The 61,853-nt window shown below is 46.5% G+C and overlaps 1 protein-coding gene and 1 long non-coding RNA gene across 4 annotated transcripts; one reads left to right on the forward strand and one right to left on the reverse strand.

The window, feature by feature from the left end:
• The first annotated feature begins 21,811 nt into the window (after positions 1-21,811).
• Positions 21,812-43,393, forward strand: UTP14A (UTP14A small subunit processome component). Of its 3 annotated transcripts, none has more exons than XR_014835166.1 (15): positions 21,812-21,918; positions 22,985-23,063; positions 24,955-25,025; positions 27,073-27,137; positions 28,726-28,868; positions 29,176-29,331; positions 33,917-34,036; positions 34,135-34,229; positions 34,751-34,874; positions 34,957-35,034; positions 35,510-35,891; positions 37,940-38,355; positions 39,085-39,186; positions 39,408-39,507; positions 42,964-43,393. XR_014835166.1 is itself a non-coding variant. In XM_003135366.5 (15 exons), exons 1-15 carry the CDS (start codon positions 21,893-21,895, stop codon positions 43,234-43,236), a joined length of 2,322 nt encoding a protein of 773 aa, XP_003135414.2. In that variant the 5' UTR covers positions 21,812-21,892; the 3' UTR covers positions 43,237-43,393. The 3 variants fall into 3 exon arrangements, 2 of the variants coding, with proteins under 2 accessions (XP_003135414.2, XP_005673956.2); XM_003135366.5 differs by having other exon boundaries at positions 39,085-39,278; XM_005673899.4 differs by having other exon boundaries at positions 22,988-23,063; positions 39,085-39,278.
• On the reverse strand, positions 29,909-31,407 carry LOC106507039 (uncharacterized). Its single transcript, XR_002340620.2, has 2 exons — positions 31,217-31,407; positions 29,909-31,094 (listed from the first exon to the last, which is right to left on the reverse strand). It is a non-coding gene; the product is annotated as an uncharacterized LOC106507039 (long non-coding RNA).
• Positions 43,394-61,853: the final 18,460 nt, after the last annotated feature.

Below are 61,853 nucleotides of genomic sequence, written 5' to 3' on the forward strand. Positions count from 1 at the left end.
TTTTAGAAAGTAATTTTAGTGACACTAAAGTTTATAGCAGCAGTGTTTGTGATTCTTAAAATATCCTAAAAGGAGTTCCTGCTGAGGCACACTGGGTTAAGAATCCAACTGCAGCAGCTCGGGTTGCTGCTGGGTTTGATCCCCAGTCCAGCCCAGTGGGGTAAAGGATCCAGAGTGGCTGCAGCTGCGGCTTGGATTCAATCCCTGGCCCTGGAACTTCCATATGCCATGGGTGTGGCCATAAATTTTTTTTAATCCTAGGAAACCCGAAGATTGTCATCATTACACTTGCTTTTAATAATATATCCATTATCTACTCTGATATTAACATTGCTGTAATATTCGGTTACTAGTTGGCTGTTAACTAAAAATGTGAGTTCATCAAAACTTCTTGCTATTTTACACTATATCATGCTCTTTTTTTTTTTTTTTTTTTTTTTTTTGGTCTTTTTTGCCTTTTCTAGGGCCGCTCCCGCAACATATGGAGGTTCCCAGGCTAGGGGTTGAATCGGAGCTGTAGCCACAGCAACTCGGGATCCAAGCCACATCTATAACCTACACCACAGCTCATGGCAACACCGGATCCTTAACCCACTGAGCAAAGCCGGGGATCAAACCCACAACCTCATGGTTCCTAGTCGGATTCGTTAACCACTGAGCCACGATGGGAACTCCTATCATGCTCATTTTAAAAAAACTCGAGGTTTATTTATTTGTCTTTTTGCCTTTTTCTTGGGCTGCTCCCACTGCATATGGAGGTTCCCAGGCTAGGGGTTGAATCAGAGCTGCACCCACCTGCCTACGCCACAGCCACAGCAACTCGGGATCCAAGCCACATCTATAACCTACACCACAGCTCATGGCAACACCGGATCCTTAACCCACTGAGCAAGGCCAGGGATCAAACCCGCAACCTCATGGTTCCTAGTCGGATTCGTTAACCACTGAGTCACGATGGGAACTCCTATCATGCTCATTTTAAAAAAACTCAAAGTTTATTTTTTTTCTCTCTCTCTCTCTTTTTTTTTTTTTCCTTTTTAGGGCCGCAGGTGTGGCATATAGAATTTCCAGGACTAGGGGTCGAATTGGAACCGCAGCTGCCAGCCTACACCACAGCCACAGCAATGCCAGATCCGAGCTGCAACTTTGACCTACACTGCAGCTTGCAGCAACCCTGGATCTTTAACCTATGGAACCAGGCCAGGAAATGAACCCACATCTTCATGGATTCTATTCTTAACCTGCTGATGCAAAACGGGAACTCCAAAAAACTCAAGGTTTAAACAAAGCCGCAAACCATATACATTTTAAAATTTGATTTGAAACATCATAGTATTGTGGAAATAGCCTCCAATCACAAATCAGTTTAGTTATAGTCCTTCCTCAGCAATGAACTTATGAGATCTTGGGACAATCCCTTCATCTCATCTATATTCCCCATATCTGTAAAATGAATGAGGCAAATGATGCGACTTCTAAGGCTTCTTACCATTCTAGAAAACCAATACATATTCAACCACTGCAAGAACCTGCCACTTGGTACATGGATATTTAAGTCATTTTGTGATTCTATTAATTCATAATGATGGCCAAGTTTTTTGGAGCTAACTTTGCAAGTACCCACAATACTCAAGTCTAGAAATGGAGACTGAATGAGGATAGAAGGGTTCATTTAGGCATATAAAAATGTATTGACTTATCTTATTCACGTTTAGTCTGTTTTTGCCATGTAAGTCTGCAACATAAATATATTATCTCAACTTAGTGAAACTATTAGACTTTAAATTTCCAGAAATTAATGGAATGTAAGTGTAGTTTTTAGCCAATGGTGTTCTCACCTTATAGCCTAAAACCTAAATTCTTTCTATTCAGAATCACCAGTAATGGGAGTTCTCATCGTGGCTCAGTGGTAACGAACCCAACTAGTATCCATGAGGACGCAGGTTTGATCCCTCACCTCACTCAGTGGGTTAAGGATCCAGTGTTGCCATGAGCTGTGGTGTAGGTCACAGACACAGCTCGGATCTTCCATTGCTGTGGCTGTGGTGTAGGCCAGCAGCTACAGCTCTGATTCGACCCCTAGCCTGGGAGTTTCCATATGCCATGGGTGTGGCCCTAAAAAGGGGAAAAAAAAAACCAGAAAATAAAAGTTTAAAAGTTTTACAAGAATTTAAGTCTAAGAAAACTCTAGCTTTAAGCTTTTAGCAGCCAGTACAAAAAAAGGAATGAATTACACAGATCTCAGTTTTTTGTAGAAGGAATATACAAACAGAAAAAAGTTTTACCTATTTCTAAGCTCTGAAGATAATTTGTCATGTGAGGTTTTAAAAGAAAAATGGTGGAGTTCCCATCGTGGCTCAGTGGAAACAAATCTGACTAGCATCCATGAGGACACAGGTTCAATCCCTGGCCTCACTCAGTGGGTTAAGCATCCGGTGTTGCAATGAGCTGTAGTGTAGGTCGCAGACGCGGCTCGGATCCCATGTTGCTGTGGCTGTGGCGTAGGCTGGCAGCTACAGCTCTGATTGGACTCCTAGCCTGGAACCTCCATATACCATGGGTACCACCCTAAAAAAAAAAAAAAAAAAGAAAGAAAGAAAATGCAGTTATTTATTGCAGTAATCAGAACAAGCAGGAGGGGTAAGATAGGATTATGGGATTCAGAGATACAAACTACTATGTGTAAAATAGGTAAGCAAGGATATATTGTACAGGACTGGTAACTATATCCATTATTTTTTAGTAACTTTAAAGGGAGTATAATCTATAAAAGTGTTGAATCACTGTGCTGTACACCTGAAAGTAATGTAGCATTGTAAATCAACTGTATTCAATTAAAAAAAAGGAGCAAAAATGAAAGTTGGAGATCCTTTTTTGTTTAATACTGAAATATGTATTTTTCTTTTTAAAAATTAAACTAGGAGTTCCCGTCATGGCGCAGTGGTTAACGAATCCGACTAGGAACCAGGAGGTTGCGGGTTCGGTCCCTGGCCTTGCTCAGTGGGTTAACGATCCGGCGTTGCCGTGAGCTGTGGTGTAGGTTGCAGACGCGGCTCGGATCCTGCGTTGCTGTGACTCTGGCATAGGCCGGTGGCTACAGCTCTGATTGGACCCCTAGCCTGGGAACCTCCATATGCCGCGGGAGCGGCCCAAGAAATAGCAAAAAGACAAAAAAAGTAAAATAAAATAAAGGACCCAGGGTTGCTGCAGCTGCAGTTTAGATCAGAGCTGTGGACTGGATTCCATCCCTGGCCCAAGAGTCAATGCTGTGTAATACCACAATGAAAATATTTCAGTGTAAATAATAAACAACCATGTTTTTAAAAAAAATTAAACTATAGTTGACTTATGAAGTATGTATTAATATCAGTATTTAAGTTCAGAATTCATAAAGCAAAAAACAAAACAATATTTAATATAGTTTTTCAGAGTCTAAATGTATAACAAAATATCAAGAACTACCATTTACAAAACAAGTGTTGCTATAAGCAAAAAAACAGATAATAACAAATGCTGGCGATGATATAGAGAAATGGGAACCTTTATACAGTGCCAGTGGAGACGTAAAACGGTACAGCAACTTCGGAAAACAGTCTGTCAATTCTTCAAAAGGTTAAACATAGAGTTATCATATGACCCAGCAATTCCACTCTTATATATATATAACCAAGAGAAATAAAAACCTATGATCACATAAAAACTTGTGCACAAGTGTTTATAGCAGCATTATTCCTAATAGGCAAAAAGTGGAAACTACCCAAAAGTCTACCAATTAATGACTGTATAGACAAAATGTAGTATAGCCGAACAATGGAATATTATTCATCAATAAAAAGAAATGAAATACTGAAACATGCTACAACATGGACAAACCTTGAAAGTAATACCCTAAGTGAAAGAAGCCAGTCACAAAATACCACACATTGCATAATTCTATTTATATAAAATGTCCAGAGCAGACAAATCCATGAGGACAGAGAGGAGATTCGTAGCTGCCTGGGGCTGGTGGAACCAGGGAGAGGATGAAGGGTGACCGCAAAGGGCACAGTGTTTCTTTTATGGATGATGAAAATTTCTAAAATTGATTATGGTGCTAATTGCACAACTCTGAGAATATACTACTACAAACCATTGAACTGTACACTTTAAATGAGTTAGTCATAGGCTATATGATTTATATCTCAATAATTCTGTTATTAAACAAAAAATTCTATAGGTAGAAAAATAACCCTTAAAAAATGAAGGCCCCACAAACGAAGATATGCCTGGGGAAAAAAAGCCTAAGAAAACAAATTGCTATCAGACCTGCCTCCCTTAGATGAAATTTCAAAGAGGAAGTTCATCAGGCTGAAGAGAAATTGTAACTCGAATCCACACGAAGAAATACAGTAATGTTAATTACAGAGGAAAATATAAAATACAGTATAAATATATTTTCTTTTCCTTCTCATAACTGACTTAAAAGACATCTGCAGAAAACAATAATTATTCAGGGAGTCCCCGTTGTGGCTCAGCAGGTTAAGAAAATGACTAGTATCCATGAGGATGCAGGGTGATCCCTGGCGTCGCTTAGTGGATTAAGAATCCAGTGTTGCTGCAAGCTGCGGTGTAGGTCGCAGATGTAACTCGAATCTGCTGTTGCTGTGGCTGTGGCTGTGGGGCTGTGGCGTAGGCCTCAGCTACAGCTCTGATTCGATCCCTAGCCTGGGATCAAACTTCCATATGCCATAAGTGCAGTCCTGAAAAGAAAAGAAAAAAAATTGCAATTATTAAAATATTGTTAGGTTTAGAATATACAAACATGTAGTGTATATGATAATAATAGCACAAAGGAGGGGAGAGGAAAGGGAACAATATTAGAGCAGAGTTTCAATACACTGCCAGAAATAAATTAGCCTTAATGTGAAGTATATTGTTTTAAGTTAAGATATGTATTGTAATCCCCAGAGCAACCACTGAAAAAATAATTCAACAAATAGAGTAAATAATGGTAACAAAAATGGCACGCTGGAAAATATCTACTTAATGCAAAAGTAGGCAGTAAAGGAGAAATAGAGGGAAAAACACATGACATATAGAAAATAGCAAAATGACACATAAATAATTATATTTATATTATAATCAATAATTATATTAAATGTAAATGAAATAAGCACTATAATAAAAAAGATTATTAGACTAGATTAAAAAGCAGGAATCTGACTGTATGCTATCTAGAATAGGCACACTTTAGATTTAAGACATAAATAGGCTAAAAGGATAAAAATAATATACTATGAAATCAATCATAAGAGGGCTGGAGTGGCTGTACCAATGCATTGGCCTTCTGGTCCTGCAAAACAAATGGCCACAACTTTAGCACATTAAGACAAAATCCATTTATTAGCCCACAGTTCAGTAGGTCATATGACCAGGCAGGTTCTCTGCTTAAGGTTTCGAAAAGCCAAAATCGAGGCTCTGGATAGGCTGGCCTCTTATTTGGAAGCTCTAGGAGAAGAATCTGCTTCCAAACAGGAGAAGCATCCATTTCCACATTCAAAGAATCTGCTTCCAAGGTCAGGTTGCTGGCAGCAATTCAATAACTATTCCTTGTATCTGTGAAACAGAGGCCCCCCACTTCCTTGAGACATGGCCCTAACTATCTTCAGGCGAATAGAGCATCAAATTCTTCTTATGCTTTGAATCTCTGATTACCTCTTCTAGCACCAGCCAAGGAGAACTCTCTGTATTTAAAGGGCTCACCTGATTGGATCAGGCTACCCAAATAATCTTTGTATAGTAAGGTTAACTGACTCAGGACTTTAATTATACCTGGAAAATTAATCACATAGTATTTGATTGAATAAGAAAGAAACAAAAATCTTGTGGAGCCATCTTTAGAATTCTGCCTACCACAACTAATATCAGATAAAACAGACTTTAACACACAAAAAAAGTGTTACTAGAGAAAAAAAAATGACATTTTATAGTGATAAAAGGTCAATTCATCAGGAAGGCATAACGATTATAAATATGCACCTAACAAAGGGGCCCCAAAATAAGTGATACAAAAACTGACAGAACTGGAGTTCCTGTCATGATGCAGCGGAAACGAATCCAACTAGGAACTATGAGGTTTTATGTTCGATCCCTGGCCTCACTCAGTGGGTTAAGGATTCCGAATTGCCGTGAGCTGTGGTGTAGGTGACAGAGGAGCTCGGATCTGGCATTGCTGTAGCTGTGGTGTAGGCCAGCAGCTACAGCTCCGATTTGACCCCTAGCCTGGCAATCTCCATATGCTACGGGTGTGGCCCTAATAAGACAAAAAGATACACACAAAAAAAGAACAGACAGAACTGAAAAGAAAATAGTCTCCAATATCTTTCAACAATTAATAGAACAACTAGAGAAGAAAATCAGCAAGGATAAAGAAGACCCAAACCACACTACCATACAGTTTGACCTAAATTATTTCTATGGGAAATTCCATCCAACAACAGCAGAATACACAATCTTTTCAAGTACACATGGAACATTTTACATTGTTCATGTTTTTAGCTTGTGCTAGGCCATAAAACAAGCCACGATAAATTTAAAAAGATTGGGAGTTCCCGTCGTGGCGCAGTGGTTAACGAATCCGACTAAGAACCATGGGGTTGCGGGTTCGGTCCCTGCCCTTGCTCAGTGGGTTAACGATCCGGCGTTGCCGTGAGCTGTGGTGTAGGTTGCAGACGCGGCTCGGATCCCGCGTTGCTGTGGCTCTGGCGTAGGCCGGTGGCTACAGCTCCGATTCAACCCCTAGCCTGGGAACCTCCATATGCCGCAGGAGCGGCCCAAGAAATAGCAACAACAACAACAACAAAAAAAAAAAAAAAGACAAAAAGACCAAAAAAAAAAAAAAAAAAAAAAAAATAAATTTAAAAAGATTGAAATCATACAATGTGTACATCTGATCATAATGCTATTAAATTAGGAATCAGTGACTGAAAGAAATTAGGAAATCCAGAAATAATTTGCAAATTAAACAGTATATCGCTAATAACTCATAGGTAAAAGAAATCACAAGGGAAGTTGGAAATAAATTTGAACTGGATGAAAACTAAAGCACAACATGTTAAAATGTATGGGATGCAGGTAAAGCAGTACTTAAAGGGAAAATTATAGCTTGAAATGATTGTGACAAAAGAAAGATTGCAAATAAATAAGCTAAGTTTTCACCTTAAGAATCTAGAGAAAGTAGAGCAAACTAAATACAAGGCAAGCATAAGCTAGAAATAATAAAACTGCATTACATCTCAATAAAACTAGAGGGAAAAAGAATAAAACAAAAAGGAAAAATCAATTGAAAAAATAAATAAAACTACAGCAAAAATCAATAAAATAGAAAATAGAAAAACAATAGAGAAAAATTAATAACAAAAGTTAGTTCTTTGAAAATATCAACAAAATTGACAAACCTTTAGCTAGAATGACAATGAAAAAAAGAAGACAAATCACTAAAATCAAGAATGAAAGAAGGTACAACACAACTGACTCTACAGAAATTAAAGTTTATAAGAGAATATTATTTGCTACTTTATAGCACCAAATTAGATTATAGACAAAATGGACAAATTCCTGAAAAGACATCATTTACCAAAATTGACTCAAGATGAAATAGAAAATCTGAAAGATTATAATAGCTAAAGGAATTCAATTTGTAAATTAAATTCTTTCCACGCTTGGAGTTCCCACCCTGGTGCTGCAGAAACGAACCCAACTAGGAACCCAACTAGGTTGTGGGGTTTGATCCCTGGCCTCGCTCAGTGGACTAAGGATCCAGCATTGCTGTGAGCTGTGGTATAGGTTACAGACGCGGCTCGGATCCCGCATTGCTGTGGTTGCGCCAGCAGCTGTAGCTCCGATTAGACCCCTAGCCTGGGAACCTCCATATGCTGCAGGTGCGGCCCTAAAAAAGACAAAAAAAAAAAAAAAAGAAAGAAAAGAAAGAAAGAAAGAATTGGCTAGCTCTGGGAGGGTCATCTCTCCCCAGCCAGGAAGTCTTTTTAAGATGTCAAAGCATCATAATATAGGAATTCTCATGTGTCACAGTGGGTTAAGGATCTGGCATTGCCACAGCTGTGGCAAAGGTTATGGCTATGGCTCAGATTTGATTCCCTGGCCCAGGAACTTCCATATGCTATAGGTGCAGCCAAAAAAAAAAAAATCATAATACACCAAAAAAATTTCTTTAAACATGATTAATACAGTAGGTCATTCATGTTTTGATATCATATTAAGGAAAGTTTGGAGAGATGATATTAGAGACCTTCAGTAGTGTGGCTTAAGTTACTCCAAACAGCATAGAAACATTTTATTAGGAGAGTAAGAAAGGGGAGTTCCCGTCGTGGGGCAGTGGAAACGAATTCGACTAGGAACCATGAGATTGCAGATTCAATCCCTGGCCTCGCTCAGTAGGTTAAGGATCTGGCATTGCTGTGGGCTGCGGTGTAGGTCACAGACTTGACTCCGATTTGGTATTGCTGTAGCTATGGTGTAGGCCAGAGCTATAGCTCAGACTGGACTCCTAGCTTGGGAACCTCCATATGCCATGGGTGTGGCCCTAAAAAAAATAAAGAGAGAGAGATTAAGAAAGGTCTCAGCATCTGGGTGGAAGTTGTCTCTAGCATAGGGTGTAAAGTCATCTCCAATGGTGAGGTCTTGGGTTGGGATGATGTCATTTGATCCCATGCCATCTCCAGTGGTAAGCTTCTGAGCCAAGGAGATGTCACCTGGGATGTGGGACTTGGGATATCCTTTTTAAGGGAATGGCCACTCAAGTTGATGTGGGTCTTAGCATTTACCATGCTTGGTTGAAACAGTGGCTTACTTGGAGGGTTGGGCCTCCGGATCATAAATCAATGAAAGCATCCAGGCCAGTAGTAATAAGACCACAGTCACCAGAATAATGTGAAGCTGTACTTGACAGCTTTTTGGGGGAAGTTTAGTATCAGATGGGTCCTGTATCAGATGAGCAGCTGGCTGCCTGGCCTACAGGGCAATCAATGGTTAAGAGGTCCCAGGAGAATATGCACCATCGATTTGGCCTCTAGCCCTTTTGGGATTGGGCAAGATAAAAAGTGTGTCGATCGGTCAAGGCCTGGGGCAAGAGAAAGAGTGTCATTTAGGGGTTTATTTAGACTGGACTTTGAAAAGGAATTGTTTAACCGTTATGTCTATTGGCTATTTGGGGCCTATTGGGGACAGTGAAAGTTCTATTGAGTGTTTTTGCTAAGAGCCCAGGATTGTATATTTCAAGAAATGAAATGCGTGCTTTGGTTACTATTAATAATGTTTATAATGAGTAATGCGTTCTTGGCAAGGCCTTATATTGTGACCTTAATATAGAGAGAGACGTGTGATTTGATATTTTGGTTATCTGTGAGGCAAGAGTTTCCAGAGTTCTTTAACCTGACAGAGATGATTTTTAGGCAATGTGCCTCAGTTTATAATAAATACGAAGATGGCACCATTTATTGGCCAGGGCATCCGGTATTAAGATGACTGCTTGAGGAATTCCCTTTGTGGTGCAGCGGAAACAAATCCGACTGGTATCCATGGGGGTGCAGGGTCGATCCCTGGCTTCACTCAGTGGCTCGGGGATCTGGCGTTGCAGTGACCTGTGCTATAGGTTGCAAACGAGGCTCAAATCCTGTGTTGCTGTGGCCGTAGTGTAGGCCAGCAGCTTCAGCTCAGGTTCAATCCATGGCCTGGGAATTTCCATATGCCGTGGGTTCGGCCCTAAAAAGAAAAAAAAAAAATGACTGCCTAAAGTTTGGCCAAGTGTATTGATGTTTTGGGTCCTGTCCTTCATTGGGGACATCCTGTCTAAGGGATGGAAAACAGCAACATTCCACTGAGCTCCATCAAGTATGAGAGTTAGCAGTGCTATTCGCATAGTTCATGAACTCCCATGGTTGTTCACACAGTTAACCCCAGGGGGGTTCCTAGGTAGCCAAGGGTCTGGCAGAAGGGTGATCTCCTCTAGCACCCCGGAATCTGCCAAGGGGATTAAGGACAGGGGGAGCCATCCCCTCCTGCAGGTAGAACGGGTCAGAGGGCCCAGGTTTGGCTGCATCCCGATTAAGGCCTCCATCATGGTGCCAAGTTTGTGGGGTGCTGTTTCCATGACTCAAAGCATAACGGGTAGCTGAGTATAGAGGGTCACAGGCTCAAGGTCTGTGAGATCCCAGTAGGTAGCCAGGCATTCTCTGTAGGTAAGGGCAGTTTATTGTACTGGAAACCCTCGGGCAAACCATATGGCCATCAGAAGTGGTCCCGGGATGCCAGGAGGTATGAGAAGAGGTTGCCAAAGTCTCTTTGAGGTTGCCAAAGTCTCTTTAAGTGAAGGAGTTTGGACGGAGCACTAATAAGAATGCCTGCTGATTTTAATTTGGGAGTAAGATTTGTAAATGAGAAATATGTTGACATTGGAACCCAAGAAAGGCTAAAAGATGTTGGATTTGCATGTCCTTAGTGAGTGTGGCTAATGAATTTCCTTGGAGGAGGATGTTATTACTGTGGTCATACCTGTGCTCCTGGAGGAAGGTAGATGTAGCTATGATCTTGTCTGTAAGGACTGTGTGCAACAGCAAAGCTGTTGAGGTGCCCCATGGGTAGCCTGGAGAAGAGGTATTGTGTCCCTTCACGGGTAAGCTGAAAGCCTGTTGAAATAGGTGCTGGACAGAAAAAGGTAGCCAGATCTATAAGAGAAAAAATTTCACAGTTGTCGATTAAATAGCATCAGTAATTTTGGGAGTTCCTGCTGTGGCTCGGTAGGTTAAGGATCCAGCGTTGCTGCACCTGTGGCTCAGATTCAATCCCTGGCCCAGGTACCTCCATATGCCATGGGTGTGGCCAAAAAAAAAATAAAAGAATCAATAATTTTGGTAATACTGGATATCTGGTATGGGGACCCTGGTGGATGGAACTATAGCACAAAGTGGTAATCATTTATTATAAGGAATACGGCCACACACATGCCTTTCCCCCTTTCTTTTTCTTTTTCTTTTTTTTCAGATTTAAGAATGGGCAATACTATGCTATCAAATGGAGAAGTAATGGGGATAATCACCCCTTTATCAATTGGGTTTTATGTGAAAGTTTTAATCCTTGAGCAACCTGTTTTAACTTACTTTGAACAAAGTTAACTATTTTAACTGGGATGTACATGGGGTCCCATTTTATTAAGCCAATTAGTTTTGGGGGTTTTTATAAACACTTTTTTTTGGTTGTTTGCACCAGCTGCATGTGGAAGTTTCCAGGCCAGGGAACCTAAGCCATGGTAGTGATAACGCAGATCCTTAATCTGCTGAGCAATACGGGAACTCCAAGCCAATTAGTTTCAATTTATTGTAGTGTATCAGAGGATCTATTCCCAATATGGAATATTTTAGAACAATAGGTATTATGACTTTGGAATTTTAGGACAGGCTACAATTAGAGTGAGGCATACCCATTTTTTCTTCATTTTATATTTAGTTAATTTCTTTAGGTTTTAGGTGACACCATGTTTAAATTTATTGGGAACCCCAGGCACAACTATAATTTAAGCCCCATCTTGATTAAATCCATAAAATTCTTATCAACTGATGTTAGCAAATGTTAACTTATTTTATTTTTTTATTTTTTTGTCTTTTTTCCATTTCTTGGGCCACTCTCATGGCATATGGAGGTTCCCAGGCTAGGGGTCGAATCGGAGCTGTAGCCACAGGCCTACGCCAGAGCCACAGCAACGCAGGATCCGAGCTGCATCTGCGACCTACACCACAGCTCACAGCAATGCCGGATCCTTAACCCACTGAGCAAGACCAGGGATCGAACCCGCACCCTCATGGTTCCTAGTCGGATTCATTAACCACTGCGCCACGACGGGAACTCCAGCAAATGTTAATTTAGAACCAAGGCTGTAGAAGCACAAAAGCTGATCAGCATTGTTTTAACATTTTCTTGTATCAATTCTTTAATATATAAAATTTGAATTTCCAATTGGATCAGATTGTGGGATTTTGTTTTAACTATATATTTTGTATATAGCCACAATTCATTTACTATATATTTATATTAAAACATTATACATGTATCCATAATTTAATTACCCAGTATTTTTCTCCCCCTGGATCCAGCGAGGGGTTTGTTTCCAAATCAATAAGTAATCCAGGGCTAGCCTTATGTTTGTTAGAACTGTCATTTGCTCAGGACATGAGGTTTAAAGTTCCTTTTTACTTTCCCTTGGGCTTGAAATCACCTACAGCAGCAGTCTTTTATCTTTACCTTTTTTCTCCCTTGTCTTCTGTTTTAGTTTTGCAGCCACCCAACCAAAGCCACTAGTTTTTGTCTCCAATTGATAAGAGGGAAAGAAGGGAGAAAAAAGGGACCTCTAGACAACCTCTACCTGGGACCAGCCCTGTCCCCACGAAACTTTTTTTTTTTTTAGAATGACCTGTAGTATTTGCAGGTGGCTAAACTCCCCCCGCCTCTTTTTTTTTTTTTTCTTCTTTTGGGTGTTTACCTGATAAGCTCCCAGTAATCCCCAGTAGTCTCCCCTATAAGCAAGAGTCTCCCTTTCTAGGGTACCCCAATCAACTTCAGAGGGGTGACATCAAGAAGAGCAATGGTAGCCTCAGCTTTATCTTTTAAATTTTTTGTTTTGTGACAATTTTTTTTTCTTTTTTGGCTGCACCCACAGCATATGGAACCTCACCAGTCAGGGATCAGATCTGAGCCATAGCTGTGTCCTACACCACGGCTGCAGCAACACCAGATCCTTAATCCACTGTGCTGGGCTGGGGATTGAGCCAGCGCCACCACAGAGACAAGATGAGTCATTAACCCATTGCACCACAGCTGGAACTCCCTGTTTGGTGACAATTTTGTTTTAAGGACTCAGCATATCCATAGGCAGCAGCAATTGAGAGTATGCAAGCACACTGACCTGGAGATTTATAATCTCAAGCGAGCTGAGAGACCTGCTCAGGTGTTTAGGGGGCACGGAATTGAAATGCTCCTTCTCTTCCACACTTCCTTTTTAATTTTTAATTTAATTTTTTGGCCACCCGGCACCATGTGGAGTTCTGGGCCAGAGATCAGATCCGAGCTGCAGTTGTGATCTATGCCACAGCTGCAGTGAAGTCTTAACCCACTGTGCCTGGCTAGGGGTCAAAGCTGCAACCCACCACTCCAGGAAAGCCGCCTATCCCGTTGTGCCACAGCAGGAACTCCCTCCATACCCCCTTTCATTTTATTTTATTTTTTTCATTTTTTATTTTAAGGGAGAATTGCAATGATTTTTAATACTTATTTATTTATTTATTTTTCACCCCCCCCCCTTTATTTAGGGCCGCACCTGCAGCATATGGAAGTTCCCAGGCTAGGGGTCCAATCGGAGCTACAGCTGCGGGCCTACACCACAGCCACAGCCATGCAGAATCCAAGTCTCATCTGTGACCTACACCACAGCTCACGGCAATGCCAGATCCTTAATCCACTTGAGTGAGGCCAGGGATCGAACCTGAAACCTCATGGTTCCTAGTTAGATTCGCTTCCACTGCCCCACAACGGGAACTCCCATACCCCCTTTTTAAATTAAACATTGAGCCACAGGTCTCAGGGGACGGGGAGGAGGAAAGAAGAGGAAGAAAGATGAAGAGGAAGAAAAAGGGAGGGAGGAAGGAAGGAAAAGAAAAGAAAATAGTGTTGGCAAGGATGTGGAGAAATTGGAACCCATGTGGCTTTCTGGTCAGAATGTAAACTGGTGCAGCCACTATGGAAAATGATTTTAAAAAGAATTAAACATAGAATTACCATATATGGGAGTTCCTATCATGGCTCAGCAGGTTAAGAACCCGACTAGTATCCATGAGGATGGGGGTTTGATCCCTGGCCTCGCTCAGTGGGTTAAGGATCTGGTGTTGATGCAAGCTGTGGTGACGTTCACAGATACAGCTTGGATCCGGCGTTGCTATGGCTGTGGTGTAGGCCAACAACTGCAGCTCCAATTACACCCCTAGCCTGGGAACTTCCATATGCCACAGGTGCAGCCCTAAAAAGAAAAAAAAATTACCATATAACCCAGCAATTCTGCTTCTATGTATACGCCCCAAAAAATTGAAAGCAGAGACTCTCACAGCTGTTTGTACACGCCTGTTCATAGCAGCATTATTCACAATGGCCGAAAGGTGGTGCTATGGCTTGAATGTCTGTGTGCTTCCACCCCCACCACCACCTCCCTGGGCACACACACCAAAATGCATGTGTTGAAATCCCAACTCCCAAAGGAGGTGGGACCCACCAATCTATTAGCAAGTGGGACTTTGGGAGATGATTAGCTCATGAGAGTGGAGCCCTCGTGAATGGTGCTTTTATAAAAGAGATCTGCAGTGCTCGCTATCCGCTTCCACCAGCTAAGGACCCAGAGAGAGGTGCTGGCTATCTCCCAAGAAGAGGGCCTTTACCTGACCATACTGGCTCCTTGATCTTGAACTTTTAGCATCCAGATATGTGAGAAATAAATTTCTGTTGTTTATAAGCCACCTAATCTGTGGTATTTTGTTATAGCAGACTGAATGCAGGGGCAGGTAGCAGGCAAATCAAGTGTCTATGGACAGATGAATAGATAAACAAAATGTGGTACATACACACAATGGAATATTTTTCAGTCACATAAAGGAAGGAAGTCCTGACAATGCCACAGTGTGGATTAACCTTGAAGACATTATGCTAAGTGAAATAAGCCAGTCACAAAAGGACAAATATGTGATTCTATTTATATGAGGTACCTAGAGTGTCAAAGTCACAGAGACAGAAACTAGAATAGTGGTTGTCAGGGGCTGGGGGGTGGAAGATGGGGAGTTATTGTTGAAGCAGTACAGAGTTTCCTTTCGGGGAGAGGAAAAAGTTCCAGAGATAGGTGGTGGGGATGATTGTACAACAATGTGAATGTACTTGAATGCCGGTGAACTCTACATTTCAAATGGTTAAAATGGTAAATTCTGTCTTATGTATGTCTTACCACAATTCTTTAAAATTCTCAGCCAAGTCATAACAGAAGGTGAATTTCTCAAACTGAAAAAGGGCGTGAGAAAAGTCTACAGCTCACATCAGAACATTATCACAGCATCAGTGGTAAAAGAGTGAATGTTCTCCCTAAGATTAGGAACAAGGATGTGCACTCTTGTCACTTGTATTAAACACTGTACTGGAGCCTGCATGCTCTCTGGGCATGCCCCTCTCCCCACCACCTCCATGTGTTCACCAACCCAGAAGCTCTCTGAAAACAGACTTTTTGGGGTTTTATGGAGACTTCATTACATAGGCATGATTGATTAAGTCATTGACTATTAGTGATGGAACTCCGTCTCCAGCTTCTCTCCCCTCCCCAGAGGTCGGGTTGGGGGGCGGGTGCTGAAAGTTCCAACCCCTTAATCATGATTGGTTTCTTGGCAACCAACCCCCAACTTTAGATTACTAAGGGGCTTTCCAAAAGTCACCTCATTAACATAAACTCATGTGCGGTTGAAAGGGGTCCCTTATGAATGGCAAAAGGTACTCCTATCACTCAGAAAATTCCAAGGAGGTTGGGAGATTTGTGCCAGGATCCAGGAACAAAGATCAAATATATTTCCTATTATACAACAAGGGGGGGATGGCTAAAGGGCACCAGGTTTGCTTTGGGGCTGATGAAAATGTTCTAAAATTTATTGTGGTGGTGGTTGTACAACTGTGTGAATATACTAAAAACCACTGAATTGTACACTTTAAAAATAGCATTTTTTTTCTGTTTGGTGGCACCCCGAAGCATTTGGAAATTCCTAGGCCAGGAACTGAGCCTGTGCCACAGCAGTGACCCACGCCACGACAGTGATAACCCTGGATACTTAACCTGCTGTGCCACCAGGAAATTCCCCCCCAAAAAAAAATTTAAAAAGGAATGATTTACTTATATACAGAATAATCTGAATGAATAGCGAGTGAAAAAATACAATCCCAAGAAGTGGCATACCGTATGATTCTATTTATTTATTTAGAGCCACACCTGCGGCGCATGGAAGTTCCCAGGCTAGGGGTTGAATTGGAGCTGTAGCTGCTGGCCTACACCACAGCCACAGCTCTGCTGGATCCGAGCTAAGTCTGTGACTTATACCACAGCTCATGGCAATGCCGGATCCCCAACCCACTGAGCAGGCCTGGGATCGAACCCACATCCTCTTGGATGCTAGTCAGATTGTACAATTCTATTTATATAACATCCTTGAGATGACAACATTATAGGCATAGAGAGCAGATTGACAGGAGTTGGGGAGGTGGCAGGGGTGGGAGGAAAGTGAGTGTGCTGCAAAAGGGCAACATCACCAATCCTTGTGTTGATGGAATTTTTCTATACCTTGACTATATCAATATCAGTATCCTGGCTGTAATATAGTATTAGAGTTTTGCAAGATGTTTCCATTAGGGTGAACTGGATAAGGATACACAGACCTCTCCATATATTTCTTTCAATTGTATGTGAATCTACAATTGTCTCAACATTAAAAGTTTATTAAAAAAAAGAACAAAACAGCATAATGGATATAAAAGCATTGTCTTAGTTCATTCAGGCTGCTACAACGAAAGATCACAATGGAAGACTGGATGGCTTATTAACAACAGAAATCTATTTCTGGAGGCTGGTAGTCCAAGATCGAGGTATGATCATGGTTAGCTAAGAGCCTGCTTCCTGGTTCAGGGCCAGATCCTTTTTTTTTTTTTTTTTTTTGCCATTTCTTGGGCCGCTTCCGCGGCACATGGAGGTTCCCAGGCTAAGGGTCTAATCGGAGCTGTAGTCACCGGCCTACGCCAGAGCCACAGCAACGCTGGATCCGAGCCGCGTCTGCAACCTACACCACAGCTCATGGCAACACCGGATCGTTAACCCACTGAGCAAGGCCAGGGATCGAACCTGCACCCTCATGGTTCCTAGTCAGATTCGTTAACCACTGCGCCACGACGGGAACTCCCGGGGCCAGATCCTTATTGTTATGTCCTTACATTGTGGAAGGGGCAAGGGAGCTCTCTGGGGCCTCTTTTCTAAGGGCACTAGTCCCATTCATGAGGGCTCCACCCTCCTGACCTAATCACCTCCCAAAGGCCCCACCTCCAAATGCTATCGTATTGGGGATTAGGATTTCAATATGTGAATTTGGGGGGGACACAGGCATTCCAAGCACTTTGTCAATTCTAAAGTTATGTACAGTCACTTATGATGGAGCATGATGGAGGATAATGGGAGAAAAAGAATGTATATATGTACATGTGACTGGGTCACTTTGCTGTGCAGTGGAAAATTGACAGAACACTGTAAACCAGCTATAATGGATAAAATAAAAATCATTTAAAAATATCTATGTACAAATAATAATTATTATGCATCTTTTATGAGAATGAATAGCATGGACTATTGTAACTTTATTCATTCATTCATTAAAAAAAACCTGGAGTTCCCATCGTGGCGCAGCGGAAATGAATCCGACTAGGAACCATGAGGTTGCGGGTTCGTTCCTTGGCCTTGCTCAGTGGGTTAAGGATCCAGCGTTGCTGTGAGCTGTGGTGTAGGTCGCAGACGCAGCTCAGATCCCGCGTTTTTGTGGCTCTGGTGTAGGCCGGAGGCTCCAGCTCCAATTAGACCCCTAGCCTGGGAACCTCCATATGCCTCAGATACAGCCCTATAAAGACAAAAGACAAAAAAAAAACACTTCATTGAGCCCCTACCATATTTAAGGACTATGTTAGATGCTGCAGGGCACACAACATCATGAATTTACAGTAAAATCACAATTTTTGTCACGTTGCAATTTTGACTGAGCCTGGGTCCTTTTTGTGAAATCTAAGCCAGTTGAATATAAACATACTTCTGTGTTGGGGGATGGGATATATTTTTTATTTTACTGTTGTCATTAATAGTTCTAATCAAGGAGTTCCCGTCATGGCGCAGTGGTTAACGAATCCAACTAGGAACCATGAGGTTGCGGGTTCGGTCCCTGCCCTTGCTCAGTGGGTTAACGATCCGGCGTTGCCGTGAGCTGTGGTGTAGTTTGCAGACGCGGCTCGGATCCTGCGTTGCTGTGGCTCTGGCGGAGGCCAGTGGCTACAGCTCCAATTCGACCCCTAGCCTGGGAACCTCCATATGCCGTGGGAGCGGCCCAAGAAATAGCAACAACAACAACAACAAAAGACAAAAGACAAAAAAAAAAAATAAAACAAAATAAAATAAAATTTAGATTAGGGAGTTCCCTGGTGGCCTAGGGGTTAAGGATCCAGCATTGTCATTGCTGTGGCTGTGTATTCGATCCCTGGCCTGAGAACTTCCGCATGTTGCAGTGTGGCCAAAAACAATTTTTTTTTAAGATTATGTCACTCTTCTAAGTAACCCCTTTATTTGTGGCCCATTTTATGTAGAGTAACATCCAAATTCTACCATGGCCTAGAAGGCCTTTCAAGACCTGAACCCTGCCCACCTCTTCATCTGCTGTTATATTTACCTTCTTATTCACCTCCATTCAGCCACACTGGCCTTTCGGTTGCTAGAATATAACAAGTTCTTCCCAACCCAGGGGGTCTGGATATACATAGTTTCCTTTGCCCAAAACACTCAGCCCCAATTTTCCCCAGCTCCTTCTTGTACTTTAGGTTTCAGCTGTTCCATAATCCTACATAGAGGGAAATGGGGCAGCAATCTGGCTAGAGCCAGGAAGGGGTAGGACCTAAGGGACTTGTCTCAAAGCTGCATTTGCATAGCAAACACACTGTCTTTACTTAGATTAAGTATAAATCAATAAAAAAGTCAATGTTTTCTTAAAATGCTTTTATTCATACTTTATATAAGATTAAGAGAGCATCATCTGCCCATAAAAATATAATTTGGATTGCCTTGGGGAAAGCGGGAAGCAATTCCAACAGGTTGAAGAGGCAGATGGATGAAAGAGGCTTTTTTATTTTACCTTAAAAGTGATGAGGGTCAGAGTCCCTGTTGTGGCTCAGCGGTAACAAACCCAACTAGTATCCATGAGGACACAGGTTTGATCCCTGGCCTTGCTCAGTGGGTTAAGGATCCGGCATTGCCGTGAGTTGTGGTGTAGGTCGCAGACGTGGTTGGGGTCCCCTGTTGCTGTGGCGTAGACAGGCAGCTGTGGCTCCAATTGGACCCATAGCGTGGGACTTCCATGTACCGAAGGTGCAGACTGAAAAACACACAAAAAAAGTGATGAGGGTCTATTTGCATGGTTAAAGTGTGGGCATGACTGGGAGATGACTTGGAGTTCGCCTGTGGCCTTGAGGTTAAGGATTGGCAGTTGTCACTGCTGTGACATGGGTTCGATTCCTGGCCCGGGAACTGCTGTACACCAAGGACAAGGCTAAAAATAAATAAGCATTAGCATGACATGACTTATGTTTCTGGATGAAGAGAAAGTAAAGACTGAAAACCCTGTAAAAAATTATTAGAGCTGCAGTTCCCACCGTGGTGCAGTGTCTTCCGAGCACTGGGGGGTTTGATCCCTGGGCTGGCACAGTGGGTTAAGGATCTGGCCTTGCTAGGTCGAGATCTGATCCGTGGCCCAGAACTCCATATGCTGGGGATGACCAAAAATAAATAAGTAGATGAAAAATAATTAGAGCTAACACTTATTGAGCATTTTAATGTAGGACAGGTATTATTCTAAGGGCTTGCCATTTATTCTAGTATATATAGTGAGTGCATATTAATTTATTTAGTTCTCACAGCTATCCAATGTATTATTATAATTCCCATTTTAAAGATAAGGAAACAAAAGCACAGAGAGGTTAAGTGACTAACTCAAGAATAACAAAGCTCGTAAGCAGCAGAGATAAGATTCAAATCCAGAGTCCAGTTCAAAACCCATGCTCTTCGTCCACATGTTGTAATGTTCCCCTTTTATAGAAAACATGACAGCAACACATTCATGGGCTTGAAATTGCAAGGGTCTGATGCAAGGGCAATAATGATAGAAAGGCCGAGAGATTGGTGAGAGAGATTTAGTAAGTAGAACTGACAACGTGAGGGGACCACTGTAAAGCATAAGGGAGAGAGGAATCTAAGATGACTCGGGCTCTTTTTTAAATTTTATGGCAGCATCTGGGTGGAAGTTCCAGGCCAGGGATTGACTCTGAGTGAACTACACCACAGCTGTGGTAACAACAGATACTTTAACCCCACTGTGCCGGACAGAGAATGGAACCCACACCTCCACAGCGACTGGAGCCGCTGCAGTCAGATTCTTAACTCCCTGTGCCACAGCCAGAACTCCCTAACTCAGACTTCTGATTTAATTAACCGGATAGTTGATGGTGCCAGTCTTAGAGATGAGAAATACAGAACTCTGGTAGGGAAGATAGAAATCATTGAACACTTCACGGGTGACCTGCCTGTGGGATAAAAAGGATTGCCAGAAGGCAATCAGAGATAACTAGTCTGAGCTAAGAACGTGGGTTTTTGGAGTTCTCATACAAGTGTTAAAGGCTTAGGAAGAGCATGTGAGATAAACAAACCTCACTGAGTGCAGAACCTAGGGAACATCATTTAGGAAGTACAGAGAAAGTATCCAGCAAAGAAGAGAAGATGGTTACAAAGCTAAGACACCAGGAGAGTGGTGTCATAAAAGCCCAGGATGGAGTTTCCACCACGATAAAATTGTCTTTAATCCCACTAGAAAGTAGACTCTATAAAGTCATGGAACATGTCTGTTTTGTTCACCAATGTATCCCCAGTGCCAGGAGGCCTGGCACATAGTAGAAGGTCAAAAACATTCCCTGAATATGGCTAGGAAAACCAACCAACAGTATTGAATACCACAGAGTTCTGGGCAGACAAGGACAGAGAAGTGTTTTATTTAGGAGCCTCAGGTATCACTGACGATCTTGTCCAGAGCAGGTTCTGTGGAATGGTGGGGGGGAGAAAAGCAAAATGGGAGTGGCTTCGATGAATAAATGCCAAGCCTGTTTTCTTGTATTACTTTTCTACATTAAAAAAATTTTTATTTTCATTTATTTATTTATTTATTTTTGGCCACGCCCAGGCACCAATGGCATATGGAAGTTCCTGGGGCCAGGGATCAACCTGCAGGAATCGACCAGAAGCCGCTGCAGAGACGAGGGATCCTTAATCCGCTGCGCCACAGCCAAAATGCCCCATAATTTTTTTTAATTAAAGAAAAAATTCTTTTTAATTAAAGAAAAATTCTTAAAAGTTGATGGGAGATAAGGAAGTTGCGGCCACTGACACAGCCCATTCTTGGATGAAACTTTGTTACACAGGGAAGTAGGAACTCAGAGCTGCAATTACAAGGGGGCTCGAGGTGAAAGGGGATTTTTCCTTAAGAGAGGAAACTTGCTTTGTCCACCGTCGGATCGCCAGGGCCTAGTACAAAGCTGGCCATTTCCTGGGCGGTCAACCAAGCCTAGAGCTGGCCAGCGGCAGGCTCACAGGGCGCTGTCGATCACGGACGGACGCTAGAGCCTTTCCTTTTGGATCAGGTAGGGACAGGAAGGCTCAACCCAGTTCCTGACAGCGCAGCACCTTCGCACACCTGCGCCGCGTGGAAACCCGGGGCGAGGAGGATCGACTCTGGCACGCCCGCGAGTCGAGGGGTGGGTGGGGAAAGCAAGGCTCCGCCCGCTAAACAAGCTTTTATCTCCTGCCTCCAGGTTCCCCGCAAGCCCCTCCCGAAGTGGCTCCAGTTTCTCGCACGCCTCAGGGGCGGGCCGGAAGTGACGCACCTTGTCGCGCGTGATTGGCGGAAGCAGAAATTGCTTTGCGGCCGGCACGGAAATTGCTTTCCTTTCGGCTTCCGCTCCTGGCCCATGTGAGAGACAGGCTGCCGAGATGAGCGCGAGCCAGGCTGCGAAGAGGTGAGGGGTAGCAGACGGGAGGGGTGGGTCTGGGTCTCGTTGGAAGCCGGGTTCCCCGGCTTTTGAGAAATGGAGTCCTCCTTTTAACTGGCGACAGTTGTTCTCCTCCCAAGACCTCGCCATTCGTTACTATTTCCGTGATCCATCCTTTAGAGCTCTTTTAATTTAATTTAATTCGCCCCCTCTGCTCCTTAGCTTTTTAGTGTCATCCCGGTTGGTCCTGACGAGGCCTCTCCCTCTCCAGCTAAGTTAACATGTTGCACTTTCCTCGAGGAGTCACGTGACTCCTTTTTTCTGTAGCTGCTAGAGAGCGAAACCCTCCGCGCAGGCAGTGCCTGCATTATAAACTCCCTTTTTCTTGGAAACCTTTGCTAACTGTAGTCATCCACGACATTTTCTGTGATCGTTTATGCCTCCCCCAGGGGAAGTAAATACAATCTGTGCAGTAATGGTTACCTTGCGAAGATTGACATATACTGTTAGGTAATGGTAGACTATAATTTGTTTCTGGGTACCAGTCTCCCTAGTTAAGCACCTACTTTGTCAAACAGGCTCCAGGGAAAATGGTATACTCAGCTGCTTCCTTCCCATTTCCCGTTTCCCTATCCCAGAGAACAAGTGATCAAGATGTCACTTTTGAGTAAGCTGCAGCTATACAGATGTCTTCAGTGTGGAGGATGCTTATAAATATTAATGGTGGAATTGCCTTGCCTAGCAACAACGTCTTCTGCCACCTTAGGGTCTGACATTTTTACACCCCTCACCCCCAGAGGTCGGTGGGAAATGCGGTGCCAGTCAATCACCGAAGAGTGTTAGATCTTTTTCATTTGCATGCAGTTCTATATGGGTGCTACTAACCACTGCTCACCTCTTTCAGGTGATGCCTGCCTTCCGTGGTCTAAATTTATTGTCTTGACTAATTTCCAAAAATGCTCACACGGCTGGATTTGCACCTCTTCCAGGGGATAATCTGTTTTGTACTGAGAACTGAAGTTATGTTTTAGAGATTATTTCAATATAAGAAAAGTTATTTCAAGTGACACTATTTCCCTTTCGTCTCCTTTAGCAGCCTTCTGGCTTTAAGCCAACAGGAAGAACTAGAGGATTTGCCAAAAGACTACTCCTTGAGTACCAGTGAAGATGAGGTGGGTGACACTGGCTGCACTGCCTTCTCCAGTTTCCCTTCTGCCTCAAAATTAGGGTAAACTGAGGTTCCTGGAAAGGAAAGGGGTGGCAACATTGTTCATACTTGTTCAAATCTCACAAACAAATTACAGTTACAACTACCCAAAAGTAGAGCAGTTCCTACAAAACCTCACATAAGCCAGAATGGCATAAAGCAAAGAAGCAACTACCTGAGGACACATCTTGCCAATGGGTGGACAAAATAAATTAAGATAAAGCATGGATCCTCATAGAAACAGTTCTTTGGCAGTTTGATGCTGAGAGGCTGAGTGTAATTTCCTGGGAAAGAGCTTGGTGGTGCCACTTGGGATGTGTGCTGCCTCTATAACAACTTGCTGCAAAACAAATGCTGGATTCTATGTAAAAGAAACACTAAATACAAGTATCCTCTGCTCTTTGAAAATTTGCTTTACACCACTTTGGCCTCTCTTTTTTTCTTTCCTTTGGTAAAAGAAAAAATCCTCTTCAGATTTCGTTCAGTTAGCAGAGTTCCCGTCGTGGCGCAGTGGTTAACGAATCCGACTAGGAACCATGAGGTTGCGGGTTCGGTCCCTGCTCCTTGCTCAGTGGATTAACGATCCGGCGTTGCCGTGAGCTGTGGTGTAGGTCGCAGACGCGGCTCGGATCCCACGTTGCTGTGGCTCTGGCGTAGGCCGGTGGCTACAGCTCCGATTCAACCCCTAGCCTGGGAACCTCCATATGCCGCGGGAGCGGCCCAAGAAATAGCAACAACAGCAACAACAACAGCAACAGACAAAAAGACAAAAAAGACAAAAAAAAAAAAAAAAAAAAAAAAAAAGAACCATGAGGTTTCGGGTTCCATCCCTAGCCTTGCTCAGTGGGTTAGGGATCCGGCGTTGCCATGAGCTGTGGTGTAGATGGCAGATGCGGCTCGAATCCCGAGTTGCTGTGGCTCTGGTGTAGGCCGGTGGCTACAGCTCCAATTAGACCCCTAGCCTGAACCTCCATATGCCGTGGGTGCGGCCCAAGAAAATACCAAAAAAAAAAAAAAAAAAAAAAAGACAGATTTCGTTCAGTTAGCAAGAGCAGGTACTAATGTAGGTCTTTTGTGAAAAGCAAAGTGGTGTAGAGTTCTGGTTATGGCTCAGTGGGTTAAGAACCATCATAGTATCTGAGGATATGGATATGGGTTCAGTCCCTGGCCTCATTCCGTGGGTTAAGGATCTGGTGTTGCCACAAGCTACAGTATAGGTCGAAGCCCAGATCTGTTGTTGCTGTGGCTGTACCGTGGCCCAAAGCTCTGGCTCTCATTCAACCCCTATCCTGGAAACTTCGATATGTTGCAAGTGAGGCTGTAAAAAGAAAAGGAAAGAAAAAAAGAGAGGCCAAAGTGGTGTAAAGCAAATTTTCAAAGAGCAGAGGATACTTGTATTTAGTGTTTCGTGTATATGAAGTGCTATGGGAATTTGAGGATTGTATATGGGATGCACCGCCCTCAGGTTGCTTAGGATGAATATATAAGGCCAAAACACATGCTATTTATTGTAAGATTTCCTTATTTCCCAAATTTGAATTTCCATAGAGAATTATTTTATTATCTGACATGTACATAATTCAGCTAGGTCTCATAGCATTTTTCTTCTCAAAACAAGTTAAGGCAGAGGCATTACATTAGCTCCTGGTTGCTAAGGCTTTGTGTTCCTTCTAATGAGGGAGTTTGGTTTTTTGAAGCAGTTCTTTCCATTCCAGCTGGAATGCCTGCACACCAGACCTCATCTGATTCCAGTTCTCACTGACCAAAAAAATGAAGGACTGAACATGGACCTCAATTTCCATGCTGTCTTTTCCCTCCCCTCATCATTGTGATGGTTTTTTCTTTTCTATTTCTAGGGAGACAGTGATGGAGAAAGAAAGCATCAAAAGCTTTTGGAAGCTATCAGTTCCCTTGATGGAAAAAATAGGTAATATTCCCTTCAATTTGGACAGACTATTAACTAGCTGATTCCATGAGACTTAGTAACATTTTTTTGAGTGCCTAAGACAATGTAAATGCAGTTGTCAGCATCCTTGTTACCCGTCTATTTTATATATAGTAGTGTGTATATATCAGTCTCAACCCCTAATGTATCCCCTACTCCACGTTTCCCCTTTGGTAAACATAAGTTTAGTTTTGAAATCTTTGAATCTGTGTTTTGTAAGTTATATTGTATTTCTATTAGATTCCACATATTCCACATCTCATGTGATATTTGTCTTTCTCTGACTTCCTTCACTTAGTACAGTAATTTCTAGGTCCATCCATGTTGCTGCAAATGGCATTGTTTCATTTTTTACAGCTGAGTAATATTCCACTGTATTTATGTACCATGTGTTCTTTATCCAGTCCTCTGTTGATAGGCATTTGAGCTGCTTCCATGTCTTGACAATTATAAAAACAGTGCTGCACTGAACATTTGGTTGCATATATCTTTTCGAATTATGGTTTTCTCCAGATAGATGCCCAAGAGGGGGATTGCTGGATCACATGGTGGTTCTATTATTAGTTTTTTAAGGAACCTCCATACTGTTCTCCATAGGGGTTGCACTGGCTTACATTCCCACCAACTGTGTAGGGGGGTCTCTTTCTCCATACCTTCTCCAGCATTTATTGTGTGTAACTTTTTGATGATGGCCTTTCTGACTGGTGTGAGGTGATACTTCATTGTAGTTTTGATTTGCATTTCTCTAATAATTCAAGATGTTGAGCATCTTTTCATGTGCTTTTTGACCATCTCTCTGACTTTGGAGAAATGTGTTTAGATCTTCTGACCATTTTTTAATTGGGTTGCTTGGGTTTTTTTTTTGTTTGTTTTTTTTTGTTTTTGTTTTTTTTTTTTTTTGCTGTAAAGTGGTATGAGATGTTTGTATATTCTGGAGTTTAATCCCTTGTTGGGTTGCTTAGTTTGCAAAGATATATTTCCCAATTCTGTGGGTTGTCTTTTCATTTTGTTAATGGTTTACTTTTGCTGTGCAGTTTTTAAGTTTGATTAGGCCCCATTTGTTAAAGGAATGGACATGTGTATATGTATAATTCGTTTACTTTGCTGTACTACTGAAATTAACACAACTTTGTAAGTCAACTATATTCCAATACAATTTTTAAAAATAGGCAGACAAATTTGAAACGGAGAAGAAAAGGAGCACATACTTTGGAGACTGTGTAGGCAAGTTTTTTATCCTCTCTGCACATCAGTGTCTTCAACTAGAAAATAAGATTAGGGAGTTGCTGTTGTGGCTCAGTGGGTTATGAACCCTACTAGTATCTGTGAGGATGCAGGTTCCATCCCTGGCCTCATTCAGCAGGTTAAGGATCCGGCATCGCCGTGAGCTGTGGTGTAGGTCACAGACGTGGCTCAGATCGTGCGTTGCTGTGGCTGTGGCATAGGTCTGCAGCTGCAGCTCTGATTTGACCCCTAGCCTGGGAACTTCAATATGCCACAGGTGTAGCCCTAAAAAAAGAAAAAAGAAAATAATAGTACCTACCTTTTAAGGTTGTTGTGACATTTTGACAAGTTATTAAATATAAAGATCTTGAATGAATGCCTAGCATATAGTAAGCATTATATAGCTGTTATGGTGGTAGGCATTTGGATTCTTAATCCACACTTAGAGTTTTTGAAGCATTGAATGGGCATTACCTATCCCCATTAGAGAAGTTAATCGATTTGTCCCAAAGTCACTGGGCTCATAAGTGGCAGATCCAGGTTTCAAATCCAGATATGTTTGAATCGAAGTCCTATACCTTTTTCACTACACCTACCTTGTACTGCCTTGTGTTTGTGAGGGGCTGAGTCTACATTAACAGATGATTAGACTACCACGTCCAGCTTAGGAACAGATTTCCTGGTGGCTTTGTTACAAAACCTAATTCTAGAAGAGAAATGAAACCAAAGCCTTGTTGGAAGAGGACTGTTTGTTCCCCAGCAAAATATCTCTCTTCCTTCTATATTCTGTTTTGCTTAATTTCAGGCAGAAGCTGACTGAGAGATCTGAGGCTAGTCTGAAGGTGTCAGAGTTCAATGTCAGTTCTGAAGGTAAGTTAATTAACCAAGGAAGCCATCTGCTCGGAACTTGTAGAGTTCCAAAAACATAACCGGTCACTCTCCTGTGCCCGCCCCCCCGTACCCCCCTCCCACCCCCGCAACAGTTTTTGATGTGGTTAATGAATCACACCCTAAATACTCGCTTACATGTGAGGGGGGTGAAGAAAGGTAGTCAGGTGCTCTTGAATTTCTTCCATTTCTAGACGAAAGCCTAGAAAGCCATAGTCATGGTCTCCCAGCAAGCTTGAGAGCTACCTCTAGGATAGAGGGATGTGAATGAAGACAGCTGCCCCTCTAGCTTAGTCATGTTCATGATTTCATTTTAACTTCAGTTTTCACAGTGCATCGAGTTCAGACGGGCAGATAATCTCTCCTGCTGGAGCTCAGAGAAATCAAGTTCCATACTCAAGGACCTTCACCTAGTACAGTGTTGCTCAGCTTTTTTTAAGACATTTTTCCCCCCTCACTGCCTCCTTCCCTCCCTCCCCACCTCCCCTGTCACCAGGAATAAGATTTTGTTAAATAAAGCTGGGCTTTAGAGGGACACAAAACTAATATAGTCAGCCCTCTCTGTATCTGTGGGTTCTACATCTGTGGATTCAACTAATGCAGATTGAATTTTTTTTTAATTGCAGAATGTTCCAAAGTCAAAACTTGAATTTGCCCCGCATGCCAGCAACTGTTTACATAGATCCCATAGGGCTGTATACTTTGGATTGGTGTAATTCCAAGCACAGTGGGGCGCATTGTGGATTTTCAGCAGGATCATGACATGCTATGATCTGCATTTTCAAAACATCACTCTGGGAGTTCCCGTCGTGGCTCAGTGGTAATGAACCCGACTAGTATCCATGAGGATTCGGGTTCAATCCCTGGCCTTGCTCAGTGGGTTAAGGACCTGGCATTGCTGTGGCTGTGGCTTAGGCCTGCAGCTACAGCTCTGATTCCACCCCTAGCCTGGGAACTTCCATATGCCGAGGGTGCTACCCTAAAAAGAAAAAAATGCTTTGGCTGCTTTGTGAAGAATGAATTGCAGTGGTGTGAGACTGGAAGCAGAAAGACCAGGAGAGGAGTTCCTATTGTGGCTCAGCAGGTTAAGAACCTGACTAGTATCCATGAGGACGCAGGTTCAATCCCTGGCCTCACTCAGTGGGTTAAGGTTCCAGCGTTGCCATGAGCTGTGGTGTAGGTCAAAGATGTGGCTCAGATCCGGTGTGGCTGTGGCTGTGGCTGTGGCATAGGCTGGCAGCTACAGCTCCAATTCAGCCCCTAGCCTGAGACCCTCCATGTGCCATGGTTGTGGCCCTAAAAAAGCAAAGAAAAAAAAAAGAAAAGAAAGACCAGGAGAAAAGCCACTGACTGTTAAAAAGAAATCGTTTTCTCTCTCCCACCCTCCAACACATTTGAGGCTGTGGGAAAGCAGGGGTGCGGCTCTGGCTAGTGACCGAAGTCATGGAACTCTTCTGCCTCCCCGCACGCCCACCCGTCTACCAGCACTTTCTATGGAGCTTTCCCTCTGTGTGATGTTGAAATTTTGCCTCACTTCTCAGTCTGACCAGAAAGTTTGGCCTTTCTACAGGATCAGGAGAAAAGCTAGTCCTCTCAGATCTGCTCGAGCCCATAAAAACTTCATCCTCAGTGGCCGCTGTGAAAAAGCAGTTGAATAGAGTCAAATCAAAGAAGACTGTGGAGTTACCCCTTCACAGAGAGGAGATTGAGCGGGTGAGTCAAAGAAGGTGTGGTCCGTTAAGAGGAAGAAATTGAACTGACAAGGAAAAAATAGGGTCAGAAGAGAAGAGAGGAAGGCCTGGAAAACGGGAGGAGGGCAAGTTGTGCCTGCCTCACCTTGGAAAAGATTAAAACCCATCTCAGGGCAAGCCCAGTCCCGAGAAGTAAGCGGGAGCTCATCTCTTAGCATCCTGATTCTTTTCTTGGACTAAGAAACATGGCCTCCTAATTTCCTGCTGGACCTCTGAGTTTGAGGCTTAATTTTGTGGCTCTTTGTTTCTGTGTGCTTTGCCTGTTTCAGATCCACAGGGAAGTGGCATTCAATAAAACCTCACAAGTCCTCTCCAAATGGGATCCCATCGTTCTGAAGAACCGGCAAGCAGAGCAGCTGGTTTTTCCCCTGAGCAAGCCGCAGTCGGCCTTCGCTCCCATCGAGCACATGCTCAGTGGCTGGAAGGTGAGTGCAACACGAGGAAAGCGCACTTTAGAAGGTGAGGTCGCACAGCGTGGAAATGGCAGAGCCTGCGGCTGCTCTGGTACCTATGAAGCCCAGTTGCCAGCCGAGGTCATTTTAGTTTAGCATCAGAAGGGGAGGGGGCCGGGCGAGCGGGGGTCGTGCAGCAGGCAGTAACCAGGGTTCTGCAGGCGCACTTCCTCAGCTTGGAGCGTCCACTACATGGTTATTTCCATGTTTTTGTATTACCACATCTGATTGCCAGTAGAGAGGGGACATAATGATGTTTCCTTTTTTTTTTTTAAAGCCACATTCTGATCTGGGGAAAATCAGGAACTCGGCAGCTTTAATGGTGCCTAAGTGAGGATATATGAGCATCAGAACCAAAGTTTGCTTGAAAAGGGAAGAATACCACGTTAAAATAAGGCAGACGGCTGATAATGACTAGAATTTTAGCAAGTAACCCATTATGATTGAGCTGCAGAAAAGAAAGATCGTAGAGCTGGGTTCCCCAAACACTGGTCTCGGGCAAATTTTTCATCTCTCTGAAGTGAAAGGATAATTTGTGAGTATGGTGGTGTAAGGTTGCCAGCTTTTTTATTATGAGGTTATTCTTTCCACGTTAATGGTGTAGAAATAGCTTTTCTTTTCTGAAATGATGGTGGTACTAAATGATGGGGTTGGAGGGGGTGGAACAGCAGTTACGCCATTGGCAAAAGTTAAAGTTAGTGATCCCGTGTTGGTCCCTCAAGTCTCAATTTTTAGTCTGTGAGCAGCTTCAGAACAGCTAGCGTTTCTTTTCCAATACACCATTGGTTATGGAGTCTGTAGTGGGATGTTGTGTCTTTGGTAGAAAAATTGTCCAAAACGGCAGCGCCCAAACCATGGCTAGATGCTTCTCTGCTTTCTTTGCATCCCAAAATGATGTCCTCTTTGTCAGGAAAGTGAGCTAATTAAAGCTCAGCAAAGTAAACATGGCTTGCTGCCACAGCTAGAAATCGAACAAGTCGTTGCTGATTACGGGGATAAGCTGTTTCTGATGTTGTTGTTGAAGTCACCACCATTCTCTTTCTAGGATGCTTCCTTTTCCACATGAAAAAGAGATCAGGTTTAAAGTGTGGCTGCAGGATGGAAGGGAGACTTTAGGAAAAAAAATGTAAGAGGTAATATAATTTACAGGATTATAAAGTATAGAAGATATATAGCAAAAAGTCTGACCCCACCCCTGTCCCCCATCTGCTCATTTTTACCCCCATACTCACCCAGAAGTCACCACTTTTATACTTGTTTTGTTGTTGTTAATCTAAAGAGTTTTATGGTCCTATTTATGTTTACCTCATTTTTGTTTTTTGGTTTTTTTTCATCAAAAAAGTAGTCGTGCGCTACCTCACAGTGTTCCGCACGTGGCTTTTTCCAAATGCGGGTGTGGTCTTGGAGGTGGCAGGCAGGTGGCGCGTTGGTCATTAAAGATGGGGGAGTGGGGTGTTGCACTGAGAATGGTTCAGCCTCTGCTCTCCAGACACTCCCCGTGCGAGGCAGCATGCGGCTCAGATGCTCTACCCGAACCTGTGGTGCCATTCATTCTAAGGTTCACTTTTGAGAAATGATAGCAGCGTGGCACAGAGAAATCAGGGAACACTTAGGTCCGGGGGCGCTCTCTGGCTGGCCACACCTTAGCAGCATACTCATATTTTTGGAGATGAAGAATCCGAAAAGTCTGCACGTGTGGTTTTGGTCCAGCTTGGTAAAATTCCATTTGACTCTAGCTGAGGGGAATTAAAGGGCCCAGCGTATGAGAAAGCATTTGTAAACTGCAAAGTGCTAGAAATGATGTACGGTAAAACCCCCCGGCCCCACTAGCATTTCCCAAAGTGTTCTCTGAACGAACCTTCGTCGTTTCTCAATATGCTCTGGGGCTTGGGGTGAAGGAAGTAAGTCTTGTCAGCTGATGAGGAACATGCTTTGGGAAGAGCTGGTCCTCTCACCTTCTTCCCCTACTTCCTTCCTGAAACTTCTCTCAAGGTGTTAGCGAGCGACCTCCCAATGGCCAGATCCCAGGCCCTCTGCTGTGTCTTCAGCCTGTTAGACAGATCACATGGTTAAAAACGTGTCTCCCTTCTGTGACGTAGTCCTGTTGTTTGTTTCAGGGTTTTTTTAATTGTAGTTGATTTGCAATGTTCTGTCAATTTCTGCTGTACAGCAAAGCGACCCGGTTATACTGTTTTCAGTTTTTTATCAGACTTTTCTTTTTATGATTTTTTTTTCCATTAGTTGATTTACAGTGTTCTGTCAATTTCTACTGTACAGCAAAGTGACCCACTCATACATATATACATACATTCTTTTTCTCACATTATCCTCCATCATGTTCCATCACAAGTGACTAGGTGTAGTTCCCTGTGCTATATACAGCAGGATCTCATTGTTTATCCACTCCAAATGCAATAGTTTGCCTCTATTAACCCCAGACTCCCAGTCCATCCCACTCCCTCCACAGACTTTCTTAGAGTTTTTTGGTTGGGGTTTTTTTTTTTTTTTTTTTTGGCCACATGTGGCATGCAAAAGTTCCTGGGCCAGGGATTGAACCCATACCACAGCAGTGACAACACCGAGTTCTTAACCGCTAGGCCACCAGGAACTCCTTTCTTAGTCCTTCTTATTCTTGCTCTGTAAATATGGTACAGATCACTCTCAAATCCTTCTGAGTTCCAAGCCCATATTCCACATGACCGGCAGGTCTCACCTGGGTCTCGCCTGTGCACATAAACTTCGTACACAACAGAGTAAGCCTGGCATTGTCCTCCCTCGGACCCTAAAAGTCTGTACCACCACCTTCATGGTGTAACTCAGTCAATAGCATAACTCCCTACCGTAGTCATGCAGGTTGGAAGCCTCAGCATCTGATTTCCTCCTGCACCCCTCAGCTGCCAGCCCTCCCCAGCCCAGGCAGGGGCTAGTCCTGTAATTCTGTAATTCTGTCTCGGCCATAGCTCAAAGATCCCAGGTTCCTCACCTCATCTTCATTTTCGCCTTTCATTTGACCCTTTCCATAGAACCCCTTACACAATCTCCAGGACTTTCTCTCCAAAACACAAAGCCAGTGACCACTTTTCTGCTTAAAATCCTTCCAAAGGCTCTCCACTTATAGAATAAGACAGGAGCACCTGGCATTTTAGCTACACTGGACACTGCACTGTTCCCTGACATAACTTTCCTTTCCCTTGATCTGTGGTTTTGCATAAACTCATCTCTCCGTTTGGCTTTCCCCCCTCCTTACAGAATTGTGCTTTTGCGTCAAAGCCTAATTGAAAAAGTCTCTTCCTTCCCCAAGCCTAACCCACCTCCTAATCAGAATTAATTGCTCCTTCCTCTGTGATTGCCATGGACTAACATTTAACCCATTATTCTGTTAGTGGAACATGTGTCTCTTTCTTCTGAAAGGCGATGAGCCCTATGAGGACAGGAACTATCTTAATTAATTGTGTATTCCTAGCACCCCGAGCAAGTGCCTGGAATGTCGCTGCAATCGATAAATGTTTGTAAATTGAATTGAATTGGAGGGAGATTACAACATTGTAATATAAATCACTTTGTAGCCTGTGATTGATCACTACTGCAGATGCTAGAAATGGAAGAACATGCACCTTTACTCTTCAGTAGAATAGGTTTATGGTTAGATCGATAGCGCCGTGTAACATGTGATGACGTGTGTTTATGCATTTGTCCCGATATTTGTAAGTTTAACACTGACCATGATGTATATGGCTGTTGGAGAAAACCACATAAACTGTGTGCATGAGCTTTGCAACTGGCCGTTGCCCAGAGCTGTCTCTGTGCCTTGCCAAAGTAGACCATGACATGATCAGCCTGATTATTTTAGCCATCCTCACAATATCAGTCGAGCAGCAAATGGGATCTTTGGTTGACATGTGAAGTCACTGGTGCATGGTCCATTCTTTTCATCCACATGGACACCACCCAGCTTGCAGAGTTAACTGGAAACTGAGGCGTTGGAGCCAAAGTTGGAAACTGACTAGAGTTAAATTTGAGCTGTCAGGAAGCCGGCTAATTACACGAAGGTCATGTTTTTCAAGGCAGTGTCATTTTGTGCTTCCCTTTGCTCTAGAAGTGTTCTTAAAAGGAGACTGATCTGATTCTGAGGTTCCTACCTTTAAGAGTTACGTGTTTCAAATATATATATAACACTATTTGGTTTTGCAGCTATCAAGACTGGCAGTTTGGTAGTGCTGTGCCTCTGTCCTGCTGGTGTTTTACCTTAGGGACAGCCTGTTTTGATTCTTAAAAGAATGGTATTGTTTTATGTATATTGGTAATCCGACCCCAGAGTGATCCCCTCAGTAATATCAGAGCATAGCCTCAGAGACCCCTACTGAAGTTACCTTACATCAGAATACAATTTAAGGCTTTATCTACACAGCCGAACAGGGAGCCTGGAACCCCCTTCTCTTGCCGTAACAGCTAATCCTATCCAGTTATAGTGTCATAGAGTAGATGGCCAAAGGACCATAAAGAGGGAGACTGAAGGAGCACGACTCAAAACTTAAGAGTGTTCTCTTACCTCCTGAAGGCACGAACTCCCCTGGAGCAGGAGATTTTTAACCTCCTCCATAAGAACAAGCAGCCAGTGACAGACCCTTTACTGACTCCCGTGGAAAAGGCCTCTCTCAAAGCCATGAGCCTGGAAGAGGTGAGTGTGCTGGGCCCTTTGGCCCACCCAGGTGTGCCCTGTTTCTCCCCGCATCTGCTCTCAAGCCCGGGGGTCACCGTAAATGTCATTCATTGTAGGCGAAGATGCGCCGAGCAGAGCTTCAGAGGGCACGTGCCCTGCAGTCCTACTATGAGGCCAGGGCTCGAAGAGAGAAGAAAATCAAAAGCAAAAAGTAAGGAGGCCCCTGTGAACCGGCCCTGGGTTCCATGGAAGAAAGTGACGTGACGCGCCCTTAGGAGAGAGAGAGAGCCTTTCCCCTGGCAGCTGGGGTCACGAAGGAGAGGTCCCAAAGAGGAGTGGCTGGCCTTTTTTCCTCAAACCAGCATCAGAGAGTTTTGCCTGCTTCAGGAGGGCCCGCTCCCCTTTGGCTTTCCGTCTTCAGTCCCTTTCTCTCCCTTCCAGGGCATCATGGAGTGGTTCTGCTGAATGGGCTCTGAGCTCTCCAGCTGTGGGGGCCAGTAGGGCTTCCTTCCTGCCTTCTTGCCTCTTTGAAACCTGTTCTGCTCTTCCCTTGCACTTTAGAAGCAAAGGGAACCATCTACCCCTGGGGGCTGCAAGGACTGAGCCCTCCCAGTCCTTACGGGTCTCGGACCGGCCCCTGCATCGGGAAACCCATGTGCAGCAGGGGCACCTGTGCATGTGGCAGCAGTGTTTCTGCTCAGTGTCTTCCCTCATACCTCTCTCACCCTATAGGTATCATAAAGTTCTGAAAAAAGGAAAGGCCAAGCAGGCCCTAAAAGAGTTCGAGAAGCTGCGGAAGGTCAATCCTGCAGCAGCATTGGAAGAACTGGAAAAACTCGAAAAGGCCAGAATGATGGTGAGGCAGCCTCTGGCCCCCAACCCTTGGAGCAGCTTTCCCCGGAAAACGATAAGGATCTCATTCTGCCCTTTCTTTCCAGGAGCGAATGAGCCTTAAGCACCAGAACAGTGGGAAATGGGCAAAGTCAAAGGCAATTATGGCCAAATATGACCTGGAGGTAAGAGATCATCAGGGTGAGAGAAGAGATGGAATTGGAGGAAAGAAAGGAAAATCAGTCCATAAGGATGCTAGCAGAAGCAGAGTTGGGAAAGAGCCATGAGGATGAATGGAAAACCAGGAATCTAAAAAGGCATCAGAATCTCTAAGGCAGAGAGGAAAATGACCAGGAACAAGGTGGAAAAGGAGAGATGAAAGGGAAACAAAAGAGCATTGAAGGCAAGTCCAGTGGAAGGGGAGAGGAGTTGTTTTTCTGTTACCCTTATTTCACATGTTCCCTCCTTGAGGACAAAGAATTTGTCTTCCGTTTTATTGCATAGCTGTTAACACAGTGGTGCGTGTGCAGTTTAAACAGTAGGCACCAGTAAGAAATGCTTAAGTCCAATGGAGAGGAGGCAGCTTTGAGAAGTGGCCCCGGAACGGTGTTACTGCGGTCGCTAATGACAGGGTGCTCGGGCTGTGACTTTTTCCTCCAGGCTCGCCAGGCTATGCAAGAGCAATTGGCCAGGAACAAAGAGCTGACGCAGAAGATCCAGAGGGCCTCCGAGAGTGAGGAAGAGGAGGGAGGCGCCGAGGAAGAGGGTGAACCCCTTGTCCCGGACGTGGTGAACGAGGTGCAGGTGAAGGTGAACGGACCAAACCCCTGGATGTTCAGGAATCACTCCAGTGATGCAAGAGAGGCCGAGGTCCAGGAGGGCCCTGAAGAAGGTGCAGAGCCTGCGGGCCATGAGGCTTCTGAAAGCGAGGAAGAAGGGCCAGGGGCAGAGGAAGACATGCTGTTGAAGGAATTCGAAGAAAGGCGATCGCTTAGACAAAAGTCTGGACTCAACGGGCCTGTGGGCAGCCCAGAAACAAAAGGTGAGCAGGGGGTGGGCTCGAGGGCAGAGCCGCCTTGGGGGTGCTCTTAGCCGGCTGAGGGGAAGCTGGGTCCACCCACACCTGAGTGATTAGGCTCTAGGGACTTGCAAGAGAAGGCCCTGGGTCCCTAGAGAGAAGAGAGATCCGTAATGATCCTTTTTCTTCAAAGGCATTTAATAAGCGGGCATCTGCTGGTTCTCCGGCATGTGTTCCGTCTTCAGAAAGACAGCTGCACGATCCTTGAAGGAAGGGCAGGAGTTAACATCACTGGTACCGCAGACTAGGGAGAAGCGCATGTGGTGGGCTGGCGAATCTGGAAATCATTCTCACCCACAGACACAGAGGTGTATTTTGAGACATTATGAAATGTCTTCAAATCATCGCTGCGGTTTGCTGTTTTGTTTGGGAAGTAGGTAGGAGTGGCATGTTTAGCACTCCGTGATGCTGGTTGATGTGAGTTGATACGGGGTGTGACTTTTTTGATAGGACTGAGTGATTCAACAAGGTACCAGGTAAATTAGACTTGTTACCCCGTGCTCAGACTCGATATGCATATTATATTGACAAGCTTAGCACCCTTGAGGCAGATCAGAGTTCCTGCTCTGGGGACAAAGCAGAGTGTTATAAAACCTGCTTAGGAAACGAACTACATTCAGAAATCACCTAAATCTGGACAGATTCTCAGGTCCAATTATATTTCCTGTAGGAATGATGCACTTAGAGGACAGCAAGAATCTGTTTTTCCATGGCAAAAAAAAATTATTTTAAAGAGTTCTCATTTAGAAGCTGTCATATCGTAGGGAGTTCCCTAGTGGCACAGCAGGTTAGGGATCTGATGTTGTCGCTGCTGTGGCAAAGGTTTCGATCCCTGGCCCATGAACTTATATATCATAAGACCTTTACTTTGGGTTTTCAGCTAGAGAGTTCTGGGATTCATGACTAGGAGCAGTCATTTCCGAGCAGATTGTGCAAGGCAGCACTGCAGGCCAGGATGGCAGGGCAGCCTCTCCACAACCATGGGACACCAGCTGCTTCCCCTCAAGCCCCCTCAAAAGCTGGCCATGTAGCTAAACATGTAGAACAGTTGGTTGCAGAATGAAAAGCGAATTTGGATTTCCTTGCATGATAAATAAATAGTATGATCCCAGACCTTTTGGGGAGAATAGTGTCCTAAAATAGAGGGAAGGCATGGACCCCAAACAAAATGCGCAAGGGAACTTGATCCTTAAAGACATATATGTGTCCTCAGGCCAGATCTAAGTGGCTTCTTCCAATGGCTTCAAGCCAGAGTTAGAGAGCAGGATGAACTTGGCAATGGTGGCAACTTGAGTCAATGCAAAGACAGTTTAGAATTGTGTCACAGCCATGTTTCCCTCGGGCTCTGAGTGACGAGCGGTATTTGCTCAAATGGTGCTGGTGGCTGGGGTGTGAGCCACCTCACAGTAAATTTGTGAAATACTTCTTTAAGATAAAACAACACTGGATAAGGTTTTTACATATAGGGAATTTACAATGTAAATTATAATGAAGTTACATTCAGAGGCCACTTGCTAAAAACAGCTTTTATAATAAAAATTTGGAACTTGGGGTGATCTTCCCCAGCAGGGTTTATTACTCTGTGGGGAAATTAAGCTACGGCCCCAGTTATACAGTGAGTCACTGGCAAAGCTGGGACTAAGAGCCAGGACATCTGCTTCCCACCATGCTGCTTTTAACTCCTAAACTCCATTGTCTGCGACTTGACAGGTCATGATTCATAAACTTGCCAGGACATCCATCGATGGCATCTTCTCTCTTTGTCCTCGTTGGCATGTCTTCCATGTTTTCCTCCAGGCTTGCCAGGCTCTTCCATGGTGCCTAGCACCCAGTGAGGGCTCCATAAACGCTCATTGGGAGTTCCCACTGTGGCAGCACTGGTTCGATCCCCAGCCCAGTGCAGTGGGTTAAGGATCCAGCGTTGCCACAGCCGCGGCTTGGGTCGCAGAAAACACTCATTGACAAGGCAACTCCCACCGTCCTTTTCTGACAGCTTTCATTTCTGGCCCCAGATTCCAGCAGCCAGGAGGTGCTATCCGAATTGAGGGCACTGGCCCAGAGACTCAACAAGGAGAACCGTCGGTCCGGGAGGCAAGAAGTGAGTGCAGCGAGGAAGGGGACAGTCCTGCAGGTCCAGAGAGAGGAGCCTGCCGAGGAGGAAGAGGAGCCCTTGTTGCTGCAGAGGCCAGAGAGAGCACAGACTCTGGACGAGCTGGAGGAGCTGGGCAGAGAAGGGTGTTTACAAAATGAGGAGCTTCCCCGAGCTGCGGTAGAAGGGCAGCAGTTGGAGACGAACCCAAATAATCATCTTGGTGCTACCCCCAAGGAGAAGAAAAGGAAGGAGCAAATGATAGATCTCCAGAACCTCCTAACCACAAAGTCTCCTTCCGTGAAGTCCTTGGCAGTTCCCACGACAGTAGAGGAGTTGGTGAGCAGAGGCAGGGTCATGGGCCATTGTGGGGGATCAGAGCTGGTGTCCTCCCTGCACGAGGAGTAGAATCACGGAAGTTTTGTGCTGGGGGCCCATGGCGGGAGTTGAGAGGTCTGGGACAGTAAGGGGCCAGGCTGGTCCCAGGGACAGTTGAAATAGATGCAAATATGTGGGTGCCACTGAGACTCCCCCATCTTAAATCCTGAGCCACCAAATCCTCCCTGGGGTGATTTAAAGGCCTCAGAGGAAAGAGGGAGTCGCTCAAAGCTCTAACCAGAGGCCAGGCAGGACAACTTGAAGGAGAGTCACCGAGCTGTAACCAGTGTTTGGCTCTGCTCATGGGATCTCAAATGGTCCCGGGCTCCCCGATTTCAGTCGTTGAAACTGCTCACGTGAGTAGCCCTGATGCCTGTCTTTCAGGGACATAAGCTGGAGGACTCCCACATTCTGGCTGAGCCTCCTCTCAGTTCTTCCTTCTAAATACAGGCCATCCCTTCCCCCACCCCGCAGCTTCCTGACTGAAAGTTTGAAATTGTGCCATATGATAGTGAGCCGGGCAAATGTACCCTAGGAGCCTGATGGACTGTGGATGGCTCTCTAGTGCAGGACCATCATTGTTTCCACACTTCCCCCTAGGGGGCGCTAAAATGTCGCGACCCAACAGTCAGGCCGTCTTGCCACGAACCTGGGCTCGGGAGGCAAGCTGTAGCTCTTGTTTCTTCCCAGGAAGATGAAGAAGAGAGAGATCAAAGGCAGATGATAAAGGAAGCTTTTGCTGGGGATGATGTCATCAGAGACTTCTTGAAAGAGAAGCGCGAAGCTGTGGAGGCGAGTAAGCCAAAGGACGTGGACCTGACTCTGCCTGGCTGGGGCGAGTGGGGTGGTGTGGGCCTGAAGCCCAGTGCCAAGAAGAGACGCCGGTAAGAACAGGGAGGAAGGCCTGTCAGAAGGGCACCAGGTTCTCCCACTTCACCCTCCTGAGTCCTCTCTGCCCTTTTGACTAAGTCCTTAATGCTCTTAGTCAGATGTCCTGCTGTTCTGCTTTCCAGGTTTCTCATTAAAACCCCTGAGGGTCCGCCAAGAAAAGACAAGAATTTGCCAAATGTGATTATCAGTGAGCAGCGGAACATCCATGCGGCAGCTCATCAGGTGAGGGATAGAGAGCTCCTCGCTGCTGGCCTGCCCTGCGTGGGCCGGGCGTTCTAGTGCCCTGTGGTCAGGAGGCATGTGTGCAAGAGTCGGATCTATTCTTGTTTCCATTGACTGGCTCTGAGATGAATAATAATTCCAGATCAAGTCTGCTGTTTTAATTACTGTCCGGGAGGAAGGTTAAAACTTAAAGGATAAATCTTTGCAGCAATCGCGAGGCCCCCAAATCTGCATTTTCAACTAGTACCCCAGATACTTCTGATGCAATTGGCTCTCGCCAAACTAAGAACTGCTGTTCTGCAGGCTTGTGTTTCTAGTCCAGGTGATGTTCAGAGGCTAGGTGATGTTCAGAGGCTACAGGTTTGAGCTGCATCTTAGGAAAAATGAAGACTGGCGTTCCCGTCTTGGCTCAGCAGAAACGAATCCGACTAGGAACCATGAGGTTGCGGGTTCGATCCCTGGCCTCGCTCAGTGGGTTAGGGATCCGGTGTTGCCATGAGCTGTGGGTTCAGGTCTGGTGTTGTGGCTGTGGCGTAGGCCGGCAGCTGTAGCTCCGATTGGACCCCTAGCCTGGGAGCCTCCATATGCCGCGGGTGCGGCCCTAAAAAGACAAAATAGACCCAAAAAAGAAAGAAAAATGAAGACAGTGTCCAATTCTCGTTCAGGACAGTGAAAGGATTTTAAAATTGTCATATGATAATGAGCTAGAGACGTTTACTCAAAAGAGAAGCAAATGTGAGCGCGATGGGCTGCAAGTACACTGAAGGCTGTCGTGTCACGTGCATTCCCATAAAGACGTTAGAGGAAAGGCAGAGTTCAGGTCAAGGAAGAACTTTCTGCCAGTCCAGAGAGAGAAGGGGTTGCGAGTGCGTGTAGAGGGGACTCGGGGATGAGATTAGACTCGTTGACCTTTATGTTTCCTTCAGTTCTGAAAGTCTGTGACCCTGAGATCTGTCCCCAGCTAGTTGAGTGTTGAAATGAGCTAGCTCTGTTTTTCCTTCCAAAAGGGTGGGGGTTATTTATTTAATAGTTACAGAGAGAAGAAAATATCATTTCAGTAATACTCTCTTGATCTTATTTAGTGAACCAATTGCAGAAATTGAAACCAGAAAATAGGCAGTGAATAGGCAGTTGTGTGATAAGAGGAAGAGAAAAGGGGTACTCCACCAGGCCAGGATTTTAGGTGAAGGGCAGAGTGTGGAACTCAGTAAAGATCACCCATCCTTCCAGGAGTCTTATCTGTTTGTTTTTTTAGTGTAGTCACAGCAAAACTAACAAACAGCTTTCCAAGAATCTGCCTTGATTTTCCTCATCTTTTGAATAAGCTATACACTGCAGGTCCCAGCGTGCAATAGAATAAAGCACTTTGAGCCCAAGGGGAAAAAAATCCCTCTGAGATTTAAATTTTTGTCCAGGCGGGGGGGTTTTTTGTTTTTTTGTTTTTCTTTCTCTACCCCCCCCCCCGCCCCCGCCCCAGCCGCCCGCCCGGGGTGACATGCATGGATCTAGCTATCAACCCCACTAAGACATTCCCTTAACCTAAAGAATCTGTGTCCTTCACTACCACCAGGACTGCCCGGCAAGTATTCAGCTTCTCTCTTTTTTTTCTTTTTCTTCTTTTTAGGGCTGCACCCACGGCACATGGAAGTTCCTGGGCTAGGGGTTGAATCAGAGCTGCATGCAGCCACAGCCACAGCCACACTAGATCCAAGCCACGTCTGTGGCCTACACCACAGTTCACGACAACGCCGGATACTTAACCCACTGAGTGAGGCAGCCTCATGGATACTAGTTGGGTTCTTAATTTGCTGAGCCACAATGGGAACTCCAGTATTCAGCTGCTCTTGAGTATTCCATTGAGTATCTCCAAAGGATACTGACGGTAGCCTCCTCATTTTTCTGCTTATGTCGTTTTCCTCCTCTTTGGCCGCTGGGGAAGTGTTTGAAGATTTTTTTTCCCTCCTTTTTAGGGCCATATCCGCAGCATATGGCAGTTCCCAGGCTAGGAGTCAAATCAGAGCCACAGCTGGGGCCTACGCCACAGCCACAGCAACCCTGGATCCAAACCACATCTGTGACAGCTTGTGACAACATCAGGTCCTTGACCCACTGAGCGAGGCCAGGGATCAAACCCGCATCCTCATGGATACTAGTCGGATTCTTAACCTGCTCAGCCACAACGGGAACTCCAAATGATTATTTAAATGTCTGAAGGCAGCGCTGTGGGAGAGTGGAAAAGAGTACTAGGCAAGGAAATGAGACTTGGGAAGAGAATGAAGCTAAGAGCAGTATTCAGGATTCAGGAGTAAATCTTTAGCTTCCTTAAAACATCAGTCCTGGAGTTCCCGTCGTGGCGCAGTGGTTAACGAATCCGACTAGGAACCATGAGGTTGCGGGTTCGGTCCCTGCCCTTGCTCAGTGGGTTAATGATCCGGCGTTGCCGTGAGCTGTGGTGTAGGTTGCAGACACGGCTCAGATCCCACGTTGCTGTGGCTCTGGCGTAGGCCGGTGGCTACAGCTCCGATTCGACCCCTAGCCTGGGAGCCTCCATATGCCGCGGGAGCGGCCCAAGCAATAGCAACAAAAAAGACAAAAAAAAAAAAAAGAAACATCAGTCCTGGAGTTCCCCAGTGGCTTAGCGGGTTAAGGATCCAGCATCGTCACTGCTGCGGCACAGGTTCAGTTCCAGGCCTGGGAACCTCCATGTGCTGTGGGTGTGGCAAAAAAATCAATTAATTAAAAAATAGACACTGAAAGACCCATCAATCCTGTGAACCAAGGGGAGGATTAAGAGTGTGAAGAGGGTAGCCGAGTCATAAACTCCGCAGGGATACACCAGTGCTCGGGTGTGTCTTGCAGCCACGATGTTGTATAGGAAGACCCACCGGGAGCCAGCAACCCCACGGCTGCTGTAGTGTTCCTACAGCTGCAGGGGCCGTCTTGAGGTGGCTTTTCAATCCCTAGATTGTTGGGTAAGCCTGGGGGAAGGGAGGTCCCAGTCCCAATTAGGCTCCTCTACTCCAGAATGTCATCAAGCAGATAGGCAGTCCTAAGGTAGGATGGGGGCATGAGTGGGGCTACCTGGGCTCCTCGGTAACTTCCCTCACTGCAGCCATCATGCAACGCCGTGGCCTGGGTACTAAAAATAAAACTTCCTGACCAGATGCCATTAAGAGTTTACAGGCCTGGGAGTTCCCGTCTTGGTGCAGTGGTTAACGAATCTGACTAGGAACCATGAGGAACCAGGGATCCGGCGTTGCCGTGAGCTGTGGTGTAGGTCGCAGACGCAGCTCAGATCCTGAGTTGCTGTGGCTCTGGCGTAGGCCGGCAGCTGTAGCTCCGATTCGACCCCTAGCCTGGGAACCTCCATATGCCACGGGAAGCAGCCCTAGAAAAGGCAAAAAAAAAAAGTTTACAGGCCTGGCTCATGCCAAGTCCCTCTGCCTTCCTTTCCAGGTACGGGTGCTTCCATATCCATTCACACACCATCAGCAATTTGAAAGGACCATCCAGACCCCTATAGGATCTACATGGAACACCCAGAGGGCCTTCCAGAAGCTGACTATGCCCAAGGTTGTCACCAAGCCAGGCCATATCATTAAGCCTATAAAAGCAGAGGATGTGGGCTACCGGTCTTCCTCAAGGTCGGACCTCTCTGTCGTACAGAGGAATCCAAAACGACTTTCCATCCGTCACAAAAAACAGCTGAAGCAAAACTCTGTACATTGATTGCTTGAATAATCACACCTCGGTGCCCGGAACCAGGAGCCCCGACTGCTCCTCCACTGGCCCGGTTTTACTCCGAGCTGCAGGATCAGTTCCAAAACTGGCTTAGCACACCATGAGTGTAAAGCCACATTTTAGAAATAAAGGCATTTTTAATCTATTTAATTGGAGTGTATTCTGTGTCGTTTCCCATTTCCTTCAAATCAGACAAGATAGATACCTTTGGATGTTCCCTGCCGCATTTCTCCGGTCACACTTGTCGGGGATCCTTATTTTCTTACCAAGGACTACGTAGTCCTAAATTGGAGTGGAGGAAAGTTGCTCTCGCCTATGATCTTAAATCCATCACATCAGATACAACCATAAACAACCAGGTGAAAGAGTCGGGGTAATAATTAAATATTGTATATTCTTAACCTCTGAACCTAGCAGCAGTATGCTCGAACCAGCTCTGGCTGGTCCTAGGATGGTGCTAAAGCTGGGTTCAGCTTTAAATCTAGCCACTATGATTTTCTTTTCAAAAATGTGAGAGCCTCCCCTGGCTTATACAGGTTGCTCTCCAGAGTAGTTTGCACTTTACTCATTCTTAAGATTGAGCCTTGTCATGGCTCAGCAGTAACAAACTCAACTACTATCCATGAGGATGCGGGTTCGATCCTGGCTTCAGTCAGTGGGTTAAGGATCTAGCGTTGCCATGAGCTTCGGTGCAGGCTGCAGACATGGCTTGGGTCTGGCGTTGCTGTGGTGTAAGCCTTTGGCTGCAGCTCTGATTAGACCCCTAGCCTGGGAACTTCCATATGCCACAAGTGTGGCCCTGAAAAAAAAAAAAAGACTGAGGTTTTACCCTTACTTTACAGATGAGGTAGATAAAGCGTTCCGAAGTAAAGCTCTATTCTCTTCCTAATGCAAGGCCAGCTTCTCACCATTGTTTATAGTTTATTCAGGCATTATTTTGCTATATGGCAGTTCACAGTGGGCTTCTCAGCTCTGAGGAACCTTTCTTTGTGTGACACTATAGAAAGGGCCCCTGAAGCCAAGATTCCTAACAAGGAACTAGAGAAACTCCTCCACTGATTTTGAAAAGACACAACCCCTACTGCGCTTCCCCTCCTGCCTTGGAGATGTGCCCCCAGCCTTTTTAGATCAAGATAGGGGTTAATTTTTGTGTGTCACAGACCCCTCTGAGACTTTGATGCAGTTATGAACCCTGCCCAGGAAAATGCACACACACCTATACCACTTTACACAGTTTCAGGAGGTTTACAGACATGTGGCATCCCCGGGCCAAAAGCTACCTGTGCCACTCGAATTTGCTTTTGCAACTCCCCCCACCTGTATGGCCCTTTTTTTCTGGGGCCGCCACTCTCCAAGTCACTTCCCAAGTGTTTAGACCTCAAGAGTAACTAGTCCCAATGCCTTTGGTTTACAGGTTTAAGATTTCAGAGTGGAGCAATGCACATTAAATTAGTGACTGAGTAAGCACTGGGACCCTAGACGAACTCCGAAGCCAAAAGCCGTGCCATAAATGTCTGTAGAAATTCCCAGTGGCAGTTATGCGCCCCGACTACCATTGCTCATCCTCTCTAGAACCATCCTAGTGCTGAGAAGGGAACTGAATATATTGATAGTGTTTCGAGCCCAAGGAATATTTTTAAGTTATCCATTGGTTTGAGATAATCTGCGATCCGCTTGCTGGTTGACACTTTAAGTCAGTAGCCCGTGAGGGGGAATGGGGCACCTCTGCTCACTCCTGCCTCGTTCACTCTTTCGAGCACAAAGCTGCCACCTCTGTCCCACCCCCACCCCCCAAATCGAAGTACCCAATCAAGTGCCCCCAGTAAAGGGGCCAATCCCCGTCTACTTTCCCGGGACCCTCCTCAGCTCCGTGTGCTCCCGGCGGCCCAGGAGTGATGCAAGCGACCCCATCCTTCAAAGGGGAGGGCAGGCGCTGGAACGTGCTATAAACGACGCCCACTCCCAGCCTTCCAAGCCCCCAAACGGATTCGATTGTTGTTTCGTGGGGCTTTTTTTTTTTCTTTTCTTCCTCCGAACCTCCGAAGTGTTCTCCCTTCCCATTGGCCGGAGCTGCCCCTTGACGCCACCCTGGCCTTGCTCGCTGATTGGTCCATTCTGGATGTGCCCAAGCCTTTTTCCCAGGGTGTGGCCCCCCGCCCCCAACAGGGTTCTGACCCCTGGCTCCTCCCTCCCCCCCCCAAGCCCCCCTCTCTGTTCCGAATGGTACCGCCCTGGCTCGGCTCCCCCTCGGCCCAGGCCGCTGCCCTTAGGGCCCCCGGACGGGGCGGGGCACGCTGGGGACGGGCAGAGGGCGGTGGTGGCGCCTTCCTGCCGAGCCTGAGGCCGCCCCCGCCACCCTTCTGCAGCCCTCGTAGGTCCCACTTTTCCCTGGGCCGTTTTCGTCTTGCCTTGGTAGCCCCGTCCCGTCTGTGCGGCCCCCACCGTGGTCTTTCGGTCATCCCGATCGGCAGCGTTAAATCCCTGCCCTCAGCGCTCCACACGCGCCCATCCGCCTCCACCCTCGGGTTCTTGCAGCACTCCCTTTCCCCGTGTCTGCTCACCCTTCCCCTCCCAAGCCCGCGGAAGCCCGGGCCCCCCTTCCTCGCGGACTGTCCATCCCCAGGATCCCCCTCCCTGTGTGTGGCCCTTCCTCCCAGCGGCCTCCCCTTCGCGGCTTCCCCTCCCCTTCGTGGCCGGGAGTGCTCCACCCCGACCCACCCCCCTTTCTCCGTACCCCCGCGCTCCCTTCTTATGTTGTCCCTTCACGTCCCTCTCGAAGCCCCTCCCACACCAGCCCCCCCACCTCGTACACACTTACCCCTCCCTCCGAGGCGTCCCCCGGCGCCCCTCCCCTACCCCCGCTAGTCTACGCCCCTCCCACCCACCCCGTCCTTTTGTCTCGTCTTTGGTCTCTAAGTCCCCCGCCCCTCCCTCACTCCCGCCCTCGCTCCCCGCGAGCACGCTCTTATCTTCCCCAGGTCCCGGCGCCCCGCCCCCTGGCCGCGCCCCGCCGGCCCCCTCCCTCCCGCGGCCCCATCTCCGCCCTCGGCGCTCCGCCCCCCACCCCCCCGCGCCCCGCGGCTCCCGGCCCGCCAGCCCGACCGACCTCCCTGGTTCCCGGCTCGCTCCTCCCGCCGCTGCCGCCGCCGCCGCCGCCGCCGCCGCTGCTCCCCGACCCACCCTTCCCGGGCCGGCGGCTCGCGCTCCCGCACGCTACCCCCGCACACACACGCACTCCCCCCGCCCCGCCTCGCCCGCTCGCCCGCCCAGGCCCTGCGGCGGCCCGGCCCCACGCGGCGCGCAGCCCGCCCTCGGGGGAGCCTCGGCGCCCCGCGGCCACGGGCACCTCGCGGGCCGGCGTTCGGCCCGGGAGCGCTAACGCGGGCCGGGCCGCCCCCCACGCATACACCCAGCCCGGCCCTCGGCGGCCGCCCGGGACGCAGGCGCCCGTCGGAAGTGTTTGGGGGACCAGCGGGCCGCGGCGCCTCCAGCAACCCGGGCCTGGCTGGCGCGCCCTGGGGACTAGCTGCGACCCGACTGCCCGAGATGACTTTACCCGGAGCCTCCTTTGGGCGCCAGCCCCAAACCTGTACCACCAACGCGCAGCGCACAGTTGGGATTCGCAGCTAACGGGTCCGGGGTGGGGGACTGTCCGGAAAATACCCTGAGGGACTGCGGACCGTGAGGCCCGGAGAGGCAAGGGCCGGGGACACGCCCCGGCCACCCAAGGAGAAAGCGCGAGCCCACGCCGCTCGCCTTGGCCCCCGCCTCCTAGAAGCGGGCTTCCCACGGCGCACAGCGATGTTGCCTCTGGCTCTTTGTATCCACCCCACGCGCGTCGAGGATTGAAATTAAACCCTCAATCCGGGGTCGGAGGCACAGCTCAAGTGGACAGGAAACCCAGCAACAGACATGCCAATGGGCACTTTTTTAAAAAGAGTCTGTTTGGCGATGCCCAGGTTGACCGCGTTTCCTTGCCTGCACCTCTTCTCCCAAGCCCTCACTCAGTCTTCCCTTTTTACCCACCAGACTGGAAGCTCTTTGAAGGGGGCCCTGTTTGTCTCTGTGGCTCCCTCAATGGATCCCTTGTGATCGGTAGACAAGTGCATGTGTTTGTTAACTGCCCGCCTTTGGGATCTGTGTCATTATTGTGTGACTTAAGGTTGTAAACTCGGGAGGGCCAAGACCGGGTGGGGATTACTAGCTCGTGCCAGGCACAGCGTGATGCCCAAAGGGATGGGCCATCAATGTTTTTGAGTCTGATGTAGCTAATTATGCAGGAGGCAGATGCCTACCTCCTTCTGGTCCCCAGAACTCCCAGTTCCAGAGCTGGATGTCCTGAGTTAGGAAGATAATAAGGAGCTGCCTTAGCTCATTCGCAGTTGCAGGCCGACTTCCTAAGGCCAGATCCGACTGCATTCATCATCAGAATGCACTGGGCGACCTGACTCCACTACTGGGAATGGGTTTGCAGGGAGCCATGGACTCCCCACTTTAACTCCCATCAGTTTGCAACTGCAGTTGGGAGGAAGGAAGTAGCCAGTTGTTTTTTTTCTCCCTGTGAGGCAAAGTGTCCCATATAAGGATCAAACTTGTAGCTCTTCATCCATTTACCCCAAGGTCAAGCTGAACCCCACTGTGTCAGAGTAAGGAGGGTGCAAACAAACTGGACCCAGTCAACAGCAGTCAATCCCAGGGGAGGAGGGGCGATGGACGCACTCCTTCCTCCCATTTATGGATGCAAGATTCACCTTGTACTTTGCAGCGGCTCCTTTTAACCTGGTCCCTTTAGAATCAGTCCCTCTCCCCGCCCACCTCACACCCCCAGCCCCAGCGGGACAGGTCCTCTCTGTCCTTCCTCGGCCTCACACTGTCTTTGCCCAAGCCAGCCTGCTCTAAATGGACATGGTCAGTGATCCAAGCAGAAACTGAAATAGTAACAATTGGACAGTGTCAAGAGACTCGGGCAGAGATGCCTCGGAGCGCCCGGCCTCCTCCTCTGCCTTGGCACAGATGTTCTTATTGTCCTGGAAAGAAGTAGAAAATTCCCTCCCCAAGCGTGGAGGAGGGATGCTCCAGGGATTAGCCCCCAAGGACAGAGTTGCTATCTCAGCCCCGTCTCTCCACCCCCTAATTATTCAGAATGGGAGATCACCATCCCTTTTCCCCATCATAGCTAAGGCTACCCCCCTGGGCCATATGTTCCCCCTCACCAAGGAAATTAAGGGGAGGGGGGCTGGAGCTGCACGAGGCGAGTACTAAACTGTTCCAAAGTTCTCTTTAGGGACCGTTAGCACATCAAAATACATATCTGGAAAATACTCACAATTAACACTGGGAGAAAAACAGTAAACACAGTGTCACTTTGCCAGGCTCAACAGTTTTGTTTTGTTTTGTTTTGTTTAAATGCTAATGGCCTCAAATGGGGAGCAGCATCCATCAGTTAAATAAACAAGCCATTAGACTGAGACTAGAAGTGTCAACACATGACTAATCTACTAATTGGGAGAAGGCATCGCTAGTGGGGAGTGAGGCAGCAAAGCATGCCGGAGACGGGAGTGGACAGTGGACGGCTGAAGCGCATGGTGTGTTGGTTTGGGAGCCCTCGAGACCTGAGTTGGAATCCTACCTCCAGCTGTTGGTAGCCATGCGGCCTCTAGTGAGTCACACTCTGAGCCTCTGTTTTCCATTCGGTAAAGCAGGGATCAGCACAGTACTTCTATCACAGGACTGTCGTGGGGATGAAGTGAGATATCCAAGTCAGGTTCTTGGTCCTGAGCCTGCCACACTGGCAAGTGTTCCGTGCCTGTTAGCTATTTTTGATAATAATAAAGTACTTAGCACGTGGTATACACTCCAAAAATGGCAGCGATGAAAAAGAAATGATTTATGGTTGCTAGATATTAGCTATAAAAGGTGAACATGGGGGACTTCCTGTGTGGCTCAGCGGGTCAAGGATCTGACGTTGTCATCGCAGTGGCTCGGGTCTGGAGCTACATGAGTGTGGCTCGGGTTTGATCCCTGGCCCGGAACTTCTGCATGCCATGGGCGCAGCCAAAAAAAGGTGGACATGGACCCCTGGTGTCTCCAGAACCTTCCAGATACAGCTGGCAGGGGGATGCCATTGGTTGGTTAATTCCAACTTCTTAAGGCCATCCCTTTAACCTGGGATTAGCTCCAGCCCTGAAGGATCACTGTCCAGTCCCAGAGTTGCTAGATTCTAAGGCCTTCTATCCTGGCACCTGCCTAAGAAACTTGAGTTAAGCTGGCCCTCCCAGGTGGAGACCAGCCTGACAGTGGCCTGGGCATCCTTCCCCGGCCAACCAGCCCCATCCTGTAGAAAGTATTCTGGGCTGTTCTTGGCTACCCTCTTCCCACTGTGTGTGAAGACAGGCGAGGAGCACAGGACTGACAGGGGCCAGCATGAGGAGGAAGGGGCCAGGGAGGGGCCCACAGGACCCTCAGGAGAAATAACTGTGACCTGGACAAAGCTGCCGGCCTTTGCTTTTTGCCCCCACACTCGCCTTTTGAAGCCCGCTGTCCTCCTTGTCACCTGCCAAGGAGGTCTGTCCTCAGCCAAATGGAGTCTCCCTCCCTGGTCACTTGCCAGCTCCCCCGATCCCTCCTCTCCCTTTGTCCCTTCCTGTTCCAGGAGAGTCTTGCTCTCAATCTGGAAGGTTGGTAAGCATTAGTTTAGAGAATTCTCTCCACACAGTTAAGGAGCTAAGCTAATACTGGGTAAACATACCACCCTCTTCCCAGGTGCTTTTTTTTTTGGGGGGGGGAGCATGGTGGGGCCAGGAATCGAACCTGTGCAACAGCAGTAACCAGAGCCACAACAGTGACATAACCGACCGCCCCCCCCCCCCATCTTGTAGGTGCAAAGGAGCCTCTTTAACTTGAAAATAAGTCCTCAAGCTGCCTAGCAAAGAATGCAAATAGATGGCAGGGGATTTCTGGGCCTTCAACAGGCCGAGGTGCCATGGACAAGAGAGACCTTCTGCCCTTCGTTGTCTGCGATGTTCTGTTTGGATCCTTGTAAATGCTGCCTGGAGCTCTGGGCCCTGAGCCGACCCACCCCGCCCCAGACACTCTCCTCTCCAGTTCTACACCCGAACACCCCCCCATCCCTCCCCCACTCCAGCAACCACGTTTGTCCTCCAGCCCCTGGCTCCTTCATCCACATCTCCCAGCTGAAACAGGGCCCTTCCTGGCCTTGCCCTTATAACTAATCCAAAAAAAAAAAGGCTGGTGTCCTAGTCCAACCAGGAACCATGAGGTTGTAGGTTCAATCCCTGGCCTCCATCAGTGGGTTAAGGATCTGGCACTGCCGTGAGCTGTGGTGCAGGTGGCAGACGTGGCCTGGATCCTGCGTTGCTGTGGCTGTGGTGCAGGCCAGCAGCTGTAGCTCCAATTGGACCCCTGGCCCGGGAACCTCCACATGCCACAGGTGTAGCCCTAAAAAGCAACAACAACAACAAAAAGATTAACCTGATCAGCTAAACCCTCTCCACAACTGTCTATCGAGAGCTAAGGGGGTCATGTGCTCTCTCTCCAGCCACACCCTAGCGGCCTGCAGTTCTCCAAGCACACCCGTCCTGTCATGTCACATTCTGTGCCAGAGTCTGTGCTGTCGGCAACTGTTCTCTAAGCCTGGACCCACTGTCACCAGGACCCCCCACCCTGTTCTCTGCAAATCCTCTTTTTCAAAGGAACAGCTCCACTGCCCCTGCCTCGGGGAGGCTGTCCACGGTGCCACCCGAAGTCACATTCCGGCCCTCTTTGAGGGCCTCCTTGCGCGTTCTGCTTGGCACAAAAAATGCGTTGCTGACTTGCTGCTCCCCTGTGGGATACAAGGAAACTTCCCACGGACAAGGAGTGCTTCTGCTTCGTTTCATGCTTTGTTTGGGTTTCAGACCTACACAAAGGAGTGGATTGTACAACCACGAACCCCCCATCACCTAGATTCCATAGCTATCGAGATTTTGCCACATTTGTTTCTGCTTCCTGCTTATATCACCCATCCCACACAAACAGCGCCCAGCTCTGCCTTCAGCAGCTCTTTCCACAAAGAAGCAGGGGCTTGGTGGGAATTCAGGCTTGCAGAGGTAGGGCAAGGGCTGGGGGAATGGGTAGCTAAGAGAAAAAGTTGTCCATGCTTGAGCACCTATTGTAAGCGAGGCGCCTTACAGTTGATCTCATTTCGCCCTCACCTCATGGGGTAGCTTGTGTTATCCCAATTTTACAGATGAGGATGTGAGACTCAGGTGAAGGACTTACCTAGGTCCTCCAGATGGACAGTGGCAGAGCAGAGCCTGGATTTGAATCCAAGTCCCGTGCCCTCCTCGCTATGCCATGTGGCCGGCCTCAGAGCATGCCACCTGCTCCGCTGCAGCTTTACAGAGTACAAGACACCCTTTGTGTGTGTTCTTGCAAGGGAGCACGCACACAGGGACATTCACACCCATGCACGCACACTCACACCCATGCACACACACACACACAGCGACCCACATGTTCACTAGGATTGTACAATAATTACACTGGTGTCTGTCTGTGGGATCAGTATCCTTGTCTTATAAATCACCCCTCAGCCCTGCAAGCATGGAGGGGAGGGTGTGTGTGTGTGTGTGTGTCCCTCTCAGGGGTTGCAGGAATTGAGGAAGCCTCACCCAGGATCTGCTGGGGCCACAGTGTTCTCAAAAGGGAAACAAAGTCTCAGAGTTCCCATTGCGGCTCAGCTGTAAGGAACAGGACTTTGGGGTTCAACCCCTGGCCTTGCTCAGTGGGTTAAGGACAGTGAGTTGTGGTGTAAGTTACAAAAGCGGTTTGGATCCTGTGTGGCTGTGGCTGTGGTGTAAGCCGGCAGCTGCAGCTCCAACTTGACCCCTAGCCTGGGAACTTCCATATGCTGACCTTGCAGCCCTAAAAAAAGAAAGAAAAGGAAACAAAGTCTCTTTCCTTGGTCTCACCAGTACAGTACATGCTCCTCAGATCTTCACAATGACCTTGCAACCAGCACCCTCCTCTTCAGCCCTGCTGCCTCCCTCAGCAAACCTTGCTCTTTGCAGCCTTGCTTCTTTTGCAGCACCCCCACCGCACACAGATTCACGGCCTTCCTCTAGTCTAAAACGCCCTCTCCCACCCCTTTCCATGCCTGAATTCTCCAGCTCAAGGTTCAAGGCTCAGCTCCTCCCAGAAGCCCTCCCTCAATCCCTCATTCTGACCACCTCTCAACTTTTTCACCCCAGTCTGATTTTTATTTTATTTTATTTTATTTTATTTGCTTTTTAGGGCCACACCCATGGCATATGGAGGTTCCCAGACTAGGGGTCTAATCGGAGCTACAGCTGCCAGCCTACACCACAACTCACGGCAACGCCAGATCCTCAACCCCCTGAGCAAGGCCAGGGATCGAACCCACCACCTCATGGTTCCTAGTCGGATTCGTTTCCGCTGCGCCACGATGGGAACTCCTGATGATTTTTTTTTTTTTTTTAACCTGAATCGTGATGCTCTGCTCTCTTGCCTTGTTCTCTGGTTGTTTCTTAGAATGTTTCCTTGCCCATACTGTAAGCCCCTTGAGCTCAGTTTTGGCTACAGAGAAATAAAGGAAAGCCTTTCAAGAAAGGCACGCAGTCAGCTTCCCTTTTCTTCCCATGGTCCTCTTGCTTCCTCCATGTTGTCGCTTGGGTTTCCAGCTTTGCTGCCCCTGGCATCTTTTCTACAAAGATGATGAGGTAAAAAGGAGTGTCACAGGTTTACCTTGATCTCTTTTTTTTAGTCTTGCATTTGCTCAGATGGGCAGAGGGCTAGCTGGGGTCTGAAAAGCCTTAAAAACCACAGAAAATTCACCCTGAAGCGACTCTGACTTTATGAGTCTTTTTTTTTTTTTCTTCTTTTTTTTTTTTTTGCTAAGCATTCATGGGAGGGGAAACAAGATCTATTGGGCAGGTTCACACCTGCAACACCACCTCCCATTCCCTTCCCCTTTATCTGCTTCACCTCCTCCTCTCCCTCTCCCCCCAAAACTGCCCCCCCAACACACCCACAGCACACACATACACAGAATTACAGCTAGAAAGAGACAGCTCGTTTTCCAGATTTCAGGAACTCAAAGCAGGGATGCGTTGGATCACAATATTCCGCAGACTCAGAGATGGGGCCGCCTGGTGCCACCAAAGAAATTCTCTCCACTGGGCAAAATGCTGGGCATTGAGGGGTCGCCTTACCCTGGGAGCAGTGGGATAGGTTTCCACTGACTGGCCAGGGAGGGATGGAGAGGCAAGGGTTCGAGCCCCCCTTCCTTCCTCCCAACACCACCTCTGGAAATTTAAGTTGGGGGAGGGGTGCGCAGAAAGCAACGTCCCCGCCCTTCAAAAGGCCTAAGCCAAAGGCCCAGCCTTCCGGTGTCAGTAAAGGCACCAAACCGGATTGTAACTCTGTTAGTGTGGCGGGTACCTCCCTCCCAGCTGAGCCTGAAGCTAGAGCTGTTTCAACACGGTTGTGCGGATTCTGTCTTAGGCGGGCTCACTCATCCTCCCAAGGAGGCCCAGGAGGGCTACTGCTGCCCCATTGCACGGATACGGGAACTGAGGCACCGAGGACCCGGGCCGATTCTCTCGCAGGAAATGGACATTCCTTTTCGGTTTGGGGGACCTCCTGATCCCCGGAGGCGTCCCAGTCCCCTCCGCTGGGGTTGCCAGCACGGAGGAGGTCTGACGGAGCTTTGGAGAGAAGAGAGGTGAAGAGAGGCTGGTCCATTCCTTGCTGTCGCTTCAATTCCTTTAGCCGGGCGTCCCGGGTTGCATCTTTTCCCTCGATCTTTCCTGGCGCTCCTCCAGCAGCTCTCAGCACTCCCCGCCCCTGCGCCCCGCCCCAGTCTCCCAAAGGCCTTTCAAGAACCGCCCTTCGCTGGGCCACTCCCTTCCCTCGGTAACTCGGGACCAGGAAAGGCCTCTGGGCCTGGCCCTTCGGATCCAGCAGGTTGAGGGCCCCAGAGAGCCACATGGACGGGTGGGAGAGATGTCCTCGCGTCACGAGAAGCCAGGCTCTCCCCAAATTAGAATGCCGGCTCTGAGTACCGTTCACTGGAGCCAGGGACTTGCCCTTGTCTTTCTAGTTGCCTGCCTGCCGGCCTAGAAGAAAGTGCTGCCCTTGACCCTTGGAGGGAGGAGGTTGTATGGATTTGCCTCGTTCTGCCCCTGTCCACCTTTCCATCGCAGAGACTTGGTGTGATGGGGTGGAGGGGGGGCAGAGGAGGGGCAAAGGCTCCTTCTGCAAGACAGATCTGAACTCAGCCTCTAGCCAGGATGGGGGAGACTGCTGTGTGTGGAGTTGAGGGGTCCTGGATTAATGCGGGGGGGGGGGGTTCGGTCTGCCACCAGGGTTAGGGCACCGATTAGAAGTCAGGATGGGTGTCTCCTATTCAAGAATGTCTGGTCATGCTCCCTGTCAGGAGCTGGGTGTAACTGGGACCCTTTCTTCTTCTTCTTTTTTTTTCTTTTTTCTTTTTTCTTTTTTTTTTTTTTTTTTTTTGTCTTTTTGCCATTTCTAGGGCCGCTCCCGAGGCATATGGAGGTTCCCAGGCTAGGGGTTGAATCGGAGCTGTAGCCGCCGGCCTACGCCGGAGCCACAGCAACTCCAGATCCGAGCCGAGTCTGCAACCTACACCACAGCTCACGGCAACGCCGGATCCTTAACCCACTGAGCAAGGCCAGGGATCGAACCCGCAACCTCATGGTTCCTAGTCGGATTCGTTAACCACTGCGCCACGACGGGAACTCCTGGGACCCTTTCTTCTAAGAGGCGGTGAAAGATCCCTAGAGTTGACCTCAGGGGACTTGACTTCTAGTCCTTTCTCTGACACGCGTTTTCTGTGTGGCTGGCCTTAAGCAAGTCACTTCCCTTCTTGATCCTCAGTTTCTTCATCTGAAAAATGGAATCAGTCTTAGTCTCTAAGATTTCATCTAGTTCTGGGAATGTACTACTTGGGGTCTGTGGGCATATATATATATATAAAAAAAAAGCTGTTCTTTTGACCTTGTGGGGTTAAAAATAAGACATTATAAGGGAGAAGAATCCAAAAAAATGAAATACTATTTTCCTTCATTAAAAACATAAGGGAGTTCCTGCTGTGGCTCAGCAGTAACAAACCCAACGATTATCCATGTGGTTTCAGGTTCAGTCGCAGGCCTCTCAGTGGGTTAAGGATCCGGCATTGCCGTGAGCTATGGTGTAGGTCGCAGATCTGGCTCGGATCCCGTGTTGCTGTGGCTGTGGTGTAGGCCGGGAATTACAGCTCCTATTTGACCCCTAGCCTGGGAAGTTTCATATGCAGCAGGTGCGGCCATAAATTTAAAAAAAATGTATATATATATATATATATGTCACATGTTTATTGTAGAAATTTTAAAAATACAGGAAACTGTAAAGATCATAAAAAACATTTCTAAGCCCACCACATAGGTTATCATTGTTATAATTTCGGTCTTTGTATTTTACAATATAGTTTCAATAAAATGGAATCATCTGTATATAATTGGCTTGTAATCTGCATTTTCATATAAAATGGTATACATTTTTCGATGTTATTAAATATTCTTTGAAAATGTGATTTTTTTTTTTCGATTTTTGCCATTTCTGGGGCCGCTCCCGTGGCATATGGAGGTTCTCAGGCTGGGGGTCTAATCGGAGCTGTAGCCACTGTAGCCACTGGCCTACACCAGAGCCACAGCAACGCGGGATCCGAGCCACATCTGCAACCTACACCACAGCTCACGGCAACGCCGGATCCTTAAGCCACTGAGCAAGGGCAGGGATCAAACCCAAAACCTCATGGTTCCTAGTCGGATTCATTAACCACTGAGCCACGACAGGAACTCCCTGAAAATGTGATTTTTAAAGACTTCACAGTATTCCATTCAGTGAGTGTGCCATAATTTACTTACCCACTCTTTGGTTTGGCATTTAGATCATTTAAGCTTTTTCCATTATTATAAATATAATTTCTTATGAACACCCTTTGTGCATATGTGATTTTACAATAATTTGGGTCAAGAGGTATGCATATTAAAATTTTATGATGGAGGAGTTCCTGTCGTGGCTCAGTGGTTAATGAACCTGACTAGCATCCATGAGGACTCGGGTCCGATCCCTGACCTCTTAAGTATCTGGTGTTGTCATGAGCTGTGGTGTAGGTCGCAGACATGGCTCGGATCTGGTGTTGCTGTGGTTGTGGCGTAGCCGGCTGCAGCTCCAATTCAACCCCTCGCCTGGGAACCTCCACGTGCTGCAGGTGCAGCCCTAAAAGGACAAAAATACGGAGTTCCCGTCATGGCTCAGTGGTTAATGAATCCGACTAGGAACCATGAGTTTGCAGGTTCAATCCCTGGCCTTGCTAAGTGGGTTAAGGATCGCAGCATTGCCGTGAGCTGTGGTGTAGCTGTGGTGTAGGTCGCAGATACGGCTCGGATCCCACATTGCTGTGGCTATGGCATAGACTGGCAGCTACAGCTCCAATTCGACCCCTAGCCTGGGAACCTCCATATGCCACGGGTGTGGCCCTAGAAAAGCAAAAAAGAAAAAAAAAACAAAAATAAAATAAAATTTATGATGGAAACATATGCAAAAGTAAATAGTTTTAACAAACCCTTTATATACCCATCCTAGTTTCAGTAATTATCAGCTGATGGCCAATCTTTTTTTACCTACACCCTCACTCATTTTTTCCTGCCAATAGATTATTTTGAAGCAAACCCCGTACATAATGTCATTTGGTATGCATATTTTTAGTATTTTGACACGCAGAACCAAACTGACCCATTAAAAGACTTTACTACCTAACACTCCCACCAGAAAATTCAAACCAGTTTTATTTACAAAGACCTGTCGCTACAAACTGGAAACAACCCAAATGATTATCACCAGGTTAATAATTTTTAATTGCATATTTATTACAATGGAATACCACTCAGCAATGCAAAGGAATAAATAAAAACCAATACAGGTAACAACATGGATAAGTCTCAAAAACATTTATGCCAAGTGAGAAAAACCAGACCAAAATACTATACATTGCATAATCTCATTATCTGATATTCTAGAATATACAAACAAAACCATAGTGACAGAAAGCAGGTCCATGGTTACCTGGGGACAGAGGTGGGGGAAGAGATGGGCTATAAAAAGCGAGGTTTTGAGGGTGATATATATGTTCTGTATCTTGATTGTGGCAGTGGTTTTGTGGGTATATATCAAAACTCATTGGGAGTTCTCATCATGGCTCAGCGGTAACGAAACTGATTAGTATCCATGAGGATGTGGGTTCGATCCCTGGCCTCCCTCAGTGGATTGAGGATCCAGCATTGCCAAGAACTGTGGTGTATGTCGCAGATGTGGCTTGGATTCCGTGTTGCTGTGGCTGTGGTATAGGCTAGGAGCTGTAGCTCCGATTTGATCACTAGCCTGGGGACTTCCATATGCTGCAGGTGCAGCTCTAAAAATACAAAAAAAAAAGAAAAAGAAAAAGAAAAAAACCTCATTAAATTGCATGATTTAGGGAGTTCCTGTCGTGGCACAGTGGTTAACGAATCCGACTAGGAACCATGAGGTTGCGGGTTCGATCCCTGGCCTTGCTCAGTGGGTTAAGGAGCCTGCATTGCCATGAGCTGTGATGTAGGTTGCAGATGTGGCTTGGATCCCATGTTTCTGTGGCTCTGGTGTAGGCCGGCGGCTACAGCTCTGATTAGACCCCTAGCCTCGGAACTTCCATATGCTGCAGGTGCAGCCCTAGGAAAAAAAAAAAAAAAAAAAAAAAAAAGGAGATCCTGCTGAATAGCATTGAGAACTTTGTCTAGATACTCATGTTGCAACAGAAGAAAGGCTGGGGGAAAAATGTAATTGTAATGTATACATGTAAGTATAACCTGATCCCCTTACTGTACAGTGGGAAAATAAAACAAAAATTATTAAAAAAAGGCAAAAAGACAAAAAAAATTGCATGATTTAAATGGACAGTAATTGTAGCTAAATTATCCCTCAATCAAGCTGATTTTTTTTTTTTTTTTTTTTTTTTTAGTGGCCACATCCCCTGGGGCATACCGAAGTTCCTCTGGCCAGGGACTGAATCTGAATTGCAGCTGCGGCAACACCAGATCCTTCAAACCCACTGTGCCAGGCTGGGAATCAAACCCACACCTTGGAAGTGACCTGAGCCACTGCAGATGGATTCTTTTTTTTCTTTTTTTCTTTTTGCCATTTCTTGGGCTGCTCCCGCAGCATATGGAGGTTCCCAGGCTAGGGGTCGAATCGGAGCTGTAGCCGCCGGCCTACACCAGAGCCACAGCAACGCGGGATCCGAGCCGCATCTGCAACCTACACCACAGCTCATGGCAACGCCGGATCGTTAACCCACTGAGCAAGGGCAGGGACCGAACCCGCAACCTCATGGTTCCTAGTCAGATTCGTTAACCACTGCGCCACAACGGGAACTCCCCCTGCAGATGGATTCTTAACCCACTGCACCACAGAGAGACCTCTCAAGCTGATTTTCTGCTTTTTAGGACTGCACCTGCGGCATATGGAAGTTCCAGTTCCTGGGCTAGGGGTTCAGTTGTAGCTGCAGCTGCTGGGCTACGACACAGCCACAGCCATAGCAATGCCAGATCTGAGCCGCATCTATGACCTATACCACAGCTCATGGCAATGCTGGATCCTTAACCCACTGAGGGAGGCCAGGGATCAAACCCACATCCTCATGGATACTAGCTGGGTTCATAATCTGCTGAGCCATAATGGGAATTCCCTCCCAAGCCGATTATTAAAATGTGCTTCCTTAAATGCTTACCAACAGAGTATTATTTAAATAGTATTAAAATAAATTAAAATGTATACATTATTTGTGAACTTGATGGATAAAAAATTCTATTTTGATATTTCGATATTTGAATTTTGCACTTCTTTATCAATATTATTTTTCCTAGTTTATTGGCCATTAGTATAACTTGCTTTGTGAACTGCCAATTCATGTCCTTTGCTTAGTTTTCTAATGAAATGTTTGTCTGTTTTATGTGGATTTATAAGACTTCTTTATATATCAGAAATATTTATAATTTTCCATTATAGTTGATTTGCCTATATTGTTAATACTCCTTGCCAGCGAGCCTTATAATTTTGCTTGTGGTATTGTTATTTGTTAATACAGAAGTTTTACATTTTTACAAAGCCAAATCTGTGTTTTCATGTCCTTTACTGCTTCTTCCTTTACCTTTGTGCCTAGAAAGACTTTCCCTTTTCTCAGGACCAGAGGAATATTCCCCTATTTTCTTCTAGGTTGCTTATGGTCTTATTGTTCACCATTCTTTTCTACCCTAGAGCAGAGTGGATAAGTACAAATGTTGGCTCTGGAGTCAGATGAAGCTGGGACCCAAATCAGCTCCACTCCTTACTTACTAGCCCCGTGACCAAAGGCATCTTCAGCTCCCTCCTCCATAGAATGGGGATATAATAGTTTCAAGGGAGTTCCCTGGTGGTCTAGTGGTTAGAATTCGGGTTTTCACGACTACGGCCCAGATTCAATCTCTGGCCTGGGAACTGAAATCCTACATCAAGCTGCTACACACTGCGGCCAAAATAAATAAATAAATAAATAAATAAATAAATAAATAAATAAATAAAAGTTTCCAGGAGTTCCCTGGTGGCCTGGAGATTAAAGGACCTGGCATTGTCACTGCTGTGGCTTGGGTTAGATCCCTGGCCAGGGAACTTCCACATGTCGCAGATACAACTTAAAAAAGTTTCTGGCTTAGGGAGTGGTTTTCAGGATTAAATGAAATAATATATGTAAAGAATTTAGAGAGCAATGAGAGTGCCATCTCTAAGTGGAAGGGTAGAAATGGGACTGACATCCAGAGAGTCCTTAAGGAACTCCCAGGCCAGGCTCAGGCTAGGGGAATATCTATAGCAAATTGATAGTGCTCAAGAAACATCAGCAACTGTATTTGGACATTTTTTATTTGGGGTTGCTCAGTATTCAAACACTCTGATGACCTGAAGCAAATCCCAAAACACACAGAAGCGAATATTCCCTCTCTCAACTCACTAGCATCTAAGTAGCGAGGCTATGGCCCAGGGACGCCAGTCAGATGCACTCTCTCCCTCTGGACTTTGGAACTTGAGCAGTACAGCACTGCAGGGGAGAACAGTAATCATTCCTGGAGGTTTCAGCAGCCAGACATCCAGAAGAACAGCAGCAAATCTCTGGAGGGGACCATGCAGCAACAGCATCGTGAGCAAGCCAGTCCTGTGGCTTGGTCCCGACTGTGCCTGCTTCCCCTGCTACCAACCCCTTTCCTTTTTTTTTTTTTCTGATTAAAGAGCTATTAAAAACCATTTTATTCTAATTCTGATTTCATATCAAATTAAATAATGAGTGATGTTACAAAGCAATAACTGATCAGATCGTTTGTATGGAGGATGACAAGGACCATGTTAGCTCATTAGTTAGCAGTGTAGTCTGCAAACTAATGCAACACCAATAGTGGAACATTGCCCTTTTATTTATTTATTTATTTATTTTTTGCCACACCTGCAGCATATGGAAGTTCCCAGGCTAGGGATCAAATCTGAGTCACAGCTTCGACCTACGCTGTAGCTGTGGCTATGCCGTAGCCATCTTATGCCTTAACCCATCTTTCTTTATTTTTTTTTACTTTTTAGAGCCACACCTGCGGCATGTGGAAGGTCCCCAGCTAGGTGCTGAATCAGAGCTACAGCTGCTGGCCTAGGCATGAGCCACGGCAACACTGGATCTGAGCTGCATCTTCGACCTACACCACAGCTTGCAGCAATGTTGGAGACTTAACCCCCTGAGTGAGACCAGGGATTGAACCCATATCCTCATGGATACTAGTCAGGTCCTTAACCCACTGAGCCACAATGGGAACTCCTGACCTTTGTTTTTTGTTTGTTTGTTGTTTGTTTTTTGCCATTTCTTGGGCCGGACCCGCGGCTTATGGAGGTTCCCAGGCTAGGGGTGGAAGCAGAGCTACAGCTGCCAGCCTACACCACAGCCACAGCAATGCGGGATCCAAGCGGCATCTGCGACCTACACCACAGCTCACCAGGCCAGGGATTGAACCCGCAACCTCATGGTTCCTAGTTGGATTCCTTAACCACTGAGCCATGACGGGAACTTCCAACCCCTTTCCTGAGGCTGGTTCTTTAACATAATCACAGTCACAGTGAAATCCCCATCAGCCTTCCAACGGACTCCTATCCTGCTTTAGTTAGTTAGAATCGGGTTCTGTGGTTTGAGACCAAGGACCTGACTGACCAGGCTACTATGATTTAACTATGGAATTTACACTGGTGAATGGCATGAGGTGCTAACTTTTTTCCCCCAAATAATCAGATATTCCCAAACCATTTGTCAAATAATCTGTTCTCTTCCCACCAACTTGAAATGGGTGACATTTTCCACCAAATGCATTCTTGAGCATGGGACTGTCCCACTGACTAGAATTCCATGTCTCTCCTAGAACTCCAGAGGGTTTTTCCCTGCTCCCCAAGGGAATTCTCTTGTTCTAGAACCCCAGACTGCCTGC

The sequence above is a fragment of the Sus scrofa genome, chromosome X (assembly GCF_054392235.1).
Source record: "Sus scrofa isolate SSC_HxYL_T2T_F1_AM1 chromosome X, Sscrofa_HxYL_maternal_Yorkshire_Landrace_v2.0, whole genome shotgun sequence".
Classification (NCBI taxonomy): Eukaryota; Metazoa; Chordata; class Mammalia; order Artiodactyla; family Suidae; genus Sus; species Sus scrofa.

Excerpts from the sequence above, each read along its gene's own strand:
- UTP14A (XM_003135366.5), top strand. The coding sequence starts at position 21,893 with ATGAGCGCGAGCCAGGCTGCGAAGAG. Across the intron at positions 34,230-34,750 it reads AAGAAAATCAAAAGCAAAAA|GTATCATAAAGTTCTGAAAA; the intron begins GTAAGGAGGCCC and ends CTCACCCTATAG. Across the intron at positions 35,035-35,509 it reads TGGCCAAATATGACCTGGAG|GCTCGCCAGGCTATGCAAGA; the intron begins GTAAGAGATCAT and ends TTTTTCCTCCAG.